At 45.6% G+C, this 72,089-nt stretch overlaps 1 protein-coding gene and 2 long non-coding RNA genes across 4 annotated transcripts in view; 1 reads left to right on the top strand and 2 right to left on the bottom strand.

Moving 5' to 3' along the window:
• Positions 1 to 12,130: 12,130 nt before the first annotated feature.
• Positions 12,131 to 17,320, bottom strand: LOC125759704 (uncharacterized). The gene is made up of 3 exons (XR_007417330.1): positions 17,242 to 17,320; positions 13,191 to 13,376; positions 12,131 to 12,265 (listed from the first exon to the last, which is right to left on the bottom strand). It is a non-coding gene; the product is annotated as an uncharacterized LOC125759704 (long non-coding RNA).
• Positions 17,321 to 44,941: 27,621 nt separating this feature from the next.
• The window catches only part of LOC119402233 (uncharacterized), a 75,765-nt gene continuing 48,617 nt past the window's right edge, over positions 44,942 to 72,089 (bottom strand). Inside the window, exons 4-5 of one of the 2 annotated variants that reach the window (XR_005185692.1) lie at positions 62,672 to 62,922; positions 44,942 to 45,163 (exon numbers count right to left, since the gene is read on the bottom strand). This is a non-coding gene — a long non-coding RNA (uncharacterized LOC119402233). The remainder of the gene's footprint in view (positions 45,164 to 62,671; positions 62,923 to 72,089) is intronic. The other variant, XR_005185693.1, reaches the window with a different exon arrangement.
• The window catches only part of LOC119402232 (uncharacterized), a 34,542-nt gene continuing 26,768 nt past the window's right edge, over positions 64,316 to 72,089 (top strand). Inside the window, exon 1 of the mRNA XM_037669366.2 lies at positions 64,316 to 64,483. Within this exon, the coding sequence (XP_037525294.1) occupies positions 64,322 to 64,483 (162 nt within the window). The 5' untranslated portion in view covers positions 64,316 to 64,321. The remainder of the gene's footprint in view (positions 64,484 to 72,089) is intronic.

Below are 72,089 nucleotides of genomic sequence, written 5' to 3'. Positions count from 1 at the left end.
TTTAAGTGGCCTTTGATGTTTCAGACCAGCCTTTTACATAGAAAGAAATGGGACTTCTGAGCAGTAATTTGTTTTTGAGGTGTGTAAAGCTCCCATTCAAAAAGCTTAGTTCAGTTCATTACTGTACACATCGCCCTTTGTGCATGCTGTAATTACGAGACCGATAAAAACTAGGTAAATAAAATAAAATTGCAGTGGCTTAGCTCGGCTATGCCAGGATATACGTAGCGTTAGCTAAGGTTCAGCTGAATATTGTTAGCTTTCCTAGTTGTCAAGCTTGTCCTCTTTTCTGCGCCGCCTAGCAGCATTTGCTCTCCTTCACTGGCTATACCACACTGACAAACGCCAGCCAGCCTGTCTGACAAATGGTTAACCTCCCTCTCCTTCCGTTTTTCTTTTCCTCCTCCTCTTCCTTCCCGCTATATGCAGACGCCCAGTGGTATGTCTGCGTATGGGTGCAAAATTAAGGGGCTGATATCCTCCAGCGTAACGTCGACGCACACGCACGCTCGGCACAGCGACGCTACGCTAACAAAACACGCAGCACTCTATAGTCCGACGCGTACGGCGTCCATCAGCGCGCCCCGGCTGCAGCCGGCGCGATATGCGACATACTGCATTCCGCGCCAGTGACGTTACCCATACTGCACTGCGTGTGCGTCTCTTCGTGAAGAAGGGAGGCCGAGTGCGCTCAAATGCGCATGCGTGAAGGCGACGTAATGCGTCACGCAAGTGGGAGTATGGAGTACTCTATTTTCGCGTCAACGTAACGTGACGAACTTGGCGTAGCCAACTCCCGCCGGCGCGGGCGGCCTGACGCGAACGCACGTCGGAGTATAACAGATCCTTTAGACGCGCTATCAAGCGGCTCCGGCGCAGCGTCAGACGGCCACTGCGCAACGAGACGCAAAGCTGGGCGCGCGCCGGCGCCAATGCGTCTGCCAAGGCTGTGACGTCACTCCTCTGGAATGCGCAGATCATCGAGGCGCGCGCGGTGGCGGCGGCTCCGGTACGTCAGCTGTGCGCCGTGTGACGTCACTGCTCCTTGCGCATGCGCAGCACGGCTCTCAGACTGCCACGCGAAACTGCTCCGCCTCGGCCAGTGAAGCTAACGCTACAATAAAATTTACAATTCATTAATAGGATCACTGAATGAACACGTATTAGGAATGCTTCAAAATTTCAGTGTCCTTTTTTGAAGTACTACTAATTCAGATCACGGTAAACTATCACACAAGCGTTTCAAGTGAAACAAAGTACGAGTACAATGAAACAAGGATCTTAGTGCAAACAAACTGTTTTAAGCAGGACTGACACAAAAAATTTACGTCTCGTTCTTTTTTCTGATGCAATAAGCAGCTAAATAACCACTTACCACGGCTGGGAACCTCATTTGCTCGAATGCATGATGGTTAATAATTTAGAGACGCGTTTATAGCAGCCAGTTTCTGTTTCAGGGAATGTTGAAGAGGTGGCACCCATTAAGAGCGTGTTTGCAAATACAGCTGGCTATGTGAGCACACAAAACACCGACTCATTCATACACATGCCGTGCACGGCATCGTGTGCATATGAGCAGTGGTAGAGAGAGTGCAAGGAAGCATCATGGTAGCTGACACAAACGTGTGGTTGCTGGTTCTTTACATTCAAACCAGGCCGATAGTGATGTGGCGAGGTGCTCCGTTTCACGTGCAGTTGTTTCACACATGCTTTAAGTTTGATTTTAGGTTATGTTCAAGGCTATATTAGCCATTGATATTCTGTTGATGACGATGTGTGTGTGTCCACTCCAATCTACCTAACAAGTTATCTTGGCTTCCAAATGCTGTGTAAGTAGTACTTTAGCTAAATATTACAGTGGGAAGAGGAAATTTGCTAATATCACAATAAAAAATAAGTTAGTAAAAAATAAGCACATAATGGACAGAAAACAATTAAAATCCCTAGTTTGCTGATCTAGCAGCGGAGTTTGCACAACTCAGTAGGACAAGTTGAGATATAGAATTGTGCGACAAAGACACTGCCACTCATACACAGTGATGTTGCAAAACCGATGTGCAAAAAACAAGAGGACCACAATGAACACTTACCACTGATGTTGCACGATTACTTTGTGCAAGCCATCTGTGTTGAATTGCACTGCGATGAAAGCGCTGTATGTTATAAGGCGAGCCGTAGTATCCATGAGAGTACACCTGCATGGGGATGATGTGGCACTAATCTGACTAGATGGGGTCATTAAACCACAGCGTACCCGCTTTTCAGCACTGTGATGTGTATAGCGTACTAAATATTCATCTGTACTACACTGACTAGTGGTGCTCCGCCGCTGACCGCAATGTCGCAGGTTTGATCCTTGCCACAGCAGTCGCATTTCGATGGCGGCCAAATGCTAGGGGCACATGAACTGTATGATGCCAGTGCACGTTAAGGAACACCAGAGGGTCGGAATTAACGGCGTTCTGCGCTATTGTGTGCCTCATTATCATATCATGATTTGGACACGTAAAACACCAGATAATATTACCTGCAGGAATAAACTAAAGCTGCAGCATAGTAGACTCGCTGCATTTATTTAGACAACCGTTTGTCAGCAAGTATCGGTGCTGAAAAATTGACGATTCCGGCGAATATAGTCACTACTTCATCTGCAACAGCAAGCATCACCCAAGGCAAATGCCCTTTAAGAATCTTGAACAACTTCAAACGCTGTATAGCTCTCTCGACGTGCACCCTTGCTCTTTCAATTTCGACGGTTCTTGCAGCATGTGCTGCAGTAAACTGTGCATTTGCGAAGAAATGGCGGCTGTACCACACCAATCCCCATGGCAATGCATGTGCTATCGATGTTGAAGCCTTTGTCTACCATAATGTCATCCTTAAAAGGCTGAAGTTTACTCAAAACAGTTGAATGCTCAACACAGGCTTTGTTGGAAGCACGTGCACCAACGCAGTCACTTACAAAGGTTATTAATCCAGCAGGAGAAGCTCCACTCAATACCTGTGGTGTGTGAAGGCGTTTGTAGTGTGAGTATGTCAGAATGCGTGAAGACGCACAGTGGGACTTTTCAACCTCCGATTCAGTGCAGTCTATCACAATCCTGATGTTTCTGTAGGCCGCAAAACATTTTGGCAAATTTTTCTGCACATCAGCCTTACTTGGCCACGGTATAGCTGCTTTCAGAATAGCTTCCATGTAACATTTAATGCCATAAAAGTAACGGTGAACGGTATTTTCAGGCACTGGAAACATTGTTGCCAAGCATTTGAAGGACAGAAATGTTTTCAGCCGAACACAAGGATCACTCGTTCCAAAACACCTCTCCCGCTTTAAGGCCTCTATCTTGGCTACGCACTCAGAGATACACATGAGCAGCTGAATAGATTCGACACCCGTAAATGCTTTAACAGCTCAATAGCTGCAAATGAGATCAGTGAGGCTTACGTTTGTCGTTAACAAAGAATCTGCAAACTTGCACTGCCTTGTCATTGGAAATAGCATCGTTCTCACTGAGCTGTAGGAGACCCTCAATCACAGTCTGCTCGTCTTGAAGCCTTGTGTGGTTGACGTCAAAGGGAGGAGGACAGGCAGCATGCTGTTCCCTTGTCTCGTGAACACGATTCTCGTCCAAGCTGCATTCCGACTCTGAAACATATGGCTCCACAGCACTCTCACCCATTCTACATTCGAGTTCCGCTGTTTTCTGGCAACACACATAGGTAATAAAAGGCAGTGTTTTGAGGCAAGCAAGACTAGACTAATTTTCAAGATTCTTAAACACATTATCACATTACTTCAACAAAAGATACAGATCCCGTGGTATTTGATTAAATTAGTGACTACAGCAACTCAGCATGAAAATATTAGAGGACGCTTAAGCTTCGCCTTCAAGAGTTGAACGCGATAGCGATATCCTGCCCCTAATGCGCACTTCGAACACTACGAGTGTTTAACAGAATGCGCGCACTAAGGTGTGTGCCTTATGTAATGGGCAGCATGCTTTAAACCAGGAGCAATTATGCGCGAGAAATTTTTTCGAAGTTGCGATACACCCACTACGTGGTCTTAAGGGGATACGCGCTGTAATGTGTGTGCCTTTTGTAATGGGTGGCTGTCTTTAAACCACCAAGTCGTTATGGTATTGACATGGTGTGACGCCCGATGGCAATGTACGCTTGTACCGCGCAATATTACTGCGTTATTACATCTCGTACTGTGACACCTGTATACAGGACGCGAATTTTTGGAAGCGTGAAAGTTACTTTCAGTGAAGGTTAAAGCAGAGGCGTGGCTGTGTGGTAGAACACCTGCTTGCCACGCAGATGACCTGGGTTCGATTCTCATTCGGACCCGGCCTTTTATTTGCAGCTTTTTCGATTTTTCGGTCACGGACAAGATGATGATTTTTCGCTCACAACCAACGGCGCCGACGCCGACGGCGGAATTTCTGCGATACGAGCTCTTTAACGCTATCGCGTTAATATTATTAATCTAGAGAAGGAAAAACAAACAGCTGTCACATTCGTGGTTAGCACACGATTGTGATCTGTGCACAATCAGAAAAAAGACAATATGAAAGGACACACAAAGCAGATGAAGTGGTCAAAATGTTTTGTATGTGTTATTTCGTGTTGTCATTTTCCTCGTAATGTGCAGTTCGCAATCGTTTACTAGAATGAACAAACTAGCACCTGACCTAATTCATAGCTAGACGAGGCTTTCCTAGCTTATCGACACAGCGCAGATACCCTTGCTAAAACCTGAATATAGTTCAGCCATTTAATATTTTGAAATAAACTGCCCCGCAGGAAAAGGTCCACCACACGCTAAGCCTTATATCAACAGTTCCTATTTTCTTTCGGCGCCTGTCTGTTGAATCAAAAAGAGCCAGCATATTATAGCCTCGCCAACAATACCTACTCGTCCATAGACCTCAGCATCACATCTCCATTCCTTCCACCCCTGCTGAAATGGAAAGTCACTAATAATTATTACGGAAGTGACCACTTTCTTATAGTTCTGAGCACAGAAATAGCGACTGAATGTCCTCCACAGGTTCGCAAATGGCAAATTGACAAAACCTAGTGGGAACAGTTTCGTAAAGTGGCTCCCTTAAGTTAGACCGACATGTGTTCTTTAAGCGTGGATGCAGCTGTAGACTACAGCTTTTTTGATTGATGCTACAATGAAGTGTATCCCACAAACAACTGGACTGCCCGGCAAAGGACCTGTGCCATGGCGGAACACTGTGTCAAAATGCGCGCAAAAAACAAAACAAAGCATGGAGGCTGCTTCGAGACTCCCCGACAGCAGAGAATCTGGACAGTTTTAAGACCATAGTCTCAAGGTAGGAGAACGTGCCGACAGGCAAGAAGGGAAAGTTGGCAGAAGTTTTTGTCGGGCATTAATTCATATACACAGGAGGCTAAAATCTGGGATATGGTTAGTAGGGTAGCATGACGGCAAGCATATTCACTGCCTCCTGTAAGTACACAAGGCGACAGCTTGGAAGACCGGGCGAACTTCCTCGGCGCACACTTCGAAAACGTGTCTAGCTCGTTGCACTATACTGAAGGTTTACAACGATAATCCAAGAATTGTATACCAGGCGCAATTTCAACGTTTAACTTTGGCACAGCTGGCACAGTTGGAGACTATTAACCGTGATGCCCTGCGCACAATAACAGCGTTACCCCGCATCACCCCGATACCAACTTTACAGGAGCACGCCCAACTTAACACAACTGCAGAGCTAATTTCGCAAAGGGAAAAACGCGTGAAATAAAAAAGCAACTTGTTCCGGTTGTTCCTGCTTTGCATGTCCACTTTCAACGCAGGTCTCCCATTGACCGCCAGTCCGATACAATGCCACCCTGGGAATTCACCACCATCACATCTAATAAGACAACCAAGTTACGGTGCAGCGATACATCAGGTATAATTGACGAACGCTCTGTCATCGAAGCACCATGCGCTAACGTCTGCAAAGTTTATACAGATGCTGCCATCCTACAAGACGGCGGAAGGACATCATACCTAAGTACCACGCATAATTTCATGAGTGGTCACCAGCATTATCTATTACGGAAGCCAGTCCTCTTGTAATGGAACTTCAAGCCATCCATGACGCAGTGCGGGATGTCACCTCTAAGCTGTCTACAATGAAGCAACTTGACGTATTCACCGATTCTTTAGCGGCTGTCCAGGAACTCAAGAAAGTTCACAAGGTGATGGAAATCTGCGAGGTGATACATAAGATGAACCGTAATACAGCCGCTTGCATAAGGGTACACTGGATTCAAGGCCATGCTGCGAACTCTCACAATATTTCTGCTGACCAACAGGCACGCTGCCCTCCTAATACAGACCTCCCATCTATTCCCCTTCCACCTCAACCCCAAAATACTCCGTGCCCGTAAAAATGTTCTCCGGCAGGATACACGCGCTCTTATCCCACCGTGTGTCTGCCCTCTCCCCCTTCACCTTACTAGGGCGGAGGAAGTCGTGCTTAGAAGGCTTCGGGCAGGGGTGGCCCTTACACCAGCTGTTCTCTCAACATGGAACTTGTCGCATTTACCAGTTGGTGATACATGCCCGTACTGTTCTGTTCCGGTGATGCAGGCAGACGCATACCACCTTATATGGACATGCCAAGGATTTCAGTCGGAACGCTCCCGTCATCTCCTGCAAGCTGGTGTTCGCTACAGTGACACAAACAGTTATGACCGATGGATACATGACAACACATTCCACAAGACACTTCTTCACTTCACACACAACACCGGCCTAACGGCGCACATTTAACACAAATATACACAACAAATATTATGCCTTAAGGGCAAGTCTATGTCGTAAATAAAAAAAAACAAGAATCGAGAAACAGAAACTAGAGCGCCAATCCACAAAACACGAGGCAGAAAATAAAGCTTTCTGCATAGCTGAGCTACAAGCATCGCTAAAATACTGCAATAAATCCGCCCCAGGCTCCGATCGTTTGGTATGCGAAATGTTGAAACACCTGCCCTGTGAAACTAGAAAAGCCCTCCTTTCCCTGTATAACGCTGTTTGGTTTTCTGGCGAGATCCCCTCTGCCTGGAAAGAAGCCATTATCATTCCGATTTTAAAATAGGGCAAGGACCCATCCTCAGTTTGCAATTAAAGGCCTATAGCCCTAACAAGCTGTCTATGCAAGGTTTTCGGAAAGGTGATAAACAGGCGACTCCTACACTTCCTTGAAACAAACTGTTTACTTTACCCATGCCAATGCTGGTTTCGAGAATGTAGATCCACAACTGACCACCTGCTACGTATCGAGGCAGAAATTCGTGACGCTTTTTTCCATAACCGATTCTTCCTTTCTGTGTTCCTCGATATGGAAAAGGCCTATGATACCACATGGCGCTTTGACATACTTCGAGACCTCTCACATTTAGGTGTACGGGGTAGGATGTTTACGACAATCGATTGTTACTTGCCCAATCCGACATTCTATGTTCGAGTAGGCAATTTTTTGTGACGAACATTTGTCCAAGAAACAGGAGTGCCGCAAGGTTTTGTATCGTGTTGTACACTTTTTATTTTCAAAATGAACTCCTTGCGACTGTACATCTCGTGTAATATTCTATTCTACTTATGTGGATGATGTGCAGGTTGGGTATAAGTCTTGTAATCTTGCAGTGTGTGAGCGACAGGTTCAGCTTGGTTTGAACAAGAATTCTAAATGGGCGGAGGAAAAGGGTTCCGACTAAAGCCACAAAAAAGCACGTGTATCTTATTCTCAGAAAGAGAGGCATTCATCCCGATGCAGACAATGACCTGTGTGGTCAACGTCTGTCTGTAAATACAGAGCAAAGAAGCTGACCTTCATATCTCACAACAAGTATAACAAAAACAAGTGCATAAAAACAATGTATGTTCTGAAAGCGTTGTCACGTACTACTTGGGGCGGGGAAGATAATGAAACGATAGAGCACGTTCTTATTGAATGTGGAGATATCCACCCAGGTGTACGTTTGGGGACGGGCCTTCATGAAGCCTTGGGTTTTAGGGAAAACAATGGAATGCTGAACACGCCCGCGATGGAAGTAAGAGACGGTTAGAGTATTGGTGGCAGTAATCTAGAAACAAAGCACAAAAATAATAGTGAGAAAAGGAAGGAGATGCTGCCGTAAGGGATAGATAACTGGGCTGTGAATTAGTTTTTTTCTCTATAGTATAAACGGGACGCTTATAGCATCCATCCATTCACTGCCAATTGCGACCGCACCTCCATCTGTAGTTGCTTTGAGTTAAGTGTCGACCGCGGTGCAGGTCTGTATGGTCGACGTCCGAGACAGAGGCAGTGCCTTGGCGATCGTGAACGCGACGCTCCACGAGGTCTCTAATAGATGCTGCGATGTAGTGGGCGATGTCGCGTGGCCTTTCGGCGCGCTTGTGTACAAGCGCGCTGACGGGGAAACCGCCTAGCCCAATCTCACGGTACTGGCACCGGTGGTAAGTGTGGCTGGCTTCTCCACCGTGGTGGCAGAGCCGGCGCCGGTCAGGGGACCGCCATATATCAGCATTTCTCGGAGCGTAGCGGTGATCGACAGGCGGGCGGTATGGCGCCGTCGGCGGCGGCTGTGGCTGGTGTCGGAATCGCGATGGTGCAGCGCAGAGGCGTAGCAAGAAATTTTTTTCGGGGGGGGGGGGGGGGGGTTCAACCATACTTTATGTATGTTCGTGCGTGTGTTTCGAAGACACAGTCCGATGAGCCTATTTCGACAAGTGGTTGTCACGGTCCATGTGACGAGCGCATCGACGTTCATCAAGGGCGTGATCCCAGAAGAAGTAAGTGCCATATTTGGAACTGTTCCTCCATCCTGGGCCCATGTGAAACGTGTGAGCAAGATACTCCGTTCGGAACTGTCCCGCCAAGTTCGTCTGTTTAATGACTGGCTTCGGGTGCTCTGTTTTTCGCAGGACCCGCCGTGGAGGGCGGAAATCAAACTCTGTCGCATTAGAAAACTTATAGCACGCCTGACAGAATCTTTGTGGCAAGTGTATCTTAGGCATTTCCTTGAAAATTCGAAGCGAATGAAAAATCATGTCTCTAGAGGTAGTTTATTTGTAATTGGAGACGCCACCATCCCTGATAACATTGCCAGCTTGTTGAAGAAGGGTCCCAAATACAGTTTAGAACCCAGTATTCCCGCGCATGAACTTGCAGCGTTCAACCGAAACATCGCAAAGAAAGCCCCCAGTGAAAGCCAGGAGCGGTGCCTGCTGGAAGGTGTAGACAGCCTTCTAAAGGCCACTCATGGACATACAAACGGTCACACGAAAAAGCGCCTAGATAATGTGGTAGCGTATTTTAGAGACAATGATTTGTGTTTGCTACAGGCCGATAAAGACGGCGGGTTTGTTGTGTTACCGCATGGAGTGTACAATGAAAAAGCCATTCAGGCATTAAACAAAAACTTCACTCCCATCAAGACGAGTGTGTCAAAAGCAAAAGCTAGCGTAGTGAAACTTTGTAAAAGTTTAAATCTCGAAAACCTAGCTAAAGAAATAAAGGAAAGTAAAGGTAACACGTTGACAGTCTTTTTCAGTGCAAAAACGCACAAACCGGAAGTGCCGTTCAGGACGATCGTAAGTGAGCGAGGCACTTGGCAACAAAATGTTAGTCAATTCCTTTTACGTACGCTTACCAGCCTCCAGATAAAGGATCCCTTCTATACCCGAAATTCTGATGAGGTTGTAAAGTTCCTTCAGGATGACGAGTGCTCTGGCAAAGCCTTTTCTATTGACGTTGAAGACTTATTCTATTCCGTCCCCCATGCACACCTCTTCAATTCCGTGCGAGCGTGCATAGAAGAGAATGGTGTAATTCCCTTTCAAAACAGCGCAGGTCTCACGGTAGAGAATTTTTTAACCCTTTTAGACGTTTACCTCAGGAACACTTTTATTTCTTTTAATGAGCAACATTTTTTGCAAGACAAGGGAATTTGCATCGGCTCGTGCGTGGCGCCAATTTTATGCAACATTTTTCTCGCTAACATTGACCAATGCCTTGAGCAGGTTCTAAGCCATAAGGTTAAAAAAGTTTTTAGATACATGGACGATTTTTTGATTATTTTAAGCGACAGTAGCACAGTGCCGTACCGAGACCAGGTGGACCTAGTGATCAACCTTTTTAAACAGCATGGAAAAGGCTTATCGTTCACGCGAGAGCTGCCCCAAAGTAACATGTTGCAGTTTTTAGATCTTAATTTGCGCTTTTGTAAGAGTCACACATGTTGGATGTATTCCCCTAGGGCACGAAAGGAACTCTTACCCTATGACTCTGCCCACTCAAAGCTTGTTAAGAGGGGCATCGCTATATCCTGCCTGGAATCGGCCTTGAGAAAGTCGTGTTCACATGTAGTAGAAGCGGCCTTTGTGAAACAATTGGAAAGACTATTGTCCGCGGGTTTCCCTGGACCGGTCTTGGTGGCGGTGGCTGAGGCCCTACTCCGAAAACTAAAGGGCAGCGCCAAGCGAAAAACAGCGGATGAGGGAGCACCGGGGAAGAAACCTGAAGTTGTGCCGTATGTGCACAAGGTTTCGCACAACCTGAAGAAGGTTGCCAATAGGCATGGGGTCCCGCTTGTTTTTTCGGCGCCCAACAAGCTTGCACAGCTGTGCCCTCGCACAACAAAGGTGGGCTGCAAGAATAAAGGGTGCTCAAAGAAGCATGCCTCGCCCTTTGTGAAATGCGTGCAAGGAGTGGTCTATGACATACCGCTTTCTTGCGGTAAGTCGTACATAGGGCAAACAGGCCGATGCCTTAATGACCGGTTAAGGGAGCATGCGCAAAATCTAAAGAAAGTAGATGGGGCCCATCTTTCGTCCCACTGCCGAAAATGCATGTGTGAGCCGATATTTCGAGAGGCTAAGATTCTAGGAAGAAGCTGGAACAAATCAGCCCGCGAACTCTGGGAGGCGTATCATATAAAGAAAAAAGGTACTAACTGTGTTAGCGACACATCTATCTGCTTGTATAGAAATGAGATTAGGCTTTTTGATGTCACATGCCTGTAGCCTGATAAGTGGTGACGTCTTGTTACGCGTTCGTCACGTCTGCGCACCAGTGTGGTATTTATTTAATTGCAACCCTTGCAATAAACCAGTTGTTAGTAGCGCCTGTCCTGTCTCTCACATGTGTCTGTCTTTCTTTAGCGCTAAACCACGATGTTAAGTACTCCCCAACTCGCCCAACAACAAGTTCTTATTAAGTTTACTGGTTCCCGCTCATATTTGCGTCTCGGATTACTTAAATTTCAGGCCAGGGATAACAAAATGACAGATTGCTGTAATGCAATATGTCATGAATCTGCCATGCAATCTGTCATGCTGTAATGCAATCAGCCTCCGCTGTGCGATAGCCTCCTTTGCAATGCTCGAGCGCAAGACGCACAAGCGCGGAATAGGGAGCCCGCACCGCAGGTTACCTACAGTGCGTCACAGTCGTCACGGTGTGTCCAGATAAGGTCGAACACGAGGTCCCGGTCACCACTGTCGATTTAGATTAAACTTGCTGTAGGTCTAAGCATTACACCCAGAACAACGATTTCGAAGTTAGTCTAGCGTAAAAAAAATTTCTTCGCCTGAAAAAAAAATATACAAATTTCGGCCGCAAAAAAGCACTTTTCCGCCAATTTCGCAATTTCTGAATTTTGAGCACACCATGGGAAAAACATGGGAGTGCACTCCTGGCGGCATAAGCTCAGCTGGGCCCGAAAAATCGCATCCCTAGCAAAAATCACCCATAGAAAAACCAATAGCCTATCGGATTATTGAACATATTGGTCAATTGGTATCATATTGGTCTATTGGTATCATATGGGTCTATAGGTGGCATGCTGGTCTATTGGACCTCTATTTGTTCATTGGTGTATTTGTCTACTGGCACTCTATTTGCCTATTGTGCATTTGTCTATTGGCATTCTATTTGCCTATTAGTACCGTTAGTACTGTATTTGTGGATTGGAAATCTATTGGCCTATTTCTCTGCTGGGAGCTCGTAATTTTGGCATATCAAATAATGGGCATTTGAGGACTGCAACATAGCAGCGCCTGTATAAAATGAACAAATTCTATTTCAAGGGAGGCATGTGCTATATTTATCATTATTACAGGATAACTTCATCAAATCGGCGATCTTCCCCGCAACAAGCTTTCCAGCTAGGCATGCTGTGCTTCCTTGTCGAATATATGCCACTGCACCGCTTCTCTAGGTAGTGCCTGAAAAAAAGAAACAAGCATAAAATACTAAAATACCAGGAAGTAAGAAAGAAAATATTTAGATGTGCTACTGAAAGAAAACTGAAGCATTAGAATAAAAAAAATATGCAGATACGACACACTGTAGAATCAGCATAAGGGAAATTCCGGTGAGCTGGCTGTAGGTAACAGCTTAACATGACAGGGACGGATCTTTTGTCAAATTCGTACAGCAGATTCGATTATGCTTGTATCCCAGAAGCATAACCGCAGTCACGTGTGTGGACACTAGTGGGAAAGGCCAAACAGCACAGCACCAAACCGATCGCAGCGTGTGAATTTCGGGACTTCACGCAGAAATCTTCATTAAATATAGTGCCTTTCTACTGCAACCATGTGTGTCATGGAATGGCGTTCAGTCAGCATGACTAGTAATTGATGATGGGACAGCCACGCAGAATTTTTATTGCCAATAAACTTCTTCCCTCTCACATAAGTGTATTATTGAGGGTGAACGAAGGCATGATTACATATTTTAGTTCATTTAGATTATCGCGAAAACAATGCTCAAGTCGATAACGTACGTCTATGCCAGCGTCTGTATATGCGAACAGCCCACACGATGTTCAAAACTATTGTACTGTGGAGCGGAATAAATACAAACGAAGGGGCTAACTTAAAAAAAAAAAAACTATGCCAAGTTCTCAGACTTATTCCATACCAGTTACAATGCTAGGGCCGTGAGAGCTGGGCACATGCAGCAACAAAATCATTTTACGTGGCTAGAGGTATTATTTCAATACATCTGCAAAGAACCGCAAGTGAACACTGATTTATCGCTCTTGTCCTCGCTGTCCGGTGGGCACGCTGGCAGATGCGCGAATTAGCAGCACAGCAAGGGCAACTTTTACAGACTAGCAAATATATAAAAAAACAGTTCACTTACCTAACATCGGCAGGGTATGCGCACCGAAGCAACCACCTTTGCGAGCAGCATCCTGTCAGCATACTCGGTACCACTTACTGCTGTTGAAGTCCGATACGCTTTTAGCGCTGAAACGTTTAACTTCTTTGACGCTCATGGCTGACCTTGCATTGTCGTTGCGATTACACACGTGCGTTTTCGTGCAACCTTCAATAGACACAAACATACAACATTTCTAAGCCTGACTTCGACCACGAACATGCCGCACCACACACTCGTGACTCGACCGAAAACACCCGCTGCGGCTGTGGCTGGCTGTAGTCGGCTCGCTTGCTGGCTGGCGCTCGTGCCGTGGCCATACACCCTAGCCATACCACAAAAACAAGATTTTATTTTTTGCTATTGTATTGCAATATTTTGCTCCATTTCCAACCCCTCGAAAATATTTAGCTGCTGACACATTGGGAGGAAGGTTATGGAAAGCATAGAGTTTCTTACAGCAATACCTAGAGGGAAATCTGGCGCCACCGTCTATGCGAATTTCTGAAGCGCCGCCGTTGGAGCGCTGGGAATGACGGTATACCGTATATGTGCCTGCGAGGCTTGTGTTGGCTGGTGTTGTGCGAGGCTTCGGCTCAAAAGCGGATACGACTGCGCAAATAAAGCTTCTCTAAAACAAAACTTTTATAAGCGGATGTCATTTACGCGTATTATATTTTAAAACAAACGTCCACTAACCTTGATGGCATAACCAAACGGCGAAAGAAACAAACAGACGACGAGCGATGGCAGAGAGAACGCTGCCTTTGTCGTCTGCCTGCCAAGTTTAGCGGCCGTTGGTTACTTTTTACGCTTCGTAAAACTATACATCGACGCAGAAGTTTCCAATGTTAAATAAAACTCGTTTTTCTGCAATAATAAAAAACAAATAGCTCACTACGTGCTCCTTCAGTAAGAAAGCAACCATTTCGACGCAAGGAACGCGTTGAAGCCAGACGCGTCTTCGTTGTTTCTGGGCTCTACGTGAAGGATACGAATCCGAGTCAAGTTCGAAGCTCACATATCCCGGCATTCCCATGCGTCCAACAGCTTGCAGCGCCACTTTTCCCTCTAGGTAAATGTAGGAAACGCTATGATGGAAAGCGTAGCGAACCGAAATTTCAGCTGCGAAATGAAAAAGAAAATAGAAGACATACAGCGCCTTCACGCGACAGCTATTATCTTCAATGAGCTCTTTTGGCAAGCCTGTATCACTTTGGTTGCTCGGCGTTGGTTGCTCGTGAATTTGTTATCGTTATCGTGTTTCCGCATGTTTTGAACTTCAGAGGTGCGATCTTGTACGCATTCCAAATAAACACGGAGGCGTGGCGTTACATCCAGCCGCACGCGAATGGCCCATTTGAACCGCGACAGACGTCACGGCTCTGCATTGACCAATCGCGTGCGGTCACGTGCGGCTGGTTGTCATGCCACGCCTCCGTGTTTATTTTGTAACGCGTACAAGATCGCACCACTGGCTTTTCTCGTTTTTATATGACGCGCATTACGGGTGACCCCGCAGGTACAGTAACCTGCGGCAGCGAACGCGATGTTCACCGTCGTAAGAAGTGCAAGCGCTCGAGCGAGCTTGCACTTACAACCTACCACCTACTACTTACAAAGGCGACGAAAAGAAACGCGAACAGCGCTGTTGGCATTTCTTTCCTCCGCGCTCTTATGCTAGTCTCGTGAATGTATCATGGATAACTTGTCTTATTACCAGCCAGGCTACAACTGTTTTGAAAAGTAATGCGACCAGCGGAGCTGGTAGATGCCGTACTGTTCGCGTTTGTTTCCATAGCGTGCTGTCGAGAGAGAGAGAGAGAAGAAATGTAGGAAAGGCAGGAAGGTTAACTAAGAATCGCAATAGCCCACCGGCAAATTGCTGCCTTTACAAGAACATTGAGTACCCCAGTTAAAACATTACCTATACTGTGGCGTTCCCTTTTCAATTATGATAACTTTCTCTTTCTGTAAACCTGTCTTTTTGCGGGTTTATCCCACAAAGATTGCATAACCATAACCTTGAGTACAGAATGAAATTGCACTACAGGCGTCTGTGTAATTATTTTGGTGAGATTTATGAAAAATATGGCTGCGATATTTTGGAACACTTAATTATGTAAAACGGCTGTCACTTTGCTCAAATACTGAACAAATAAAAAACTGCCGTTTGGCTGAATTCGCTACTGCATGACCCTGTAAGTGAATTAAATACATATAGGTGGCCTTTTAATACCATGCATAACCCTGTGACTTTGGTGGCAATTCACACCTGCTAGTTCTATAAATGACAAATAGGTGCTATTTATTGGTTCTATAGGTGACAAATAGATGTCGCCTATTAAAGCCTATTGGTGCCTACTGGTTCTATAAGTGACAAATAGCTGCCACCTATTGGTACTAACATATACCTATTGGTTCCATTGGTGACAAATAGATGTCTCCTATTGCACAAATAAAAAAATTATTGGTCTTATCGGTGACAAAGAGATGTTGTCAATTGGTCTCTATTGGTGACAATAGAATTCTAATAAGACCTATAAAGCTCCAATTGAGCACTTATACAACAAATAAGATATTTCTATAAGACCAATAGAAAATTTTATTGGCATTTTTGCTAGGGATCATATTCATCCATGGTTTTGGGTTACGCCATGTCTGACGCGAGGGGCCTACCCTTCGTTTAGCTGTTACAGTAACTGTAACAGGAATCTGTTACAGTAAAAGCTCGGTGATACGAATCTCGCTGTGTCACCTAAATATTCGTTTCATTCGTATGACTAGAAAACACGGAAAATTAGTATGTGACAAAAGAAAGCTGACGTACTGTTTCTCGGAACCGCAGCTACGTCATGAACAGCTCTGCACGATTGCCAGTAAAGTTTTTAGAAGTAAACGATGACGCTTGTGCTTGTGATTATGCGGCGCGCGCGCGTATGTCAACTTAATGAACCAGATTTGCTGTAGCAAAACATCCGGCAACGGTTCGTCTTAAAAGCACAAAAAAACATGGCTGATCGCTCCGTCATAGGAATTAGTATAACACGAAAGTGGAACGCGTCTTCGCATAAGTAGTGCTTATTGTGCAGTGATAGATGAGAGCTTGTACAACGTATATTGGTGTTTTGCAGCTATAGCTCCGCTTGACGTAGATGCACCCACGTTGACGCCTTGTGGCACATCCCCATCGCGACAACTAACGCCCATGATCATGATTTACCGGTTGTGGTAGCTGAAGTTGTTAGCATATACCTGGACACAGCGTATCGTGAATGCCGCGCAAAGATGATGTCAACAAGCAGAGAATAAACACTGCTACTCGATATGCACTTCTACAAAGTGACGTTAATTAAGGAGAGAAACGGCACGGTGTGCGCTCCCGAGTAATATGGTAACTTACGCCTGTGCTCATGCATACACTACCACACTGCTTCAGCAACACGCGAGGCCGAGGTTCGCAGCTTCAGCCGCAAACGCGCACAGGCGTTCCACGTCCCGCTGGCCTCTTTCTCGCTCCGCCAATGTACGGCACTCACCCGTCGACATCATTGCCTTTTTGCAGCGGTTATTGCAGCAGTTTTATTAGTCGGTGCTGTCGCACTCAAAGCAGTCGGCGGCGGAGAAACACCGTTGGTGCATGTGGAAGCTGCACTACTCCGACAACTGCGTCTAGCGCACGGCGTAAGACACATTTTACAGTGTGCAACGTGGTTGCGAGGCACATACCGATATTGCGCAAGACCAACTAGTAGTTGTTCACTTGTTCAAGCGCGATGTAGGTGGTCACAAACGGTGTGTCGTGAATTCGTATTACGCAGCCAGAAGTTGAAACTGCAACAGCACATTATATCGCATATGACACCTTTAAAACTGCCCTTCAAAGGACATGATCGTGTGATTGGGAATCTGATGATAGGCGTTGAAATCACGATCAGTGGAATAAACCTTGCGCATTATGCTGTGAGATATAGATAATATGAACTGTTAAGGTTAAAAGGTATTTTCCAGTGGATATATTGGTGCACGTTACCTGAAGCAGAAAAAATATAGATTTGCCAACAGAGGGCCCCTAACATGGAACTTCAGGGTTCGACGCCATTAAGTTATTCACTTAGGAGATGGAATTTTAACTCGATAGACTGACATTTTTAACCCACTTGTAGGGGTTTTATGTTCCAAGCTCTTTAGTTACACATCTTATTTTTTACAGACAAGGAGAACGTGCATGCTTATTTTCGAGAGACAGCTAACCTTCTATAGTTCGGTGCCTCTACTAAATAAAGACGACGCATTTCAACTACATTGAAATGTTGTCAGGAGAGGCAGGTCTGCTATAATAAAGCCTGTTATTCATATTACAGAAGCAAATTCTACTGAATAAATATATACGGTTAAAACATTTAGCATTTTATTAGCAGCGTAGTAACGACGCCATCACAATATGGCCGTCCCATGTACAGAACAAACCCTTGTGCTAGGCGTTGCCCTGGTGTCAACGATGATGCATGTTCATTGTATTCATCAGGATCCTTCTCGCGTACTTCTTAAGGCGTCATTGGGAGCGACGCACGCAGGCTCAGCCACTTTTGGTGTGTGCTTCGCTGTAGAAACAGGACATTCACATTTATTGACGCACGTTCGAGATCGCGCGTCAACACTTGCACACTGTGCGTAGTGTCATCAGATATGCTCTTATGCCAGAAAACACTTGCTTTTTAAAAATTCCAAAACAAAGATATTAACTTTCCTTTTTACGAAAACAACTCGCACTAACCAAGCAAATGAGGGGCTCGCTGCGTGACTGGACGTTCTTCGATATCTAACGAATGGACACGAACCCGTGCTAATTTACTAAGACAGCAGGCGGGCCTCCTGCAAATAAGCTATAACACTGGAAGTTGTTTTGTATGGTTTCGGGAACAGTGTTTGCGTTGAGCACAAGCACGGAGTTCAGACATGCTCCATTACGCCCTGTCGAATCACCTGGTTAACACATTACATATCGCATCATTCACGTTCAAGGTCCACAGCAGGACGAAGGCGTGTCCCAATGATCTCCACTTTATCTCTATCCTGTGCGAGCCGATTCCATTTTATCCCCCTGAACTTTCTAATTTCGTTACTTCATGTTCCTCATTCATGTTCCTACCTCAACTGCGCTTATTATCTGTTCGTAACCATTCTGTTGCTCTTGCTGTCCGCCTTTTGTCTGTCCTACGCATTACGTGGCGAACCTAGGTCTATTGATTTCACTCGATCTCAGCTAGAATACCCGCTATTCCTGTTTCTTCACTGAACAACTCTGCCGTCCTCCGATCTCTTATGGTTACTGCTATCATTTCCTGTTCCATTGTACGCTGCGTGGTCCTCACCTTTCAGTCGAGTTTCATTGTTATCCATGTTTCAGCCCCATGTGTTGGAGGTGGCACCTTCGTCGTTTAGAAATACCCACAATATTTGCTCGACATGCGATATTCGCAATGGTCACAAAACGCTTTTTGATTCAAAAACAAAGAGGAGTACTAAAACGTCACGCGGAGACAATGGCTATAAGAAAGAATTATTCTAACCTTGTAATACATTGCACTTGTAACATAACACGCCATACCAGTTTCGCACCAACGCGCACGAAATGCGTTACGTAATTTACGCATTTCGTGTAACGTAAATGCGTTACATGAAATGCGTTACGTTTAAACAGCACCCGGGTGCTGTTTAAACCCAACTGTTCAAGAACTCGTTTCGCAGAAATTCCTGTGTCGGCGTTGTTGGTTGTGAGCGAAAAATTAGCGGTTTACGTGAGCGAGAAATCGAAATAGGTGCAAATAAAATGAATAATAAAAATCTGCGGTTCGAGTGAGAATCGAACCCACGCCTTCTGCGTGGCAAGTATACATAGGTGTTCTAGCACAGAGCGACGCCATTGCTTGCAACTGCTCCGAAAAAAAAAAGCACTACGTGAATGTCATGTAGTGGAAGGAGTCTCCTTAACGCATGTAATATTGCATGGCAGACGCGTAGAATCGCGCCGCGCGTAAGAACATGTGAATTTCACATCGAGTCGGTGTTTTAAAACCCACCTAATACAAAGTGTTCAGACATATTTAATTATCACCTTCAGAAAAAGCATCAACAAAGCGAGCAGTTGCGTAGGTTCGTGTGTTGCCTTACGTACGCGTGGTGAGCCCTTCGCTGATTCGCAAAAGGAAGAATTATGGCGTAGTGGGAACTCCGTAGCGTTACTTGCAGTAGGTATTGTAGGAAAGATTGGAACATCCAGTGTTACGCGCACAGACGCTCGTTTCATTGCGGCACGGTTGAGGCATCCACCGAAAACCGAAGCCTGGTTAGTAATTCAGAAGGCGATGCGCAAAGGGGCCGATTACGCTATCGCCTTCTTCTCTTCAAGGCGAAACACAAGCGTCCTTAAATCTTTTAAAATGGGCTTGCCGACTGATAGGGGCTGATTTTGGAGATTGTAGAATATTAAACTGCGTTTCACTGGCGAGCGGCAGACAAAGGAGACGCCTCAAAGCAGACACTTAGGCAATGTATGCTGAGCGAGGTCTGCTTTATGGAAGGAATTGTGTTCTTGACCAAAAATTTCTTGCACTGGGGTTGTTCAGGTAGGCTTGAATGTTTTACTGCGCAAACTGCGAGTAGCCGAACAGCGCCGTCATTAAGGGAGTTAAGAAAGGGCTACGCATGAGGTGATTCGCGTGTTGTCCTGTATGGGCAGTTTGACAAGCAACCACGCCTAACAATGTACGGTCAGGAAGATTCGATAGCGATGGAAATATGTTAGGCAACTCCAGAAGGTAATTCACGTATTTTTGACGGCCACATATAACTCGGTAAACAACAGCTTACGACCTCAATCAGCAAGCCTGACATCACGCTCGCGCAGGGATATACGACTTAGGCAGCCTTCTCAGTCGATGATTGCGAAAAGTCGCTGGCACAGCCGTGGCGGACTGAACATGGCAGGCATAGATGTCTTAAAGGGAACCTGCAACACTTTTGTAAGTAGTCATCTAACGGCCTCACTACCGTAGTTCAATCGATTGTCGCAGGTCTACACCAGAGAATTTCTGACCGTGTCTAGGTAATGGTGATTCCATGTTCAAAGGCGGTCAGCAAAAAGGCGCAGGAACCAAACGGAATCTAAACCGAGTGGTGCTGTCCCCGCGTGACGTGTTAAGTGGCACTAACCGTTAGTTGTGTAGGCATGTTAGACCGGCCAGTGGCGGCACTGGCCTGGCAAGCGCGGAGGCTGAGTGGGCGGGGAACGAAAGGTGCTAGGATAGACACTCAGCGTAAACGTGACCACGCCGCACCATTTTTGCCAGGTGCGCATTTGAAGTGGGTCTTTTAGCTGTGCTCGTTTGCCGTACGGGAACTCTTTCTGCAACGTAGACCGTGCTCGTTAGAGAGACCGACAACTGCCCCGAACATGAAATATGAGATGACTGCACTGATGGAAAGATTGTCCGTCGCATTCACTCAAACCAACCCTGTTTATCTCGTGAAAGGTGGATTTATATTTTTATTTCTTCATTGAAAGTCGCGAAAAATGACCTTTGGCGCTTCTGGCGGCAAAATCATAAACGGTCTGATGAAGCCGGTCACGTGACCATTGATTGGTGTATGCGTTCGATGACTTTTCTGTTAGTACTGAAATATTGTTCATTTCTTTATATTAAAAGATATTACTCCATAAAAATGTACATATAGGCCTGCGTTAGTTGTATGCAACGAAGTGGCGCTGCCTTCGCTTGGCGTAATGATCCCAAGCCGGGACAAGCCATCCATGTCACAGGCGCAGGCAACCATGGGCGCAGGCGCACACAACGCTGTACAAATATCGAGAAGGTGTATAAAGCCACATCATCTCATTGTAACAGCTTGCTATTTTCATAAATGGTTTGAAAGATGTAGTGTGCTCGTACCTCACAGGAGTACGGCCACTAGCGTGGGTTCGGACTTAGCGAGCCACAGGGCCGCGTCTGCCGTCGCCTCGCGTGAACTAGCGCGCCGCTGCACACGTACGTTCAAGCACAAACAAGGCGCCGAGCGTAGCGCGGCAAGTACACAGTACTGCTCTCGAAATCCGCAACACTTTATTGCCTGCGGCAACACCACAAAACGCAGCACAACGCCCGCTCCCAAAGGCGGCGGGAGAAGCAAAACAGGCTTAACCACGCCACGGGCGAAAGTACAACACAAAGGGTGCCGCTAGCACGTCTCCGCGGGCAAAAGGGCTCACGGCGACACGCCGCTGAGAGAAACGTTCCCTCGCGACTATGCTGCGTGCTCTCACGATCAGCGACCAAAACGGGGCCCGATCGCTCGAGCAAGGGCAAACTCCGCTCGCGTTGGCTTCGATAGGTACGGCTTCGGCGTAGTAAGACCACGCGCGAATGCACCGCACCGCTCTTCAGCCTAGCGTTCGGAAAAGGACAACGTAAGGTAAGCGCTCGCCGCTGGCGCAAGGCACCGTAAGCGAACTCCGTCCCAGCGAGCCCAAACAAAGGAGCCGACGGACGGGAAAGAAAATACGTGCTTACCCTACGAGGTCCAGAGAGTGTCTGACTCCCCCGCCGCGCGCAACGTCTCGCGAGACGCGAGCACGCGAGACTCGAACGTGGCGCCACCGTCGCGATCCGGCGCCGGGGTGAGGGGGTTAACGTCACCCCCGCTCGCCCAGCGCCGTAGGACGGCGGAGGAGGGGAGCGACATGATCGGACATGAGGATGGCAGAAATAGGCGAAAAAAACCCGCGCAATGGCGACGGGCAAGCCTCAATCCCCACAAAGATCAAAATAAAGGTGGTTAAGCATAGCTACAGTAACTCCTGCGAAACCAGAACAACGACAACTTTCACAAGGGCTAGCGGCATCGCTATCAATTCTCAGTGTTGCTGGAGCAAGCCCTCATGCGTGTTTGGAGCCTTTCAGATCGAAAAATACTGCTTATAAAATAACTACGTGCTTTTAGGATAAACCACTGCAGCTACAAACGCTACGAAGGGTAAGCTTCCTGTCGCGTCGTAAAAAACTGGGTCGAGAAAAATAAGTTGTCGGTCCCTTTAAGATGCACATCGTGCGAAAGGTGGATCGTATTTCATTCTAATTAAGTTTTATTGATCCTATCACCGCGGAGTTAAACGCTTCTCTCCTAAACCTTACGCATTCCCATAATCGCAGCTAGCTAAAAGATCAAAGCGCAGCCGGAGGTCATGAAACTGGCGCTTCTCGCCGTCATGAATTTGTTTTCGTTCTGTTGAAATATGCCATACGTACGGACTCATGCACATCTAACCCTTCAACTTTTGTTTAATGATAGATGAAACCACATGTGTATCTAATGCTCGACAAGGCAAGGCTCCAACGTGCCTACACTGCTCCGTGACATATACTATCACCAAGTGCGTTTGAATATTTTCTGATGTGATTGTTTTCACGAGTTCAACAAGCTAGCAAAGTCTTTTAAAATGGTAGCATATGCAGATGACGTTCCGCTCACGTTCCGCTCAATAACGCACTCTTGCTTTTGTACTTACAAAAGCAAGAGTGCGTCACTGTAAATGCGTAGATATGTTCATTATGTTGTCTGTGGAACTAGAATGTACTACTGAAGAATTAAGGAGGTAATTTCATCAAAGCCTATAACAACTCTGTTACCGACTACCAAACAACCTGCGCATTCTATTAAACACATGCAGTCTATGTGCATACATGGGCAGATTGTATGCTTTTAATCGATTCCGCACGTTGTGCATTATGCCATGTTTGTTCCACATTAACTTTCCGAAAGCAATGGCCCGCCACATGCTCTTGGTATAAGAAATACAGCCACTGTACAGAAAATTGCAGCTTTAACAGCCATAGTTTTAACGGTCGTTTGAACGACTATGTTGTCGGGAATTTAGTAACGTATGAGGACAAATAACTACTTACGGTAGGATAGCTGAAGTGGATTGGACCTATAGTGTATCTTTTATTGAGATAAAAATCAGCTCGCTGCTTCTTTTTCGCGAGTTCCCATGTCTTAGATAGTTTGTAGCTGATATTGACAGCGAACGTGCTGCCCGTTTTACACAATAATAGATGCTTGATCGACGTTTTTATTTATTTATTTATTTATTTATTTATTTATTTATTTATTTATTTATTTATTTATTTATCTTTTTATTTATTGAAAATACCTTACAGGCCCGAAGGCATTGAGTAAGGGGGGTTACAGTTGAGTTGAGTTGAGTTGAGTTTATTTACCACGTACAGTTGTACAGTAAGTGGCAGGGACAGGGGAAAAAAGCTGTATAAAAACAGCTTGACAAAGCCCCATATCCCCATGTTCACTATGACAACAAAACGGCAAAAGCAGTAAACCACAAGACAGTTTAAACCAGCAATGCACACGCTTTGCATCGGAACAAAGAAGTTATACAAACTTATACAACCCAGCAACGCACATGCTATACATCGGAAGAAAGAAGTATACAAAACAGCAAATAATACTACGCACATAAACTAATAAAGCATATTTAAAACAGAAGTATTAGAGAGATTACGAACATTTTCACAATTAATTCCTAATTTATTTAGTGTATTCGGCAAGCAATAATGCAATGTCTCAAAACCAAAATTTGTGTGCCGTCTCGGCACATGCCAATGTCGGTTTAGGCGCGTCGAAGGATTTAATTCTCAGTTAGCTAGACGGCGTATATAGCCGCGACCTTTTATGGTATCAGATCTAAAAGAGATTACTAAGGAATATTCGTAGAGCAGGTTTAATATGATTATTTTATATTTAACGAATATTTGTGAAGTATGGGCATTAAAAGGGAGGTTAGCAACAGAACGTAGCGCTTTTTTCTGTAAGGTAATAAGATTACTAATAGATTGCTTTGTTCCATTACCCCAAATTAAGTTGCAATAACTCAGATGTGATGTAAAGAGCGCATTAAATATCAGAAGCTTTTGAGAAACTGGCAATAGACCCTGACATTTTCTCAAGACACCTAAGACTTTGCAAAGCTTATTGTATAAAATTTCTGTATGAGAATCCCATTTCATGTGCTCATGGAAAACAACGCCCAAAGACTTCGCGGTGGAGGAGAATTCGATTATGCTGTTATTTAACATGAGATTGTAGGATTCAGTGACTTCATTAAGGGGGGATTTGGAGCGAAAAAGAACAGCTTTTGTTTTGGAGCAATTTATAAGTAAAGAATTTTTAAGGGTCCAGCTCTGTATCTTTTGTAATGTTGAGTTAGCTGTCGGTACGAGATGACTAACATTCGTTCCTGAAAAAAAATAAGCTTGTGTCGGCTGCGTAGATTATGTATTGGGCTGAAGGGTCAACATGTACAATATCGTTTATATATATGATGAACAAAAGGGGACCCAATATGCTGCCTCGGGGAACACCATCTTTAACAGTGTGCACAGACGAATTTTCCCTGTTTATAGATACACACTGGTGTCTGTCTGTTAGGTAGCTTTCGATCAGATTTAAAATTGAAATCATATAATCATATAATTCTGATATCAGATAACGAACAAAATCTCACAATGAACAAAGCTACAGTGCAGGTTAATAACAATAACAAAAAATACTTCGTAATAAAATTCAATAGTACACGAATAGCAGATTACAGCACGTTAATCAAAACAGAGCGCAACACTTGACAATATAAAAGTTTGAATGTTCGATGAAAAAAAAGGAAAAGAAAACTTACAACTCTACACCGTGAAAATGTATCTCAAGTTTCTGCCGAAACGCGTTAGGGTTACTATTAGAGGCAATATCATCGGGAAGATCATTCCACATGCGGATGGCTTGCGGTAGTGCTGATGTGTTAAAGGCGTTTGTGTTACCAAAGATGCGGGTGAAGCTGAGATGATTATGTAACCGGCGTGATGTGTAGAGGGGGCGTTCAAGTTGCAACAACGATGTTTTGTTATTGTAGACGTACTTATGAAATAGACATAACAAGGACACTTGACGGCGAACACATAATGGTTGTAATGAATAATTGAGTTTAAGCTGCGTCACACTGGAATGGTGGCAGTAGTTTCTCGAAATGTAACGTGCAGCTCTGTTCTGAATTGCTTCGAGCATGTTAATTTGATAATGAGCGGATGGGGACCAAACAGATGAGGCATATTCAAGTTGCGCGCGGACGAAAGTTAGGTAGGACAGTTTGCGAACGTTAGTAGGACAATGACGAAGGTTTCGGCGCAAATAGCCTAATGTTTTGGAGGCCTTTGCACATACAGCAGTGATGTGTTCAAGCCAGGAAAGACCTGGTGTAAGGTGAACGCCAAGATATTTATAGGAAGTCGCCCGGGAGAGCCTGTCGCTTTGTATATGGTAGGTAAAGTTAGAAATGACTTGTTTACGCCCAAAGGAAACAACTTTACATTTATTAGTATTTAGGTTCATGAGCCAAGTGTTACACCAGTTATAGATAGTATTAAGATCATCTTGAAGGAGGAAGTGATCGTTAGGACATTTTATGGGTCTGTAAAGCATGCAGTCATCAGCGAAGATTCTGATATTTGATGCAATGTTATTTGGGAGGTCGTTGATGTAGATAAGGAAAAGTAATGGGCCAAGAACGCTCCCCTCTGGGACGCCAGAAGAGACATAGGAAGTGGGAGCGGAAGAATTATTAACGGTTGTGAACTGCTTGCGAAGGCAAAGAAAATTTCGGAGCCATGATGAAGTGACGGAGTCTAATCGGAGGTCGGATAATTTAGAAACAAGGCGGCAATGGGCGACACGGTCGAAAGCTTTGGCAAAGTCAAGAAATATGCAATCAGTCTGTAGGCCATTATTTATGTTGTAATTATTGTCAGTAGTGAATTCCAATAACTGTGTTTCGCATGACATGCCCTTTCTGAATTGCAGTACCGCCAGCGTTAATTTATACTTGTGCTTTGTGTGTGGGTCGTTTCTTTTTTCTTTTTGTTTGAGAGATGTGTTTCAGCTGTGGGAAATAGTTTGAGCTCTACGTTAGCCAATTTACAAAGCACCAACCTCAGTTGCACGCTGTGGTAAAAGTAAGGAGGTACGGTAGGCCAAATCGATCCAAAAAGCGATTCTTTATTTAATTACGAAAAAAATAATATACACTCTCAGGAGGAAAACCGCGCACTCGCAGGGCGCGTAGGAGCGCTCCAAGCCATTTAAATATGGCGCCAAACGCGCCTCCTGACGACTGCGAGGGTTTGTTTACATGTTTTCCTTTGTTTAACTGCGTGTGTGTATTGTTTATATTAAATGGCTAGTTCCGTCAAATATATTCATTTCCTGCACTTTTTATAACTTTTGACTACAAATTTTCCCACTAATGATGCTTTTGTAGCCTAGCTATTGCGTTATGTGCTGAGCAGTTTCCACGCGTGCTTTTAAAATTAAATGGCATTTTTTCTGACGATCAGTTTTTGAAAATGATCCAAACTTCATGTGTGTTTTCTGGAAATCTATCAGACCGATTACGGGGAGATTTAGTCAGGTTGTACTTACATCTATTCCAACTCATCTGAACCTAAAACTTTGAAAAACCGCGGGAGTTTTAGGTAAGAAAAAAAAGATTATTAGGAGACTCTCTCGTACGGCACGTGAATAGTAAGGACAATACGTTTTTCTTGCTATATGAATGTAGGAATGCGTTATTTAGCTAGGGTTTAACGCCACTGCTATGTGAAATTAGCGCACAAAATTTAACGGTCATACTGTTTTTTTTTTTGTTTCTGATAAAATGTACGTTCAATTTTACACCTATGTCTAAAATTTAGTGCACAAATACAAAAAAGTAAGCAATGCTACGGAGTTAAAATTACACGTGAAGGCCGAAGGCTTTCTGAATGAACATGCTAAATTTAAAAAAAAAGAGAATATGGAACAGTTTCTGAAATGCAGAGCTGAAACCAAGACGACAAATTTACCCTGCCATGCCCCCTTAAGTACAGTAGCTTTTGCTTAGACAAAAGCACTTGTAGAAGCGTTGACTCTAATGGCATTCCACTGTGAAGCATTTTTTAAGCTCTTCAAGCCTCCATCCTCCCCTTACTGTCTGCTTTGCTATCGGAATCTATTTTTGCTACTACGTTGCCCGTGATGCAAATTGGTTAGTACATCCGAAAGAAGTCGGATAAGAAAACAGCCACACGGACATCGTTGCACCTGCTCTTTCTCCTGCGCCATCGTGCGGTACCACACTTCTGCCATCTGCTTTTTGTGGTTGTTACACCACACTATCTTCGGTATCTACATAAATATCTGCCAGACGATCACAATGGGTCACGGTTAGTTCACAACGATCTTACATGCATGGTGTTAAAGCAAAGCTACACACCACGATATGATTCACAAAGACATGAAATGATCTACTAGCGTAGAGTGATTTTTCCTGCATGATTCCGGCTCAAAGACGTCATAAGCGTTAATATTTCGTGGTCAAAACACTGGCAACAGTTTCCTCTTTGCATTCGCCGAGAGTCATTATCTATCGGAAAGCACCATGGGGGACATGCCGCAAATAGTGCACTTTGATACATTTCCAGCGTTTAGGCGAAATGGGAAAAAAAGCATGCAGACACTCAAAGAAAAAGGAACGGCGAGAGTTTTCGTGTCTGCAAGCTTTTTTCCTATTTCGCCTAAGCATTGGAATTGCATCGAAATCCATTATTCCAACCAGCCCAGAAAGCTGACTTAAGTACCACTAATATTGCAGTTTGCGGAACGCGTGTGTTTTCAAGATACTGAGCGAGGACCCTTCTTTCTCTGCGACGAAGAATGGGGGCTTCGATAGTTGTTTCCGAACATTGTCGTGTGTGATGCAGCCATACATGTCCGTAAATTGTCCCTTTTTCTTCCGTTAAATTGAGTTCAGGGTGCCCAAAAACAAGGGTATGATTATGAGGCACGCCATGAAGGGGGGCAGCGCGATGTTTCTAGTCTACTCAATAACCCTGTTTGATGCCTCCAGCATAATCTCAGAAGCCGGATGCAATTTTCAACTTTTAACAGCGATGCTGTTTAAGCTCTCCGTAATTTGTCCATCGGAAACAGAAATGATAATCATCATGGACCGGCGCGCTCTCTCTACATCGTCTTCTTCATCATCTTCTTTTGTTTCGCTCTCACAACACGGGCGCGGATTCCTGCGGCGTGGCCTGTGATAACTGTGATGAGTGAGAGAACGAGTAAAGTGAGATAGGAAGAAAGACAGAGAGAGAAACTGAGAGACAGAAAGAGAGGAAAAAATTTCATGGCAGAAAATTAATTTTTGACGAGGCGGGATTCGAACTTGCGTACCGTCGATCCGAAAGCGAGTGTCCTAACCACTAGACTGTCCAGGCATTTTCTTTCGTGGTATTTATTACAGTTGTAGTGGAGCAGATGCACGAACGAGTATGCGCCTGTGAAAGAGGACGAAAAGACGACCCGCGCTCTGATTGCACGAGAGCCTGTACCGCCTCCGTCAGCGTTGCATTGCGTTGCCGTACGGTCCTTTTTTCGTTGCGACCTCGTTGCAACTTCATTACTCCAATAAACCTCATCACATTTGGTGGAGGTTGCTGAGATCCCCAAACAGACCTGGAGCTCCGCTCTCGCAAGTTGGCCGAAAGACCACCGGACAACATGACTGACGCAGTCACTGCCCAGCCAGCACCACCGGCTGCCCCGTCCCCTTGCCCCGGCTCTACCCGTCAACGAGACCCGCCCATCTTCAGCGGAAGTGGTGAGCACGACGTCGAAGACTGGCTCTCCTTATACGAACGCGTAAGTGCCAGCAACAAGTGGGACGACGCCTCTAAGCTTGGCTACGTTATCTTTTACTTGGCTGACGTCGCTAAACTTTGGTTTACCAACCGCGAATCCGCCATCGCCAACTGGTCAGCCTTCAAGACCCTCGTAACTGAAGCATTTGGCCGACCAGAGGTCCGCAAGCTCCGCGCTGACCAGCGTCTACGCCACCGAGCGCAGCAGCCTGGAGAGACATTTCCCAGTTACATTGAGGATGTGCTAGACCTATGCAGGCGGGTTAACCCATCTATGCCGGAAGACGAGAAGATCAGGCACATCCTCAAGGGTATCGAAGATGGCGCATTCCAGATGTTGCTGGCGAAAAGCCCGACCACTGTGGAAGTGCTCGTCAGCCTGTGCCAGAGCTTTGACGAATTGCGTCGTCAGCGTTCCATCGCCCGGCAAAGTCTCCCATCACCAGATTCGATCTCGGCCGTCGCAGTCGCAAACGGCAACGTTTGCCAGGGCACACTTACCAACCAGATCAAGGACTTCATCAGAGAGGAAGTGGCCCGACAGCTCTCCCTGCTACCTCATAGCGACTCGTCCACCACAACCCTGCCTCCGACACTGCAGCAGGCCATACGCACCGAAATTTGTGGCGCCCTCCCTGCAGTTCCGGCCCCTTACCCGCGCACTTCCATGCCGTCCCGCCTCTCGAGTTCCGACTACGCAACGCCTGCTCCATCTCAACCTCTCAGCTACGCAGCTGTGGTCGCGCGGCCCCCACCGCATCCAAGCTCCTTATCGGCACCACCCAATCCCGCCTCGCCTCCAGTTTACAGGCCCCCACCACACTTCTTCCGTCCATCAGATGCGTGGCGCACTCATGACAACCGCCCTATCTGCTTCGCGTGTGGTATCGCTGGCCATATTGCGCGCGTCTGCCGCCGCCGTCCCACACCTGCGTACGCCTCCTTCGGCACTCCTGCCTACGCGCCGCAACATGCCACCACATCTGCATCCGAGCAGAGGCACTCCGACTCGGATCGCCGCTCAGCAAGTGCTCGTTTCCCTTCTCCTCGTCGCCGGTCGCCATCGCCTATGCGTCGTCGCCCACCTTCTGATGAGAGAAACTAATCAGTGCAGTTCCGGAGGCAAGAACTGCAACTTGTGCGCAATTCTCAAGGCCTCCATTTTCGCCGCAAAACGTTATTGATGTCGAAGTTGAGGGAGTCGCCGCACTAGCACTTGTAGATACCGGGGCCGCCGTTTCTGTGATGAACGCGAACTTTTGTCGGAGGCTCAAGAAAGTGACAACATCTCTCTCTGGCATGGTGCTGTCCACGGCTAGCGCGCAACGCATTCATCCCTCAGCTGTGTGTACGGCGCGCGTCATCATCCAAGACATTATGTACATCGTCGAATTTTTTGTCCTGCCATCTTGCTCTCATGACGTCATCCTGGGTTGGGATTTCCTTTCACGTCATGACGCTATCATCGATTGTTCACGTGCGGAAGTGTCCCTTGTGTCAACATGTGAATTTTCATCTCCCGACCGTTCTCTCCTTCCCTGCAAACTCATCGTTGATGCCGACACCACCTTGCCACCGGAAGCTTCAGTCCCTATTACCCTTTCGTGTACTGCTCAACCTGACGCCACGGTCGTGTTTACGCCATCTCCATTGTTTACTGAACGCAAGGGCATCGTTCTCCCATTTGCCGTTCTCACAATTGCGTCTGGGTCAACCGTAATGCTGATTACAAACCACTGCAACTACCCCATTGCCTTACTCCGTGGTGAAAGTTTAGGATCCGTACAACCTGTCGACCACATCGATGATCTTGATCTTCCCGATGACACCACATGTTGTCACATCGCCACAATCACTCCCGCATCTCAGCCATCAAGTTCGTCAGCGTTCGACAACGCCATTGACGCAAACCTCTCCCCCTCTCATCGCCGCCAACTTGTTGATCTCCTTAACAAGTTTATCTCTTCTTTCGACTGTCAACAACCTTCGTTAGGCCGCACCACGACTATCAGTCATACTATCGACACCGGCTCCCACTCGCCCCTGCGACAGCGGCCTTACCGCGTTTCCGCCGAAGAGCGCCGCGTCATTACGGAGCAAGTGGATGACATGCTTCAACGTGGAGTGATACAGCCTTCTCAAAGTCCTTGGTCATCACCTGTGGTATTGGTAAAGAAAAAAGATGGCACCATTCGATTTTGCGTTGACTATCGCCGCTTAAACAAGATTACGAAAAAAGACGTCTACCCGCTACCGCGAATAGACGATGCTCTTGACTGTTTACAAGGCGCCGAGTACTTTACATCCTTGGATCTGCGTTCTGGGTATTGGCAGGTGCCCATGGCTGAGTGTGATCGCCCTAAAACAGCCTTTGTAACGCCCGATGGCCTATATGAGTTCAATGTCATGCCATTTGGGCTCTGCAACGCGCCTGCAACATTTGAGCGCATGATCGATACCATCCTTCGAGGCCACAAGTGGAAGACTTGCTTGTGTTACCTGGACGACATAGTAGTCTTTTCAGCAGATTTCCCGACACACCTTGATCGTCTGCACGAAATTCTCACGTGCCTAACTTCTGCGGGCCTACAACTTAACACCAAGAAGTGCCACTTCGCAGCACGGAAACTAACCATCTTGGGACATGTCATCTCAAAAGACGGCGTTCTTCCGGATCCCGATAAGCTTCGAGCTGTCGCCGAATTCCCAAAGCCCACATCGATGAAAGCCCTCAGAAGTTTTGTCGGCCTCTGCTCCTATTTTCGCCGCTTCGTGCGCAACTTCGCGTCCATCATCGCACCTTTGACGAGTCTGCTTGCCAACAGCAAAGGTATCTCTGCATGGTCACCTGCATGTGATGACGCATTTCGCCAGTTGCGCCGCCTGTTGACCTCACCACCTATCCTTCGTCACTACGACCCCACTGCTCCCACAGAAATTCACACCGATGCAAGTGGCGTCGGTCTTGGTGCAGTTTTGGCACAACGGAAAGGCACCAAAGGTGAATACGTTGTCGCTTATGCAAGTCGTGCTCTCAAGAAGGCTGAATTGAACTACTCCGTGACAGAGAAGGAGTGCTTGGCGATAATCTGGGCATTGACGAAGTTTCGCCCGTACCTTTACGGCCGTCCTTTCGACGTGGTTACAGACCACCACGCTCTCTGTTGGCTTTCCACCTTGAAAGACCCGTCGGGACGCCTGGGCCGTTGGGCACTTCGATTGCAGGAATACGACATTCGTGTCGTATATCGTTCCGGTCGCAAGCATGCGGATGCTGATGCACTCTCCCGCTCGCCAATAACACCAGATGTGGCTTCTCTGTCACCCCTCTCTAACACCTGGTCACCACTCGACACCACTGACATGCTTTCGGAGCAGCGTAAAGACGCATACCTTGCCTTGTTGCTCGACTACCTTACCGATCCTTCTGCTGTCCCTTCGACGAGAGCGCTACGCCGTCAAGCAGTCCACTTTTCCGTGCGAGACAACATTCTGTACCGCCGCAACTACATGCCAGGTGGTCGGAAATGGCTCCTTGCTGTCCCTAGTCATATGCGCTCTGACATCTGCGCGAATTTCCATGCAGATCCCCAAAGTGCTCACGCCGGCGTCTTGAAAACCTACGAAAGGCTACGTCAGCGATATTACTGGCGAGGAATGTATCGCTTTGTGCAGAAATACGTTCAGTCTTGCCCTACATGCCAACAAAGCAAGACACCTCCGCGACACCTTACTGGCACGTTGCAGCCGCTCCCGTGCCCGGCTCGCCCATTTGACCGCGTGGGTATCGACCTCTACGGCCCCCTCCCGTATAGTGGCTCTGGAAACCGGTGGATTATTGTCGGCGTCGATCATCTTACGCGCTACGCTGAGACTGCAGCTCTCCCGGCAGCGACCGCCCGCGAAGTTGCACTTTTCATTCTCCGCAGCTTCATTCTACGCCATGGTGCTCCGCGGGAACTACTCAGTGATAGGGGTCGCGTGTTCTTGTCAGAGGTCATCCAAGCCCTCCTCGCTGAATGCAACATCATTCACCGGAAATCCACCGCCTACCATCCACAGACAAATGGTCTCACCGAGCGGTTCAACCGCACACTCGGCGACATGTTGAGGATGTATATCTCCTCCGACCACACCAACTGGGACACTGTACTACCTTTTGTTACGTTCGCTTACAACACCGCGACGCAAGCGACTACCGGCTTTTCCCCGTTCTTTCTCTTGTACGGCCGCGAACCTTCCCACCTACTGGACACCATACTCCCGTACCGCCCTGATGCCTCTGAGTGCACTCCAGTTTCTGAAGTCGCCAGATACGCCGAAGACTGCCGTCAGTTGGCTCGTTCCCTTACAGCGGAAGCTCAAGGTCGACAAAAGACGCATCATGACGACGTTCGTCACCCAGCTCCTACGTTTCCTGCTGGCTCCCTTGTTTGGCTTTGGGTACCCCCCCACGTCCCTGGCCTTTCCTCTAAACTTCTGGCGCGGTACCATGGTCCGTACCGTGTCATTCATGCCACCTCGCCGGTGAACTACATCGTCGAGCCCCTCACACAGTCGCCAGATTTGCGCTGTCGAGGGCGCGAGACTGTACACATCGACCGTCTCAAGCCCTACTACGACCCCCTCATTCTACGTACTCCATGAGTCGCCAGGATGGCTACGCTTCACCCCGGGGGTATTGTAGTGGAGCAGATGCACGAACGAGTATGCGCCTGTGAAAGAGGACGAAAAGACGACCCGCGCTCTGATTGCACGAGAGCCTGTACCGCCTCCGTCAGCGTTGCATTGCGTTGCCGTACGGTCCTTTTTTCGTTGCGACCTCGTTGCAACTTCATTACTCCAATAAACCTCATCACACAGTGTGTATTTAAAATTATCGCAAACGTTATGACACAGTGTTGTATTTACTCAGTGAGAATAATATCGCATAAGCACTGCTAGACAGTTATTCGATACATGCACTGTGCAAATTCAGGAAAACAGCAAAAGTTCAAGATCTGTCACACAGGGAGGCTGGTAAAAAGGAGCGCCTCGTCAAGATGGGGTGCCAGTCTGATCTGGTGTTAAGTTCTTCACAAATGCCCTTGATATGTATAACCGCACGAATGAAATGCGCACTCGAAGCAATGCTTGGTTCTGCATTACGATCTTGCATACGCGTTTTCAACAAGCTGTGCATTCCCGTAAGGAAAAACATACTGACGGGCACTTCATCAAGAGACGTGGGGAGAAGGTAACGTATAGTATGTGAATTAATGGTAAAATGTTTTTTAGTGTTCGCTGAAGGCTATCGCAAAACAGAATGACATCTTTGGAGCTACTAGCAGAGCACAGCATAGTCTTGTATAGTATGACCTAGCCTTGTATAGTATGACCAGGGTGGGAAAGGGAAGTGAGCGAGAGGCGGAAAGATATGATGGTCAGGAGGAGGGAAGGAGGAGATGAGAGAGAGCAAAAGCATAACATAGAAAGAATGAGGAATCGAGAAATAATGAGAAAGTAATGCAGAAAGGTAAAGGGAGAAAGAAAGACAGAGAATCAAAGAAAGCGAGAGAAAGAAATAGAGAGGTGTTGCGAGAAAAGGATGCAAAGAAGGAGGAAGCATGACAGAAATAGAGAGAGGTAGAAAGAAAGGAATGAAAGGGGAAGAAATATAGAACGAGCAACAAACAGAGAGCAATATAAATAAATAGAAATAAACGGAGAAGAAAGACGTACACAAAATAGAGGGAAGAAGAAATATATAGACGATGACAGATAGAAAAAAACTGGCAAAACCTAGCAAAGCAGCAAGAGCCGGGACTACCTAGGTACCCAGCTCGGCTGTCTCTTTTGCATTGCGACTCCAGTGCAAGCTACGCTAATTTTGTATTTAGCCTCTTCCACACATGTACGGCCAATGGTTATTGGTCATTAGGTAGGTGCGCGTTATGCAACAAAAAGAAGAGCCTTAGCAATTACGCTTTGTTGGGCATAATTGAACCCGCGTCATTTATACTCAGGCAATAGCGTGCGATTACACCTTCAGGCCGGCGACATGCTAGGATAACGCGTTGATCCTGCTAGGGTGCGCCACGTGTCAGACCGATAGATGCGCGAGGATGGAGCCTAGGTGAATACACACCTTCCAGATGACTCATATTTGTGGTCGAAATGCGCTGTGTCAGTCGATTGCCGAAAGAATGATTGCTGTAGCGTCGACATCCATTGTGTTATTGTTCCTGTCAGCGTTTTCCTCAAGAGTTCTCGGTACTTGTTCGAAAAGTGCAAGAGTATCATCAAAAACAATTCGCGTGTCGATGACTGAGTGGCAAGAATTTCCAATGGTTTCTTGAACTCTGCTTTGTACGTGGGTTTCCAAGTAATACACTCTTTACACCCAAGAGGGGACCATATGATACACCCAAAAGTGCAGTAGCGGGCGCGCAGGAGCGATGTCTCTAGTCTACTCAATAACCCTGTTTGATGCCTCCAGCATAATTCCAGATGGCCTAGGCTATTCTTTAACACTAACAGCGAAGCTGTTTAAGGTCGCCATAATTTGTCCGCCGGAAACAGAAATGATCATAATCATGAACCGGCACGCGCTCTCTCATACTCTACTGCTTCGCTCCTAGAACACTTGCGCGGATTCCTCCAGCATGGCCTGTAATAAGCCTGATGGGTAAGAGAACGAGTAGAGAGAGAGAGAGAGAGAGAGATAGATATATAGAAAGAAGGAGATTGAGAGAGAAATTCATGGCGCAAGGAAATTTCTTCACAAGGCGGGATTCGAACCCGCATGCCCTCGATCTGAAGGCGAGCATCGTAACCACTCGGCTTTCCAGGCACTCTTTCTTTTCGCGGTATTGTAGTGCATATTTAAAATTATCACAAACGTTATGACGGAGTGTTGGATTCACTCAGCGACAATAATCGCACAAGCTCTGCTAGACAAGCATTCAAAGGCTAACATACATGCACTGCGCAAATCCAGGAAAACAGGAAAAGTACTTCAAAACCTGTCGCACAGGAAGGCTGGTAAGGATGGGCACCTCATCAAGATGGGTGCCAGTCTGGTGTGATGTTAAGTTCTTCATGAATGTCCTTGAGTGGAATAACCATACGAATGAATTGCATACTTGCAGCAATGGTTTATTCGGCATTATGTCTTGCATACGCTTTTTCAACAAACTGTGCATTCCCTTAAGGAAAAACATATCAAAGAGCACTTCATCAAGATACGTTGGGTGAAGGTAAGGTATAGACTGTGAATTAAGGGTAAAATCTTACGGGCAAAGTAAGAAAATAGAGAGAGAGAGAAAAGGATAGAAAGAAGGAGGAAGCAAGCGAGAAATAGGGAGAGAAAGAAAGAAAGGAATGAAAGAGGAAGAAAGATAATAACAGAAATAATCAGGGAGAAATTAATAAATGAATAGAAAGAAAGAGAGAAAATACGGACATAGCAGACACAGAGAAGAAAGACGAAAAAAAAAATAGAAGAAAGAAAGCAAAAAATTCCAATGCATAGCAAAACAGCAAAAGCCAGGACCGCTTAGGTGCCCATCGGCACCGCTGTTTCTTTAGCATTGCGACTCCTGTGCAAGCTACGCTAATTTAGTTAGTTTGCTTCTTCGACACATGTTCGGCCAATGGTTATTGCTCATTAGGGAAGGTGCGCGTTATGTAACAAAAAAAGGTCTTAGGAATTACGCTTTGCGTTGCATAATTCAACCCGCTTCATTTATACTCAGGCAATCGCGCGCGATTACACCTTCAGGCCGGCGACATGCAAGGCTAACGCGGTGGTGCTGCTACCGTGCGTCACGTGTCACATCGATGGATGCGCGAGGGCGGAGCATAGCTGAATACACGCCTAGCTGATTTCTCATTTCCGCCGTGCAAATGCGCTGTGTCACGCGATTCCGGTAGCATTCATTGCTTTAAAGGCGACATCCATTCTGAGATTGCTCCTGTCGGTGTTTATCTCAAGAGTTCTCGGTACTTACTGGGAAAACGCAAGACTATTTTCAAAAAATAATTCGCGTGCTGTTGACTCAGAGGCAAGAATTTCTAAACGTTTCTTGAACTCTTCTGTGTACGTGGGTTTCCGAGCAATACACTCTTTGCTTGAAACCAGAAGGAGGCTATGATAGATGAGGCATGACTAAGCGATATCAATAGGCTAGAATTTCGCAACGAGCTCACAGAACTTTCGTGATTTTCACGGGTGAAGTCGATGACACAAGTGTTTGCGTAGCTCTCAAAGAATTAGTATGCCAATGCTCCCCCATGTATTCATTATCGTAGTTTTGGCAACCACTCTGTGGCACTTGCATCAAAATATTTATGAAGCTTCAGAATGTACTTATCTCTACTAACGTTTCATGGTGTTAAAGTATGCATTAGGAGGCTGTGCGATACTAAAATACAAGAATTGCTTGTCGTGGAAATGTACATGTATTTTGATACCCGCAAAAATAATGCAACGAAGATCCTAATGGTTCGTTCTGTGAAACATTTGTTAGTTCTAAGTTTCTGTGGAATGAGTGCTTTCACAATTACGCCAAACTTGAATTCATCCTGTCCGTCTTTGTCCCCTGATGCTTGGTAATTCGTCATTGCCGGCTGATATGTTCGCCTCTATGTTTAAGCCTATATTACGTCATATAAAAATCATTTCTCTTCAATAGAATGCGTTTTTCTTTCTGTGACATTAAAGTTCTCCGTTTATAGTTTTTTAAGCGATATTTTCATTGATGATTCATGTTATTCAGTATTCATGAAATTGCTCACCAATTGCGCGAGCATTCCTTAGGCTGCTGGATCATACGCTCAAAGCTGAAGGACAGGTATTGCGACGTTGCATGTGCGAAAAAAAAAAACAGACATGGCTGATCCCTCTGTCATAGGAATCGGTACAACACGAAAGTGAAACGTGTCTTCACAGACGCAGTTGAGCGTTTGTTGTGCATTCTTTCGCCCCAAGGGCTAAGGAATGAATGCTACCGCAACACATTGTAATGTCACGCGAAGAACGGCAAGCAGCTCGAAACTTGCAACGGGCTGCTTAAGCAGAAAGCACACACGAAACGAACATACACAGGATGAGAGCGAACTGTCACATTTGTAACTTATCTCTGCGTGAACACCGCGCTCCTTTCGCAAAAGTGGCCGCTGCAGTAAGTAAAGTGGCCTTCATGCTCTCAACGCAAGACGCACGAACCAACGCGATCGCGAGATAAGCGCACGCACGAGCGACCACGCCCTGTAGAGGCGGGCGCTGTCGCAACAGTGACGACCTTTAAAGCGCGCTCTTCGAGCCCTTCGCGCCACCTCGCTAGTGATAACGAAAACACGCTGTAACACGGATCTCTGAGTACCGCCACCGGCAAATGGTGTATATAAATAGCTCGCCGTTAGCTTTGCGAAGAACGTGCCGTGCGTGCCCGAATCGTATCGCGCTGCGCGCTGCGGAGCGAGGGGTCGTAAGTTCGACTCCCGATGACGGAACTTTTTCTTCTGGGTTTCTTCTTTGCCCACTGTTAGTCTTTATATTTTACAACGTCATATCCGTGACGGAAACACGTCAGTGGAGCCGTGGTGGACCCTGGCATAAAACATTTTCGTGTTAAAAACTTTGGGTAATGTAGAGAAGCCAAGTGACAAAAATACTACTATTTATTTAGCCATCCAAGCAAAACGTACGAAGCTTTTTGCGGAGCAACGCGTGTTTATTGTTGCTCTTTTGCTACTCAAATTGCCGAGCAGTATATGAGCGCTGCCGCAAACTGTGTTTAAGTGAAGGTAAGGTAGGGATAAATCTTGTGAGATATTATGGTATAATTCTTCAATACAGCGGAGTCACGTGTATTTATGTAGTTCAGGCGCTTCTGAAATAAACTGGTAATGACCACCGTATAGCGTATGCAATATTAATTTTAAAATTAACATTTCGGGGTTTGTTTTCGTTTCATTTTATTTAATTGTTTTCATTGGGAAGCTGTGATGGGAGAGCTTGAGGTGCCCTCAGCCCCCGGGTTACATTTTGGCAGCGAGTTGCGCAATCGTAATATAGAAACATGTTTTCATAAGGAAAGTAAAAAAATACATTAATTATGCACTACAATAAAGAGTAATCAATAATAAACAACGCAATATGACAGTGATAGGTGGAACAATTAATAGAAATAACACACAATGTCACAAGTTACACTGAAACACCTAATTAAGTTACTAACAGTATATATATGTGAATGTGAGTGCAAGTGAAAAAGGCATTACGCATGAGTCTTTAAGAAAGAGTTTGAATAAGTGAACGCATTGCGACTTTGTTATGTTTGTAGTATCGATGCCGGCGTCATGAAATGAATGAAGCAGTTTGGGTAATTTTTTAAATCATTTACAAATCATATAATTAGTTCTTGAAGGAGGTATGGTCCAATGTTCTCCATGACGGGTGATTTAAGTGGTATTTTTTTCCAGATAAGCGATTTCATTAAATATGCTATATGGAAAGTTTAACCTTGAGTACCATATGCTAAGTAGGAAACGGTTGTACAGGGAGAAAATTGTAGGTACATTGTAATGGTTCAAGAGGGGCTCAGTGTGATTGTGATATGGTAGGATTGTGATGATACTTATTATTTGTTTCTGCAATATGTGTAATTTCCTCAGGTTAGTTTCAGTTGTAGTGCCCAAAACAAGGTGCGAGTAATTGATGTGTGATGCAAATAACGAGTGGTAAATTAATATTTTTACGGAAGTAAAAACATAAATTTTTATCACTCCTTATTACTCGGTTATTGCGATTACGGTTTTTACGAGTGTGCTACACCGCAGTATCTTCGGTATCTGCCTAAAATATCTGCCAGAAGATGATTCAGCCAGACATGCATTAACGTAAAAGTGATTTTGCCTTCATGATTCTGACTCAAAGACGGCATAAATGTGAACGTTTCGCGACCAAAACAGTGGTAACAGTTCGGTGTTTTGCATTAGCCGAAAATCCTTATCTATCGCAAAATATTATCGGGGACATGCCACTAATAATGCAGCCTGAGGAACGCGTGTGTTTTCACAATATTGAGCGAGGAGCCTTCTTTCTCTGGGATGGACAATGACGGCTTCGGTATAGTTGTTTCCTAATATGGTTGTGTGCGACGCAGCCATACCAGCTCTGTAAACCGTCTACTTTTGCTTCCTTAAACTGAAGGTCTTACGTGCCCAAAACCAACGGTATGATTATGAGGCACGGCATGAAGGGGGGTAGCGCGATGCTTCTAGTTTACCTGAGTAAACATCTTTGATGTCTCTAGCATATTTCCAGAAGGCGTATGTTGTACTGATACTTTTTATTTGGCGTCTTTGACAGAGGGTCGGCCAATGGTTATTGGTCATTGGGAAGGTGTGCGTTCTGTAATGAAAAGAAACAAGCTTTAGGAACCGCGCGTCGCTGGACAGAATTCGATCCGCGTTATTTATACTGAGACAATACCGTGCGATTACCCCTTCAGGTCGGCGACATGCGAGGATAACGCGGTGGTACTGCTACAGTACGCCACGTGTCAGATCTATGGATGCACGAGGGTAGAGCCTAGCTGAATACACGCATTTGAGATGACTCATATTCGTGACGGCAATGCGCTGTGTCACTCGATTCTCGAAACCTTCATCCGTTGTGAAATTGTTCCTGCCGGTTTTTTTGCTCAAGTGTTCAATCTTCTTATCGTGAAGACCCAAGACTATTGTTCAAAACAATTATCATGTAGTTGACTCAGAGGCAAGAATTAGTAAAGGATTCCTGAAGTCGGCTGTGTGCGTGGGTTTATCAGTGAGACACACATGTCGTGTCTGAAACTAGGAGGCCGTGATAGATAAGACAGGACTAAGCGATATCAATAGGTTAGGGTTTTGCAACGAGCTCTGTGCACTTTCCTGATTCATACAACGAACCATGTCGATGACCGAATTAATTGCGCAGCTAGTTGAATATACCAGTGCTCCTTCATGTCGTCATTCCCGTATTTTCCACAACCACTGTGGCATTTGCATACCCGTTCATGATGATGATAGTTTTCCGGTAGGCAGCACAAACTACGGGTAGCATAAGCAGCTTCTCTGTTAAAAAACTTTACGAACGTTTTACAGTGCCAGGATGTGCATTAGTGAACTCTTTTAGCGTTCTCATGTTTGTCTTTTCTTTTTTTTTTGCTACGTCACTGGAAAATTATCTTGTTGGTGTCTAACGTTCCCATATGTTGTAATCTTGTCGTTTCACAGACGTGATGCCTCTTTTATCGTAAGAATGATAGTGTTCTTTTGTTTGCAACAAAGTCATGTATTCTTGTTTTTGCTGTAACGATTCACTGATGTTTTCTTTTGCCACTCCTGCTTGGACCGGAATGTTTGTCCGCAGTATGTTTAAATAAATAAATAAATAAATAAATAAATAAATAGTGGGCTGTGCAATACTATCATATAAGAGGACCTTGTCATAAAAATATACATGCTTTTTTTACGTGAGTAGAATTCAAATGCATTTCTCGAATGGCTTTTCTGTGACGCGCTTCTTGGCTATTTTGAAGTTTCAAGGTGATAAGAACTTCAATAATGAGTTTGGACTTGAATTAATCCATTTCGTCTTTGTCACCTGTTGCTTTTTACTTCGTCAACGTCGACTCATGTGTCTCCGCCTATGTTCAAGCAGATATCCTGTTATTAAAAGGATTAATATAATGTCAGTGTTCCCTGTTGATAGATTTCTGAACGAGATTTAACATACAACTAATAATTATCGCTGTTAGAATTGCCTACCAGCTGTACGAGTAATTCTTAGATTGATTCGTCACACAGTCAAAGGTGAGGCAGACGTACATCGTACGATGCACATGCAAGAAAGACTGGAGAATTGAGGGAACCAATTTGGTAACTAGTTTATTACCTATTTAGACATCCGAGCGAAAGGCGTGACAGTTCCTCCACGATACGTCATGTGTAAATTCTGGCTGTCTTTATAGCCGTCTGGTTGATCAGTATGAGTGCTTCCGAAAACCGTAGTTATGCTAAGATATGCGAGAGATAAATCTTACGAAGGATTATGTAATACATTCTCAAAAACCATGGACCAACATGCATTTAAGTGGTTTAAGCGCTGCTTAAGAAAAATGGGAACCACCCTAGTAGCGCCTAAGCCCACATACTCTTGAAAATAAAATTCTGGGGTTTTGTTTTCCAAAACGACACCGCGGTGTTCCTGTGTCCCGCAATCGCGGGTGATCACCTTGATATCTACTGCGCGTGATCCAGTACACCGCTATTATATATTGTGAAAAGCAATGTAAAGAGAAGTCATATACCGTATTGGCTCACAACATTTGCGCACATCAGTGTGAGCTTCTCTATGTTTTGCCTAATTGGGCCAATTAGGAGCTGATAATATCACGAAGGCAGTGTCGATGAGAAGGTCGACTCAGCAGCCTCAAGTGTTTTTTGCATTCACTATATTAACAAATTTATTCATATATAAAATACTGCGGTATGTCGTAAAAGCAGGTAATGTGCCAAATAGCACATTCAATGAATATGTTTCGCAAAACAGGCTAGTGTTGATGCAAGGTTAAGGTGTGGCACTGATTAATCAAATCCATTCGGGTGCATAGACGAGGCAACAAGGTAATATTTATCTGTGTTTGTTTGCGGAATATTTGTGCCCTAAGTAATATTCGGATGTTAACATAAAACTAAATGACTTGTGACTTACATCTGGTAAGCTTGCCCTTATTTAAGAGGCAAGTACTTGTAACAACGTCTTCAAAGGTATCCCTGGCACTGGCAACACACCGACATCTGACCGACCTTGGCCCAAGGTCGGCAAACTTCGGCAGCAATATTGAGCCGACGTCGGCAAACCACGGTCGCACAACATACGCCGACATCGGCCCCATGTTGGCTTGCCGTCATTTGGCCATCGTTGGCTGGGTACTCAAGTGATGACTGGCGTCTTTTTATTCGAGAACGGCGTCCTCCCAAATAAGAACTTCTCAGTGCCCGGGCCAGCTACCTTGTCGTTGTACCTTCGTCACTGAGACCACAAGTTCTGCAGACCCTGCACGACGACCTGACGGCTGGCCACCTCGGTTTTTCCCGCACGCTCGCTATAATACAAGAAAACTACTACCGGCCATGCCTTACCACTGACGTTGCTCGTTACGTGAGGACATGGGTACTATGAACGCCGCAAGTCATCGCTGGTCTGTCGGTCTGTTAGACAAGCTAGACAACGGTCTGTCGTCTAGCTTGTTCAGCGCATTGCGCAGAATAAGCTGTGTAGCCGCAGCACACAGATTACGACCTCAATCAGCAAGCCACACATCACGCTCGCACAGGCAAATACGACGCAGGTACACTTCTCAGTCGATGATTGCGAAAAGTCGCTGGCACAGCCGTGGCGGAGTGAACATGACAGGCGTAGACGTCTTAAAGGAAAACTGCAACACCTGTGTAAGTAATCATGGAACGACCCCACTATCGCAGTTTAATACCTCAAGAATTGATTTTCCCACGCCTTCCTCGGAGAATTTCCGACCATGTCGAGGTAACGGCGATTCCATGTGCAAAGACGGTCAGCAAAAAGGCGCAAAAACCAAAATGAATCTCAACTGAGCGGTGCTGTCCCCGCGTGACGTGTTAAGGCGCACTAACCGGAAGTTGTGTAAGCATGTCAGCCCGGCCAGCGCCGCCACTGGCCTGGCAAGCGCGGAGCCTGAGTGGGCGGCGTACGAAAGCTGCGAAGTGTAGACACTCATCGTAAACGTGACCACGCCGCACCATTTGTGCCACGTGTGCATTTGAAGTGGGTCTTTTAGCAGTGCTCGTTAGCCATACGGGAACTCTTTCCGTAACGTATACCGTGTGCGTTAAAGGGAGACTAAAGAACAAAACTATTTTTCTCATATTAGTAAAGTACTCTTTCACGATACCAAAAACACCAGGCTTGCTGCAAGAAGACGCTTAGTAAGCAAGAAAACGCGCAAAAACAAAATGTAGGTGGCGACGGCATCTAGAAACTTACGCACCATTCGCCGTGACGTCACATGTTTTGACGGCGTCTACTAGGAACTACGTAGTTCCTAATTGGTAAAAAACAAGTACATTGTCCTCTGAGAGGGCCATAGACTTAACATACGAAATTTCGGATAATCGTGTTGAGCGAATGGCGCCAAAATACGATAAATACACTTTGAAATTCGTGACGTCACGCGAAGAGATTTCGGAGCGAAATTTAATTATGAAACTTTGAACTTGATGTACTCCTCTATTAATAAAAAATATGATAGCGAAATTAACATTAGAGTTCTCGGAGCACAATTTATTAATCTAAACCGTTTTCTTGTTTCTCTTTAGTGTCCCTTTAAGAGCCGCATCGTGCGAAAGGTGGATCGTACTTCATTCCAAATAAGTTTTATTGATCCTATCACCGCGGAGTAAAACGCTTCGTTCCACAAGGTAATGCATTCCCATGATCGCAGCTAGCTAAAAGTTCAAAGCGCAGTAGGAGGTCATGAAACTGGCGCTTCTCTCCGCAATGATTTCTTTTTCTTTCTGTTGAAAAACGCCATTCGTACGCACTCATCCACATCTAACCCTTCAACTTTTGTTTAAATGATAGATGAAACGACGTGTGTATCTAATGCTCGACAAGGCAAGGCTCCAACGTGCCTACACTACTCCGTGATATATACTAACGCCCACTGCGTTTGAATATATTTTGATGTGATTGTTTTCACGAGTTCAACTTGCCAGCGACTTATTTTCAACCGGTAGCATATGCAGATCACGTTCCGTTCTCTTGTACTTACAAAGCTAAGAGTGGAGAGCTGTGAATGCGTAGATAAGTTTGGTATGTTGTTTTTGAACTAAAATGTATTACTGAAGAATTCAGTGGTTAATTTCATCAAAGTTTATACCAACTCGGTTACCGTGTCGAGTTCGGCTTGCTGGTACATAATTATGGCACACTGCAGCGCAAAAAGCACACAACGGACGGTACACTAACGCAGGTTGTCTGCTTTTAATCGTTTCCACATGTTGTGCATTGTGCCGTGTTATCTTCCATATTGGCATTCCGAAAGCCAAGGCCCGCCATATATTCTTGGTATAGAAATACAGCCCCTGTACAGAAAATTGCAGCTTTAACAGCATACGTTCATCGGTTGTTTCACAACGACTAAGATGTCTGAAACTTAGCATTGAATGAGAACAAATAACCTCTTACAGTCGGATAGCTTAAGTGGACTGGACCGATAGGAAATCATTTACTGCTAAACACCAGCTCGCTGCTTCTTTTTCCTCGAGTGCCCATGTTTAAGCTCGTTTGTAGCTGTTATTTCCAGTGAGTCTGGTGCCTGTTTTACGCAATAGTAGCGGCTCGATCGAAGATTTCATTGCGGTACTGCCAGCATTAATATATACATGTGCTAGATGTGTGGGTCGTTTTTTTTTTTTTGTTCGAGGAATGTCTTTGAGTTGTGCGAAATATTTTGAGCTGGCTGTGGAGCAAATTACGAAGCACCAACCTCGTTTGCACGCTATAGTAAGTTAACGGGGTATCATAGGGCGAATTGACGCAAAAAGTGATTTTTTATTTCATCAGGAACAAAATAAAATTGGGGGACGCTTAAGCTTCGCCTTTAAGAGTTGAACGCGATAGCGATATCCTGCCCCTAGTGCGCACTTCGAACACTACGAGTGTTTAATAGAATGCGCGCACTAAGGTGTGTGCCTTATGTAATGGGTAGCATGCTTTAAACCAGAAACTTTTTCGAAGTTGCGATGCACCCACTACGTGGTCTTAAGGGAATACGCGCAGTAATGTGTGTGCCTTTTGTTATGTGGCTGTCTTTAAACCACCAAGTCGTTAGGATACTGCCATGGTGTGACGCCCGATGGTAATGTACGCTTGTACCACGCAATATTACTGCGATATTACATCTTGTACCGTGACACCTGTATACAGGACGCGTATTTTTAGGAAGCATGGAAGTTACTTTCAGTGCTGCTCCAACCAGAGGCATGGCTGTGTGGTAGAACACCTGCTTGCCACGCAGACGGCCTGGGTTCGATTCCCTCGGACCCAACATTTTTATTATTTATTTTATTTGCAGCTTTTTCGATTTTTCGGTCACGGACAAGATGATGATTTTTCGCTCACAACCAACGGCGCCGACGCCGAAGGCGGAATTTCTGCGATACGAGGTCTTTAACGCTATCGCGTTAATACACACTTCATGGAGGAAAACCGTGCAGTGGCGGGCGCGTAGGAGTGCTCGAACGCATTTAAATATGGCACGAAAAGCCGCGCCTCCTGAAGGCGGCGAGGATTCGTTGACATGTTGTTTTCGAGTGTTGTTTCGGCCTGTATGTACTTTATATAATTAATATGGCTAGGTCGGTTAAATATATCTATTTCATGCCATTTTCATAACTTTTGCCTACATATTTTCTCACTGAAGATGCTTTTATAGCGTAGTCTTTGCTTTCTGTTTTCACCACTTTTCTGCAGGGTTTCTCACGATCAGTTTTTGAAAATTGCGCGAACTGCATGTACTTTTTCTGGAAAACTATCCGATCGGTTGCTCTGAAATCTTCTCAGATTATACTTACGTTTCTTGCAAATAGTCGAAACCTGAACTTTAGAAAAAACTGAGTGAGTTATAATTAAAAAGATTACTTGGAAAATCTTTCGTACAGCACGTGACAAGTGAGGACAATACGCTTTTCTTATGAGATCAATGTGGGAATCCGTTTTTTATCTAGTCATTACTGACACTACTATGCGGAAGGAGCGCGCGAAATTTCTCGGTCATGCTGTTTTTTTTTGTTCCTGATAAAAGGTACATTCAATTTTACACCTCGGTCTAAAATTCGGTACACAAATATGAAAAAATTAAGAAGGCTACGCAGTAGAAATTGCACAGCTTGAAGGCCAAGAGCTTTCTGGTTGAACATGCTAAATTTCAAAATAAAATATTCGAGCTGAAACGAGGACGACCCACTCACCCTACCATACCCCCTTAAGTGATGTAGTTGTTGCCGCGACGAATGCAAGTCCACTTGTAGAAACGTCGGTTGTAATGACATTCTACTTTCAAGCATTTTTTCAGCTCTTCAAGCGTACATCCTCGCTTTAACGTCTGTTTTGCTACCGGAATCTATTTATACCACTATGTTGCTCGTGGCGCAAACAGGTAAGCACAACCAAAAGAAGACCGATAAGAAAGCAGCCACATGGACATCATTGCATCTCTTCTTTCTTCCGTGCCGTCGTTCCGTACCACTGCTTCTACCATCTAGACAAATTCGTGGGGCAAAAAAAAAAAAATTCCTCACGAGGCGGGATTCGGTCCCACATGCCCTCGATCCGAAGGCGAGCGTCCTAACCACTCGACTACCCAGGCACGTTTTCATGCTATTTATTACAGGGCGTATTTAAATGTATCACAAACGTTATTACGCACTGTGTCATTCGCTCAGCAACAATAATTGCGCAAGTACTGCTAGACAAGCATTCAGAGGCTAACATGCATGCACTGAGGAAGTCCAGAAAAACAGGAAAAGTTCTTCAATCTGTCACACGCGCGTTTTCAACAAACTGCATTCCCGTAACGAAAAACATATCCAAGGGCACTTCATCAAGAAACGTCGGGGGAATGAAACGTAAAGAAATAATGGTAAAATCATTTTTTAGAGCTCGCTGAAGACTATCGCAAAACAGAATAGCATCTTATCAGGTACTAGGAGAGCATAGCATAGCCTTGTATATTATGGCCCAGCACGGGGGTAGGAAAGGATAGTGAACGTGAGAAAGACATATGTGATAGTGAGGAGGAGGTAAAGGAGGAGGTGAGAGAGAGAGTAAAGCATAGCATAGAAAGAATGAGAAAGCGATAAATATTGAGAAAGTTACGCAGCAAAATAAAGGAAGAGAGAAGGAGACAGAATCAGAGGATGCCAGAAAGAATTCGAGTAAGAGATAGAGAGAGAAAAGAATAGAAAGAAGAAGGAAGCCAGCGAGAAATAGAGAAGAAAAGGATGTAAGAGGAAGAAAGATAGAGAAATAGAGATAGAAATAAAGAGAAAAAAAGACGGGTAAAAAGACAGAAGAAGAAAGAAACAGAGGAAGAAAGAAAGAGGAAATTAACAAAATTTAGCAAAACAGCAACAGCCTGGAGTACCTAAGTGCCCATCACCTCCGCTGTCTTTTTAGCATTGGGCCTCCAGTGCAACGCACGATGACTCATTCATTTAGAGTCTTCGACACATATTCGGCGAATGTGCATTGGTCATTGGAAAGGTGTGCGTTATGTAACAAGAAAACAACTAAGAATTACGCTTTGCAGGGCAGAATTTAACCCGCGTCGTTTATACTCAGGCAATAGCGTGCGTTTACACCTTCAGGCCGGCGACATGCTAGGCTAACGCGGTGGTGCTGCTACTGTGCGCCACGTGTCAGATCGATGGATGCGCCAGGGCAGAGCGTACCCGAATACATACCTAGTGGATGGCACATTTCTCTGGTGAAAATGCGCTGCGTCACTCGATTTCCGAAACAGTGACAGCTGTAAAGTTTACATCCACTGCGAGATTGTTTCTGTCGGTGCTTTTCTCACGAGTTCTCGGTATTCATTACAAAAGCGCAAAACCATTTTCAAAAACAATTCGCGTGTCGTTGACTCAGAGGAAAGAATTTCTAAAGGTTTCTTGAACTCTGCTTTGTACGTGGGTTTCCGAGTAATACACTCTGTGCTTGAAACAAGGAGGACGCTATGATAGATTAGGCAGGACTAAACGATATCAATAGGCTAGAAATTTGCAACGACCTCACAGCACTTTCCTGACTCATACAACTAGTGAAGTCGATGACAGAAGTGCTTGAGCAGCTCTTAAGAAATTATCATGCCAATGCTCCCCCATGTATACAGACTCGTACCTTTGGCAACCTGGCATCTGCATCAGAATATTTATGAAGCTTCAGAATGTACAAATCTCTACACACGCTTCATGGTTTCAACATACGCATTAGCAGGCTATGCCATACTAACATACGAGAAAACCTTGTCGGTGGAAATCTGCACGTATTTTTCTACCGGAAAAAAATACTCCAACGAAGATCATAAAGGTCCTTTCTGTGAAGTTCTAAATTTCAGTGGAATGAGTGCCTTCACAATTACGCCGTAGTTGAACTCATCTTGTTCGTCTTTTCACCTGACGCATGGTAGTTCGTCAAATCGACTCATATGTTCGCTTATACGTTTAAGCCTATGTTACGTCATATAAAAACCATTTCTCTTGAATACAACGCGTTGTTTTTTGTGACGTTAAAGTTCTCCGTTCATATAGTTTTTGAACGAAATTTTCATTTATGACTCATGCTGTTAGGATTCATTAACGTGCTTACCATTGCACCACTATTCCATTGACTGTTCCGTCTTGCGCTCAAACCTGAAGGACACGTACTTGCCACGTTGAACGTGCGAAAAAAACGTTGGGTAATGTAAAGAGCCTAAGTGGTAAGAGTATTACTATTTAGCCGCCCGAGCAACACGTAGGAAGTTTTTTGCGGAGTAACGCGTGTTTATAGTAGCTCTTTTGCTGCTCAAATTGCCGAGCAGTATATGAGCGCTGCCGCGAACTGTGGTTAAGTGAAGCTATGGGAGAGAACGGATCTTGTGGCGGTATTATGTTATAATATTCGTCAATACTGCGGAGTCAGATGTATTTAGGTAGTTCCTGCGCTTCTGAATAAACTGGTAATGGCCCCCGTAAAGCGTAAGCGCTACTAATTTTAAAAATTAACATCTCGGGGTTTTACGTTCCAAAACTATATGTGAGTAGGGGAGTACGAAATAATTTTGACCAGCAGGGGATATTTACCGTGCGCAAGAGACGAGTGTTATCGATTTCTTTCCCATGAATGTGCGGCCATTGTGGCGGTGCGAAACTTGAGCTGTGGACCTGCCACAGCGGGTAACAACTGCTTCTGTCTATTTTCACGTCATTCAGAAATCCGCGATTAAAAATAAGGGAAACAATGTAATACAATGTCACATTCATAGCACATTACATCACATAGTTCCGGTATGTTAGAGTGATATCTCGCTATCTTAGTAATCGTCATATGTAATCGCACCATTTGTAACCTCGAAATCTGATATATTTGAAGCGGAAGATCGATGTGGCAGCCTCAATTATCTTTTCGTCCAATATACGCAAAGGAAGTTAGGGCCAGTTATTAGGAAAAAGAAGTAGTGCCTGTGATGATGAAATGTACAGCTGACAGCAAAATTTGCGAGACGCGAAATGTTTGATAAATGTCGCTTTGTCTGGGAGCATAACATCCAAGTAAATGGTCCCATTGCAGCCTGTAGAGGCGCGAGGTAGATTAGAAGTATTCCGCGCTAACAGAGCGGAAATTCACAGTTGTTTTGGAGCCAACGTCCCGTAAGATTTTGCTGTTGGGTCTAGACCTGTGCGCCGGTCCCAAAACAAAATCACCGGCGGCGATGCGTGCACAGCGCGGGGTTCATCGGACCCGCGGCGGCACGGCGTGGGGGGTGGGTAGATTTGAGAGTTGGTGGGGAGAGAAATTTATCCCTTGCATTTCTAAAAAAAATCTGTTTCAATGAAAAAGCGAAGCTGTAAATTTGATAGAAATATGTCGTTATGTTATACGGACTGTGGCTAGTAGCAGACTTTTTGATCCGTTCTCTCGTAACTCTACAAAACGCTGGTGTATTGGAACACGGCCGCTCCTGGGAGAGAAGCGGTGTTTGTTCAATTTATCGTATCAGTGGTCACAACAGGAAGCGGTGAGATCACAACGCGTAGAAGGGTAATCGACCGTTTGCTGATGTCTGCCGAGATAGCACACACGCCAGCGCTCCCGACCACGCCCTTATAGTGAATGTTCACAGTTGCTACTCGAGCCACGCAGCCCCCCCCCCCCTCTGCCGCGGCATCCTTTCATGCTCCTTAGCCCAGCGAAAGACGGGCGGGGCGTTACCTTTCTAGATGAGGAGGAATCGACGGCAGGCCTCGCACGCCGACTGATGTTATCGCATGCGCGCTCCGTGCGACGGAGATGGCCAGCTTGTTTCATCTCTGCTTAAGTGATGTTCTTCGTCAGCGCTCGCCAGCTTTGACTCGCGGGTAGAACATACGATGCGCAGAGCGACGTTAGGGATTTGGGATTTATACGGAACATGACCGGGACGGTGAAAACCTGTCCAAAGTCTCTATATAATTGCTATCGTAATAAAAATACAGAAAAACCGTGGATGCGCGCTTGTCTTTTTTTTTTTTGGAGAGCTGCATTGCCTTCGCTGTAAAAAGTTCGTCCGTAGAATAATCTGGTGCCTTTTTCATTCGTTTCGTTCTTGCCTTCACTAGCCTTCTTATAGGTGATATCTACTCGCCACTTATTTCTTTATTAAGCACGCGTACAATTTCAGCTCTAAGCTTTGGGCCTATGAGGAGATCGCGCTTGTCGACTACACCCTGTTATCCCCGCTTGCGCCGTCCGAAACGCAGAAAATGGAGCAAAATTAACTGATCGCGCACGATAGTCATGCGAGACAAGGGAGAACGGGTGGGCGACTGCATGGCAAAGCAGGGTGGGAGACAATTCGCACCTGATATTTCGCGTATCTGGACCAATCGAGAGTATGTACCCGAATGATGTCAAGTGCATCACCGTTCTGGTGTAACTAAGTGCGCCAGAAAGACGAGAAACACCAAGATAGAATAAGGCGCTCGTTTTTTAACAGCGAAGCTGCTGTAGCTCGGCGTAAATTGTTTGACCGTGTTCTAAAACTATCATCATCATCAATGGGCATGTGCCACAGAATTTAGGCAGATCACACACCTGCGGGGCCTGTAATAGCCCTGATGGGGAGAGAACGAGTTAGAGAGAGAGGGAGAGAATGAAAGAAAGAGAGAGGCGGAAAGGAAGATATAAAGAAAGGGAAAAGGAAAACTTCTTTACGATGCCGGATTCGAACCCGCGTACCCTCGATCCGAAGGCGCTCGAGCATCCTAGCGCTCGGCTATTCAGGCACGTTAGGAGAGCCTTGTATAGTATATAGTAGCAAGGGGGTGGGAAAGGAAAGTGAGCATGTGAAGGGAAGGAAAGGAGGAGGGGAGAGAGTGAGGCGTAGCACAGAAACAATGAGAAGGAGAGAAATAGAGCGAAAGAAAAAGACAGAGACAGAGAGAACATCAACGAAAGAGAGAGAAAAAAAGATAGAAAGAAAGTAGAAGCAAGCATCGCGTCGTCTAGCAACTAGATACCGCACCACTTGGCGAAGCCGCTCATACGCAGTAGCTAAGCCACGCCCACCGAGGGCTACATTGCCCGCAACCTCCGCTATATTGTGCATAGCCTGGCTGCGCCCGATAGTGTCCACAGATGTCATGGGGCCTCCGAAGAAAAGGCGTACTTCCAAGGAGGAAGCCGCGGGTCTCAAAGCTGGACGTATCGGTCTACGGGGAGCACGAGTGGCGACGGGCCTCTACTTGGCTGTGCCAAGCTTTGCGCGACTTAGTTCGAACTGCCCGTATTTTTTTGCATTTTCATAGCTGTTTTGGGGCCCTTTAAAAAGACAGGGCGACAAACACGAACCCACTCAAGGCACCGCAAGCGCCCGTAACAACTGAGAAATCGTACAGCGGCGTTAAAAAAGGTTAGCACAAGTACTTATCTGCGCATTCCCAACGCAAAATGCGATACCTATCATCTGATGCACGTGGCGGTCTACGTGAGAAATAACTGTTCACTTTCTTGAATTCTCTCTTGTGTCCGAGCTTGCGCGTCCTGTCTTTTCAACATCAATACCTAACAACTAGCTCAGCTATTTGCTGTTCTTTTTCTACATGATTGAAGCGCATTCCACCCCTCTTATTTCTGTCGAGAGTTGCGAAAGTTTCGTGTCGCCAAATGACGTTGCAGAAGAAAACTGGAAACAGATGTCGCTTCTCGCCGGGCTCCGTCCAATCGATTAGCAGTGGCTAAAATTGGCAGTCCATTACCTAGGCACATCGAGAAGGGCTCCCCTGGTAAAGTGATGTATTTTATGTCCTGATTACCCGTCCGGGTTACAAGGAAAGACTAACGGCGGCGCGCTGCAATTATTGTGCGGCGGCGGCGTGATCTCTCTAGGACTTCGGCGGCGGCGCGAGCGGCGTGAACGCAAACAGGCGGCGGCGGCGCACACGTCTAGTTGGGTGTATATTATGTGGAGTCACCCAAATCTTTAACTAGCATACTCCAGTGGCAATGTTTTATGTGTATCTTCGCCATAGGACAAAATTAAGTTTCAAGAAGGGTGAGGTCAAGTGTATGTCCACAAAGCGCATGACCACAAAACAATTTTTTGTAACTTCATTTCATCATATGGCACTGACATACAGAAAAGTTGCCACTGCGCACGCTAGCTGAAGATATCGCAGGCTGTACATTAGGCTTGCTACTACTTCTACTTCAGCTGCTACTGAATACATTTGCAACCTAACGTAATAATATGGAAACATTTCGCGTTATTAACAGGTTCTAATTTTTAGGGGAGTCGCAAAGTTTACTAAATATAACAGGCGCACGGTTTTTCTGTCAACTAATGATAAGACGACGGAAAACCTATTGACAAGTACGTAGCTTTCTTTCGAAGCATTTCAAAAACTTGGAGGACGCTTGAGCTTCGCTCTCAAGAGTACAACGCGATAGTGTAACCGGGTCCCGTGCGCATTGCCTTTTCAATTGCTAGCCAGCCTTCGGATCTCCGTGCGTGCCTCAACCATTCCGTAAGGAAATGAACGACTGTGCGCGTAACATTGGCAATTTCAAACTATCCTAGAATGCCTACTGCAAGAAGAGGTGTTAAGTGCCCACTACGCCATAATTCTTCCTTTTGCGAATCAGCGAAGGGCCCATTACGCGTCGGTAAGGCAACACGCAAACCTACGCGGCAGCTCACTTTGTTGATGCCTTTGCAGCTGATGATGATTCAATATGTCTGAGCGTTTGTAGTGAATGGGCCTTTAAAACCCACTCATTGCGCCATCCACATGTTTTAACCCCTGGCGCGATTCTACCCATCTGCCAAGCAATATTACATCAGTTACGGAGACTCCTTCAGCTACATGACATTCATATAGCGTTTTTTTTCGATGTAGTTTGAATAGCGAGGCTCTACGATAGAACACCTGCTTGCCAGCCAGATGACCTGGGTTCGATTCTCACTAGCACCTAAGGATTTTATTATTTATTTTATTCGCGTCTTTCTAGATTGTTCGGTCACGGGCAAATGTGTGCTATGTAGGATGGCCCGAGCTTCTCGGGAACACGAGTCTACTCCGAGCTCGCACTACGGCGGTCATGATAGTAAGACAGTGCGGAGCGCGCGACAGCAGCGTCGATAAAAACGGCTACAAGAACGAGCGTGGCGTCGCAAACGCATGTGCGGCATTTGCAGCGGTTTTCAAAGGAACACCGCGTGCGAAAACGCGTCAACGCCGCCGCTCAGCCATCATTTCAACAGTGCAGCGACGTCAGCGTGATTGTCGCGCTATCTTTTTGCCAACTGAACATCGCGCCTCCCACAGGCGTGTTCGTGAGCGTTTGTCCTCTTTCGGGTAAGTTCTTTCATTCCACCTGAAGCGTGGAAATTTCCACTCTGGAAGGCAACAAGGGCACACACTCAGCCCTCTCGTGCAGCTCGTTTTGCTCCTGCCGAATATTACACATAAATTAGTGGATAGGGATAGTGTTACTTGCTTTTCACGCGGGAAGACCTTTCTGTAGTAACGAATCGGTAGAGACAATCTCTCCTCAAGGAAGTGAATAGTAACATATTTCGCCGCAAATGCCACCAGGGGTGCTTGCTTCACGGCTGTGATAGGCTGTGAGTGGTGCGTCGTGAGCGCGGTGAAATTGAATGTGAGGTAATGTAGCCACGTGAAGACATAACCTTTAGTTCTTCGTGCGTGTGTGCATAGTCTGGGCGGTCAAGCTCATAGACTAATCGTGCCGCTTGCTGGCGTTTCGGCGGGAGCACTGCTCCTCGGCAAGAGCAAACGCGGTGTGCGGACCCAATCTTCGCCGCGGGCGTCTGTCAATCAGACTGATTGACGTGTCAACTCGGGTACTAACTCATTGATTCTGAGACGGCCCCACTTCAAATTGGCACTTCCGTAGTGCGTGCGACTGTCAAGCGTTTCATGCCTTGGACGCCAAGCAGCAGCTTCTTTGTATAGAAAAAAAAAAGAAAAACTTTGGTCAGCTTTCACTACGTGTGCAAGGCTGGAGCCATCAGACGAACTTTTGATCATCTAGCTTCTTCAGCTTTTTGCGTGGCTCGTCTACTCAGTCTGCTTCGGAATGAAGACCACAACAGTTCGGTCTCAAATTTGATGAGCTACGTCTTAATTAACGTTATATTGAATAGATCTGTCTTAACTGATAATGATTTAAATAGCACTTCATCAAAAACCTGGGATTACTTAGTGAGGTCTTAATAGATATGGAGCTCATTAGCAAAATCCTAATTATCACGATCCTATTTACTTTGATCTTAGCGAGAAAGGTCTTAATTAGCTTGGTTTTAATTCTCACGCTCCTAATTAGCGTCGTGTTAAGTAGCATGACCTACGTTAGCTTGGTATTTGCTTCACAGGGCTTCATTAGCATGGTCTTAGTGACATGGGGCCTAATTAGCTCGATCTTAGCATGACGTGGTTTCATTAGCTTGGTCATAGCATGTGCAGATTTAATTAGCTAGGTATAGCGCCCAGCCAATTAGCTAATAAGCCGGGCGCACGTGCTCGGGGAGCGAGCAAACGATGACGAAGAGGACTTAGAGGGCGCGCACCGGCCGAGCAACGCGCTGTAATGTCAGGCCGACAATGATGACTGCACACGTGGCCTCGGGGATTAGCTCCGGCCGCGGTGTTGTAAGGTGCTCGGCGGGAGCTAATCTTGGAGGCCACAGTGCTGATCATTCTAAAGGATACTCAGTGCAGACATTAAACACTTGAAAATGTATTTAAACAGCACGTACCTCTAAAATATTGTTAGTCAAAGTTTCTGACGCTTGTCTTGCATGGGTGCACTACTGCACTCACTGGAAAGATAAACAAATGAAAGAAGATGCCTCTGGTTTGAACGCACCGCTCAACTTTGTCGACCGCCCTTGACGTAACGCCGCGTTCCATCGTGACCAGTGGAACGCAGCGCGCGCTGAGGAATGGATTTGACCTTTTCGTACTGTTTGCTCGTTCAAATGGGGGTGTCGCCAGAGCTCGGAAAGATTCCCAGTTTCGCCAAACTCGGGCCATCCTGCATAGCACCCAAGATGATGATTTTTCGCTCACAGCCAACGACACCGACGTCGTGATTTCTGCGAAACGAGCTCTTTAACGCTATCGCTTTAAAAGAGCAGAGGTGTTGAAGCTTCGCAAAGTTCCATGGCCGACATCCGAAAACTCGGAGGGTATGCGCCACAGAAAGCGGATGTGCCAAGCAGCCCCTAGCATAGTATAGCCATGCACAGCAAGGGGGTGGGAAAAGGAAGCAAGGGTAAGGAGCAGTGATGAGAAGGTGATAAAGAAGGAAAAGAAGAGGGGAGAGGGTAAAGCTTGCCATAGTTTTGCAAGTGTAGTTTAGGAAGAAGATGTGAAATGGATGTGATGTTGAGGAGCACTGATGCAAGGGTGAGGAGGAGTGAAATGAGGAGGAAAAAGAGGAGGTGAGAGGGTAAGTCGTAGCATAGCCACGTACACTGTAGTATAGCAAGAGGGAGGGGGGAGAAAAGCGAGGGCGAGGATGAAATATATCATGGTAAAGAGGAGGGAGAGGAGATACGGCAATATAAAGCGATAGAGACAGGAACAAAGATGAAAGAAAGAAGAAGATGAAAAAGATAAGCAAGAACTCGATCTGCGTTCGCCAGGTGTTGGCGCTTGCTTGCGAGCTCCGCTATTTACTCAGATTTCACAGGCGTGGAGCAGGCTTTAATTTATTTTCACATCCCTGCACACATGGCTTACGGAAACAACATTCAAGCGGAACTGTTCTACATAAGCAAAATAGAGATTTATCACCGCTAACACCGCATAAATATCGCATACCGCTATTCGGTCAAACCTGGCCTTGGCGCCACAAAAACCCATTAATCATCAACCGCCACCAAAAGGAGATTATTTCAGAAGACTTCTCAAAGAGTAAACGTTAGAATTGTACATGAGCCAGCGAAAGGCATTCTTTTTGCTGAGTCACATTCTGTTTCTCCAATGGATGAGACTTTTCGATATCTCCTCGATCGGTTGTAACTTCGTATCCACGGACTGCATTCTGCCGTGTTTTGTTCCACATTAACTTTCCGAAAGCCATGGCCCACCAGTATAAGAAATACAGTCACTGTAAAGAACATTGCAGCTTTAACAGCCATAGCTTCAATAGTCGTGTCACGACGACTAAGTTGCCTAGAATTCAGTAACGTATGGGAACAAGTAACCTCTTGCGCTCAGACCGCTCAAGTGGACTGGACATATATGTATCCTTTATTAAGATTAACCTCAGCTCGCTGCTTCTTTTTTTCGCGGGTTCACATGTTTTGGATCCTTTTTAACTGATATTGGCAGCGAATCTGATGCCCGTTTAACACAACAGTAGCAGCTTGATCGACGTTTTGATTGCAGTACTGCCAGTGTGAATTTATGCTTGTGCTTTACGTGTGGGCCGTTTCGTTTTTGTTCGGGATATGTCTTTGAGTTGTGCGAAATATTTTGGGCTGTATGTGAGACAAATTACTAAGCCCCAACCTCGGTTGCACAGTATGCTAAAGTAAGGGGGCATGGTAGAGTAAATAGATCCAAAAACCAATCTTGTAATTTCATTGAAAAAAAAAAGCCGGCAGATCCCACGCATTGTGGGAATCGATGTAATGCGAAGCAGCCAGCAAAGAGCTGCATACATCGTCTTGTATGTCGTTTAGCAAAATGCGTGTCATGGTTTTCATGTTAACTCCTATTATTTATGTTCGTCACACAGTAACGTCGCGCAATCCAACTTCGGGGTAGATCAAGCTAGCGAAACGGCCGCCAGCACACCATGAGCCTGGCACGTAAGTCATGCTGTACATGACATGTGTGTCATGACTTTCATGTTAACTCGTGTTATTTATGTTTGTCACACAGTCACGTCGCGAGATACCAATTTCGGTGTATATCGAGCTAGCGAAACGGCCGCCAGTGCACCATGAGCGTGGCACGTGTCATGCTGTACATGTCATGCGTGTCATGATTTTCATGTTAACTCGTGTTATTTATGTTCGTCACACAGTCACGTCGCAAGATATCAATTTTGGTGTATATCAAGCTTGCGAAACGGCCGCCAGCGCCCCATGAGCGTGGCACGTAAGTCATGCTGTACATGACACGCGTGTCATGATTTTCATGTTAATTCGTGTTTTCATGTTCGTCACACAGTCACGCCGCGCAATACCGATTTCGGGGTAGATCAAGCTAGCGAAACGACCGCCAGCGCCCCATGAGCGTGGCACGTAAGTCATGCTGCATATGACATGCGTGTCATGGTTTTCATGTTAACTCCTATTATTTATGTTCGTCACACAGTAACGTCGCGCAATACCAACATCGGGGTAGATCAAGCTAGCGAAACGGCCGCCAGCACACCATGAGCCTGGCACGTAAGTCATGCTGTACATGACATGTGTGTCATGATTTTCATGTTAACTCGTGTTATTTATATTCGTTACACAGGCACGTCGCAAGATACCAATTTTAGCTTATATAAAACTAGCGATACGGCCGCCAGCGCATCATGAGCGTGGCACGTAAGTCATGCTGTACATGACATGCGTGTCATGATTTTCGTGTTAACTCCTATTATTTATGTTCGTCACACAGTCACGTCTCGCAATACCAATTTCGGGGTAGATCAAGCTAGCGAAACGGCCGCCAGCGCCCCATGAGCGTGGCACGTAAGTCATGCTGTATATGACATGCGTGTCATGGTTTTCATGTTAACTCCTATTACTTATGTTCGTCACACTGTAACGTCGCGCAATACCAACTTCGGGGTAGATCAAGCTAGCGAACCGGCCGCCAGCACACCATGAGCCTGGCACGTAAGTCATGCTGTACATGACATGTGTGTCATGACTTTCACGTTAACTCGTGTTATTTATGTTCGTCACACAGACACGTCGCAAGATACCAATTTCGGTGTATAGCGAGCTGGCGCAACGGCCGCCAGCGCACCATGAGCGTGGCACGTGTCATGCTGTACATGACACGCGTGTCATGATTTTCATGTTAACTCGTGTTTTTATGTTCGTCACACAGTCACGCCGCGCAATACCAATTTCGGGATAGATCAAGCTAGCGAAACAACCGCCAGCGCCCCATGAGCGTGGCACGTAAGTCATGCTCTACATGACATGCGTGTCACGATTTTCGTGTTAACTCGTGTTATTTATGTTCGTCACACAGTCCCGTCTCGCAATACCAATTTCGGGGTAGATCAAGCTAGCGAAACGACCGCCAGCGCCGCATGAGCGTGGCACGTAAGTCATGCTGTACATGACATGCGTGTCATGATTTTCATGCTAACTCGCGTTTTTATGTTCGTCACACAGTCACGTCTCGCAATATCAATTTCGGGGTAGATCAAGCTAGCGAAACGGCCGCCAGCGCCCCATGAGCGTGGTACGTAAGTCATGCTGTATATGACATGCGTGTCATGATTTTCGTGTTAACTCGTGTTATTTATGTTCGTCACACAGTCACGTCGCGCAATACCGATTTCGGGGTAGATCAAGCTAGCGAAACGGCCGCCAGCGCCCCATGAGCGTGACACGTAAGTCATGCTGTACATGACATGCGTGTCATGATTTTCGTGTTAACTCGTGTTATTTATGTTCGTCACACAGTCACGTCACGCAATACCTAATTCGGGGTAGATCAAGCTAGCGAAACGGCCGCCAGCGCACCATGAGCGTGGCACGTGTCATGCTGTACATGACATGCGTGTCATGATTTTCATGTTAACTCGTGTTATTTATGTTCGTCACACACTCACGTCGCAAGATACCAATTTTGGCGTATATAAAGCTAGCGATACGGCCGCCAGCGCACCATGAGCGTGGCACGTGTCATGCTGTACATGACATGCGTGTCATGATTTTCATGTTAACTCGTGTTATTTATGTTCGTCACACACTCACGTCGCAAGATACCAATTTTGGCGTATATAAAGCTAGCGATACGGCCGCCAGCGCATCATGAGCGTGGCACGTAAGTCATGCTGTACATGACATGCGTGTCATGATTTTCGTGTTAACTCGTGTTATTTATGTTCGTCACACAGTCACGTCGCGCAATACCAATTTCGGGGTAGATCAAGCTAGCGAAACGGCCGCCAGCGCCCCATGAGCATGACACGTAAGTCATACTGTACATGACAGGCGTGTCATGATTTTCGTGTTAACTCGTGTTATTTATGTTCGTCACACAGTCACGTCGCGCAATACCGATTTCGGGGTAGATCAAGCTAGCAAAACGGCCGCCAGCGCCCCATCAGCGTGGCACGTAAGTCATGCTGTACATGACATGCGTGTCATGATTTTCATGTTGACTCGTGTTATTTATGTTCAGTACACAGTCACGTCGCAAGATACCAATTTTGGCGTATATAAAGCTAGCGATACGGCCGCCAGCGCAGCATGAGCGTGGCACGTAAGTAATGCTGTACATGACATGCGTGTCATGATTTTCATGCTATCTCGTGTGTTATTTATGTTCGTCACACAGTCACGTCACCCAATACCAATTTCGGGGTAGATCAAGCCAGCGAAACGGCCGCCAGCGCACCATGAGCGTGGCACGTAAGTCATGCTGTACATGACATGCCTCTCATGATTTTCATGTTAACTCGTGTTATTTATGCTCGTCACACAGTCCCGTCGCAAGATACCAATTTTTGTGTATATCAAGCTAGCGAAACGGCGGCCAGCGCACCATGAGCGTGGCATGTAAATCATGCTATACATGACATGCGTGTCATGATTTTCATGTTATGACTTGTCATTTATGTTCGTCATACAGTCATGTTACGCCATACCAACTTTGGTGTACATTCGATTAACCAAGCGACCAGGAGAGCACAAAGTCGTAGGCGGCTAGATAGATAGATAGATAGATAGATAGATAGATAGATAGATAGATAGATAGATAGATAGATAGATAGATAGATAGATACGCTCAAAGTCGCAGAAGTTCGCTAAGAAATGCTTCGCATTTAAAAAAACACACTCCGAGAAGGAAAACCGTGAGTGGTGGGCGTTGTTTCTGATAAAAGGTACATTTAATTTTACACCTGACTCTAAAATATGGCACACAAATATAAAAGAAGTAATAAATGCTACGGAGTAAACATTAGTGTGAAGGCCGTAAGCTTTCTGACTGAACATGCTAAATTTGAAAAGAAGCAAATGAAACAGTTTCTGAAGCATAGAGTTGATGCCAAGACGACCCACAAGCGCACCATAATAACAATACAAAAAACTTGAATAATGGCTAATGCGCGATTAGAAGTCCAAAGAAACGCAAAAATATCCAAGACGTGGCCTGATCTGAGGGCAGCCAGTCGCGAGATGAATTAGAAGAATGGTGCTGCTGGTTGCTTCGATGTTGCATTGATGTCTGCCGAAAGCAGCGGCGGACACCTGCCTCGTTTAATAATAATATCTGGGGTCTAACGTCCCAAAACCACGACATGATGGTATAGAAATGAAGAAGCGCGCCTAATGATTGAGGCATGGAATGGTAGGTCGCGGTTGGTAATGGCTTCTTCAACGTCATAAATTATCCCAATGGTCACTTGTTTGCCCAACGGTATATCAGAGCAGACTTCTATTCCATTAAAAAGTTCCGTAACTTCGCACAATGTCTCTAGCGCAGTCACATGATTGACGTCAATCGCTAGGATGTTCCTGCGGCTGTTCACTCTGACCTCTTTTATTTCACTTGGCACCAGTGCCTCTAGCCGTACAGACAAGGCTTGCCGGTTCAGATATCTCATGTTGTCACAGGCGAGAACTGGCGCAAAGAGGATGGTTAATACCTCGGTATTCGGCGAAGATGGCATGGTGGACACACTCGAATTGACTGACGTGCTCAGAAATCGTCTCTTTGCCTTGTGGCTGCTCACCATCTCGAAGGTGTTGTCGCCAGATTCCTCACTGCTGATAGAGTAGTGCACGGTGTCATCGCTGTCTTGTCGCTCTCGGCACTGTTACACTTCCTGGAAACAATACCGTGCGGAATTTGCTCTAGAGGTGGCGTAGAAATGGATAAAGTCCTCTCTGAGGTAGGCTGCCGGGTTTCTTCTTGAAAACAATTCGGCTTTTATTATTTCTTTTTTAATCATTAAAACCTTTATTTACATACTACGTTCCTCAGCGGCCCGAAATAACGATGCTGATTTCCTTTCCAGTTTCTTCTTATCCATATAACATGTGCGGACACTGACACCACGTGACGTGACTTCAACGACTAAACCCCATAGCATTAATACGCGAAGGATGGTAAAGATATAGGTTCGCTTACTCAAACGTCGGTCATCCTCTCTTAGGCCCTTATTCGTCTCCATACAACTTTTGTATCACATTGCGTTTCCATCCATCGGCTCCTGCATTTACTTTGGGCATCCTTGGTGAATGTAAGGCGTAGCAATGAATTAAGGGCTATTTGTTTATGAAGCAGGCCGAAAACAAGGTGAGGGCAAGCGGCAGCCTTGTTTATTCATATCAACTTTCCTTGCAGCCGTCTCTGCGTTCAAAAATTTGAGCCATGGCCCTCTGTGGACGTAGATAATAAATAAATGTTGGAGTTTACCGTCCCATAACCACCATATGATTATAAGGGACGCCGTAGTTGAGGGCTGCGGAAACTTCAACCACCTGGGGTTCTCTAACGTGTACCTGAATCTAACTAAACGAGCCTCAGACATTCTCGCCTATATCGAAAATGCGGCCGCCGCCGCTGGGATACGGTCCCGCGACCTTTGGGTCAGCAGTAGAGCACCATAACCACTAGCCCACCGTGGCGGGTGGATGTAGATGACTAGCGAGCCTGTCTAGCAGACGACACCGAGGTCACACATAATTTGGAACCACAGCCCGTCAAACACCGTGCAACCACAAAAAAGTGATTCTCGGTTGTACTTTGTAGTTGCTGTATACTTGTTTTCATTTATACACTTCCTTTCATCCCAATGTTCATGTTATATTCAGTTGAAATGTTATTATTTCTTTAATGCTTTATACTTTGTAACATGCTTTCTTCCATTGTTTTGAAACCAACATCACCACTGTCTGCCTGGGGGACCGGAGCTTTGTCAAGCCGAAGAACTTTCGGCTTTTTCTCCGGTTTCTCCCTTTTTCACCTTATGTATGAAATGGTGAAAATAAAAGATTTTGATTGATTGAAAAAAAAAAAAACTAAATCCTAAAATGTATCCTTTGAGTTTAGCGCATGCCCCTTTGAGGTTTTCCGTTTGACCAGCACGGCGCTTGCGTCTTTTTGCTGCATTCTCCGTTTCGCGACTTGCGTCCTCTTGTCTGGCTCGCCGCATGCATGCGCCTGGCTTTTCGTGCATAATCTTAATTTTCGTTTGCCGTCTGTGCGTTCCCTTCATTTTGATTGGAGCGGTGGTGAGTGGTGGCGTTTGCGCAATTTGTGTAGCGCATACGTTTTTTTTACGCTTAGGAAAAATACACAAACCCCAGTAGTCCCATGCAGCTTTGCTGTAAAACTGTGTGCGGGTTACTGATGAAAAATTTCTAGATGATGATTTCGCTAGCCTTTGTGAGGAAGTGTAGCATTTTTTTGCAGTCGAGGCCTCACTACTTCAGGTGCTTTGAAAAGTTTTCCATTACGGCGTGATATTTGCTCAATACTATTATACCCAACAATCCTGCAACGCCAACAGAAAAAACAAAAACAAAAACGCATTTATCTGTTTCCAAGGACTGGAGGAAGCTCACAACGAAAAATAAATAATGTCGAAATAGGTTCGCTCCCTGGTGATATATCTCATATCAAACTGTCGAATAGCGGGACACCTTTGTTGTTATCTGGCCTGGCGTCGAGTGAGCTACGTAAGATGTGGAATTATTTTCTCTTATAAGGACAGGCTGCAAACTTCGTTCCATGAGAGCGCTAATCTGCACTTAGTCGAGTCACAAGGTTTCTAAAATGACACTTGTTTCTCTGTCCGCTGTTTATATGTGTGCCAATATTTTTGTCGCTTTTGCGGCTGACGCTCAAGAGCCCACGTTCGACTGTACGCCACGAGCGCGAATTGTGACAGAAAACTTGGAGAAAAGTACAGATGAAAATCACATGGACGGCTACACCGTAAGTGTATTTTACACCCGCTGTTATCGTGACTAGAGCGCTCGAAATGTTTTCCTGCGAGATTTCCTTAAATACATAAGATAATTTATCATAGCTGTAGTCCTATTCTGGGAAACGGGAGGGATGACATGTTGGGACATTTGAATGAGACGAAATAAAAGAAAAATAAACAGACCGCGATATATTTCGGCCTATGTTGAACCACCCAAGAGGCTCACATAGTCTAGCCATTGTTTTAGGTGGACTGAAATGGGTCAAAATACCCCATATAAGAACGAAAAATGTGGCGCCACGTTTGCGCAAGTTGTACGGAATAGGCGACTCACCGGACTGTTTTTATTTGCCTGCATAACATGCAGGCAAATAAAACAATGTTATTGTTTTAAAAATGTTATTTGCATAACATTCTTAAGTGACTGAATCAAATACAAGCGTACTTTACAAACTCTACAAGTCGTTGACAAAATATGTTTTTACGGACCTCAGTGAACGTGAATATCCACAACACGAGAATAAATGCGATCTCGTGCGTGACACACCCCGACCAAAGTCAACGAAATCACTAATGAAAGTCTTAGAAAAGCTGCTGCACAGGGAAGCGCTCTGAAGTTGTACGGCAGTTTGGTTTTACGGGCATAGCGAAATGCTGTGTTTCCAAAACAGCTTTGTGAATAATTGCAGAATCGTCATTTTTCCCAGTACATCATATGGTTATGCGTGGTTTCAAGTAAGTTTCTCTGGTAACATTGTGTAGCGACGTACGCTTCTTGTACCTTACAATACTAGGGGCGTGCGAATAGTGAAATTTCATCTCGAATCGAATAGTGCCGAATAGTGGCCGAAAATATCGAATATCGAAATGAATATGGAATAGTATCGAAGAGTGCACCGTCACTTACGGCAAGACAAAAAAGAAATCAAGAAAGCTACGGCGTGCTGACAGCTTTGTTGCGCGCTTGTTCGAGAGCCTTTTTTTTTTTCTTTTTCCAGCTTTTATGGGCGTGCAGCCGTGTTGAATGAAGAGCCGCCATTCTAGTCAGCAGCGCCATTTTTAACCTCCTAATGGATAAAGGAGGATGGTACGGTAGAGAGCTTTATTTTCCTACGGCCGTGCAATAAGGCTCATCTGACAATGGTCAAGTTATTGTGCTCCATCGCCATGGATGCTCTGGGCCCGAAAATCTTCGAGCGCGCGTTCACAGCAGCGTTTTGATTGCGCTCCGAACCGATGGAAGTTTCAGATAGAACGGAGTTTCTGAACGAGTGGTCAGTGCGGCAGGGGTGACTGCGCTGTGGGAACAAATTTTCGCATCTGAAACCAATCATCAAGGCTTTCGCGGGCCTAAGTCGGGACGCTTTACGGCCCTTGCGGCATGTGCGACCGAACTATGCAAGAAGTGCGGAAGCGAAGTTGAGAAGGGCTTGCCACTTTTCTTGTCTTTCTTTTTTTTACGTGCTGAAATAACATAATCTCCTCTAAAGTAAACATGCGCTCATTTCTGAACCAGCAAATCGGTGAAGGTTTTAACGAAATGCCTATTGTAACGACGTTAGCGTTAGTTTTAGGCACACCACCTTCACCAAGCTGCACCATTTGCGTTTGTCGCGTTTTAGATATTCGTCCTGCCGAATTATTCGAAAGTTGGAATACTAGCTATTAGAAAATCGAATCGAATTATTCGATTAGGTAGTATTTGATTCGAGTTCGAAACTCGACTCTTCGCACACCCCTACACAATACTAATCGGCTGGTTAAGCATGGTTGGTAGCCATCGCGGTGCTACAGTTCTTACGATGATCTGGTGCTGACCCAAAAGACGCGGGTAAGATCCCGGCCGTGGCGGTCGCATTTTGATAGATGCGCAATTCTAGAAGCCCGTTCATTTAATTTTAGAGGACGTTAGAGAACCCCAAGTGGTCTAAATTTCCGGAGCCCTCAACTACGGCGTCCCTCATAATCATACCGTGGACTTAAACTGAACATGCAGTACACACACACACACACACACACACACACACACATACACATATATATATATATATATATATATATATATATATATATATATATATATATATATATATATATATATATATATATATATATATGTCGGGAAAAGATGATTCTAGGTTTCTAGGTCCGGGTAAATATACGCAGTGAAACAGACGCGCGTACGAAGCGATTTATTGACGTTTCGGCCGCGGGTCCGGGCCTTCATCTGATGAAGGCCGGAGCCGCGGCCGAAACGTCAATAAATCGCTTCGTATGCGCGTCTGTTTCACTGCGTATATATATATATATATATATATATATATATATATATATATATAGCAGATGTACGGGCAGTATAAAGTGGTAAGCTGTGTAAGTTTATTGTTACATGACTGTTAACATTTCCAGCACTTCTGAAACAAGTGATCAGCAGAGAATAAGAGGAACCGCAATATTTTCTACTCATGCGTATTCAATATCTAGATTATAAGCAGGTACATCCCATCCTACAATTATTAGCACTGTATACATGGCAGAAAATAGCAATAGTAATCAGTGGGGCTGTGGACTAAATAACGCACAGCTTTCAGAAGATCGGAGTGCAAATATTTCGCTTACTTACAGGTTAGCCAGCGCGCTGCCCACAGTGAATGCTTTCATAAATACGTGGTAATGGCCCGTCCCGCACCATTTTTAATGTAGGGGAGGGTACTGCGCCCCTCTTCACCACGTGTCCCTGCCCCATTTAAGTACGCGTATGGTTGAGAAACCCGACAGCGTGGGTCCCTTGGATGCTGGCATGGTGTACAAAAAAAGGCTAATAGCTTTTGAGAGAGCAAAAATGTTCGAGAACGCTTGAGCTTCGCTTGCAATAGTAGAACGCGATAGCGTAATCTGACCGTGTTCGTATCGCCTTCCCATTTGCTAGCCTGGCTTCGCTTCTGGGTGGAGACCTAAGCCGTTCCGCAAGGAAACACAAAGTGGGGATGCCTTCCAGGTCGAATATCTATGCATGCCGCGCGACAAAACAGGCCCACACGGCGCGACGATAACGTTTAAAAGCGCGGCTGTGGGCCCTTTGCGCCATCTCGCGGGTGTTCTGTCAAGCCCCTGAAGAACCTCCGAGATGTGCGCACCACCAACACTAAATGTTGTGTACAAGGTGTTTTTTTAGACAATTCAGATTTTTTATAAAAATTGTATGACAGTCAGGCTCCAGTCTTTTTCGCACGTGAACTCTATGTCGAGGATGAAGTACTTTCCCCCAACTAAAATGACCTTGACGCGACTGATTAACTAGAACTCGTTAATTATTTTTTAAATAATTACTTGAGGTCAGGTGTTTATATTACAAAGTTGCAGTGCGGGCCAATTTGTGGCATACCTATTTTTTAGAAATCACAAAAGTTGCATGTAGTTCGAAATATTCATCGTCGAATTTCAAGGGCTAAATCGAAACTGACCGCGCCCGGCGCGGGCAAAGCGCGGTGGAACACCCGAATGACATGTGATATGGTAGTGATGCAGTTTGAATGAAGGCGCGTCAAAGCAGAATCTGGTCAGAAAAACTAGCAAGCATTCTGAAGCACACTAGTAGACAGCCTAAAGGGGCCATGACACGGTCGCCCAAAGATTTGTGGTTTTCAGCGAAAACTAGAAGTAGAGGGTCTATTATGCCTATACGGATTTCAAAAGTGGGCCGTAAAAGACTATTTCAATGCAAAACAAGAGCTAGAAGTCGCCGGCTGTAAACCCCTCCCACCACAGAACAGAGCCTCCGTCTTCTACTAAAGGTTCAGCCGCTGCAAATCGTTCAATTTCAGTGCCAAGCTGAAGAAAGCTCAAATATCTCGACATCACGTGAGCTGACCATGGAACAATATCGCTTGCCGCAATGCAGAAGCTTGCACAGCTAGCTGCTTGTTACGTCACGGCTCACGAATGCACCAGTGTTGGCTGACTCTCGGGCCGCTCGCGTGTTCATAAAAAATATTCGATTATAAATAAGTGCTCGACCAAATGCGATAAAATATCGCCAGCTTATTTGTGAATGCACAAGAATTAATCCACATAACACAGATTATGATGGAAAATTGGGTGTCATGGCCCCTTCAATATTTTTGTGCGACGGGTCGTGCCCATCTGTTTCTTTCTTAAGCTATAAAGAGGCGCGAAATACTATTTCACCTGTCCGCAAGAAGAAGCGCCCCAGTGGCCGCCCCTGAGTTTCATGCTTCCCAGACAAAGAAACGGTTGATATTGCGGTTTTCTTGTGAACAGTTCGAAAGAAATGAATAAGCACCAAACACTACGCGCAATAGGAAGGCAATGGGCGGGCGAAAGTGACATGACTCGCAGCTTTTCACGAGAACATACGGCCGCGGCGCGCCAGCGTAAAAATTTCGTCACTTCCATGTAACGGCCAGTTCCGGTCTGACGTAGCTTCGTGCGCGCCTTGCGTTAGCTTCGTGCGCGATCAGTTTCGATGTCGCCCATGAAATTCAATGAAGAATATCTCGAAGTACGTGCAACTTTTCTGATTTCTAAAAAAAAAAAAAAAAAAAAAACGCCAGGCCTGCGCTGAAACCGCAGCACAGTCACCGCGAAAGCTGGAAGAGCGGCGTTTCTAAAGCACCGTTGTAAGCTCTCTTGGGGCTACTGATACAAGTACACTAGCAAGGTACCCACTAACCCATTAATCACAATTTTTGTGAAGTTCGGAAGCACCTACTAAGCCATTATTCGTCATTCTGCGGAGAAGCGAGGCACCAGCTACACGTCTGTAAGGCATTATGTGCACTTTGTTGATGCGACGACTGATGACGATAAAGAATTATGGCTCAGCCCTTTGTAATGGGTTGGAAGTCTTAAACGGCCCACCAGTTATGTAATTTGCATTGGGTGACGCCCGCTCGCTATTGCCCTCTCCCGTCGTGCTGTATAACAAAGGTTGACGGGGGGGGGGGGGGGGAAGAACTTTACTGAGACCCCGAGGAAAATGGATCATGCGCTTATGGGCTTCCTTGGCAACCAATACAAGTGCACTTGCGAGGAACCCACTACGCTATAAATCACTAAGTTTTGAGAAGTAGGGCAGCAGGCACTGCGCCATTTTTCGTCATTTTACGGAGAGCCGTGGTACCTGCTAAACGCATGCAAGGCATTATGCGCACTTTGTTGATGCTGTGCCTGATGACGACGAAGAATTATGGCAGAGTCCTTTGTAATGGGTTGGAAGCATTTAACAACCTACTCGTTGCGCAATTCGCATTGTGTGACGCCTGGTTACAGAATTCGCGTTGTGCGACGCTTGGTGCTTAATTTACTCTTCCACCACGCTATATTGCATATGCTAATGTGGTTCCTTCCCGACATGAAGCCTGTATAGGACCTTTCTGCAAAGCAGTTTCAAGCACCGGCATGGCTCAGAGGTTGAATACTGGGCTCCCACGCAGAGGGCCCAGGTTCGAACCTCGTTCCATCCTGTTTTCTTATTTCGAGCGATACTGGTTACGGACACCGGCGGCGGCGGACAACTACGGCGCCAAAAACGGCCGGTTAAATGATCTCATAACAGCTTTCGCTGTAAAAAAAAAGCGGCAGATCCCACCCAATGTGGGAATCGATGTAATGCGAAGCAGCCAGCAAACAGCTGCATACATCGTCTTGTTTGTCATTGAGGCTAATGAAGTCATTCATGTCGTGACATCTAGTTCGCTATATATCGCGGGATTGTCATACATGCATGCGTGTACAATCTAGTATATACCATGCTAATGAAACATATATTATGCTACACGTATACGATGCGTGATCTGGCATTTATGTTCGTCACGAACTCCTGTCAGGCCATACCAATTTGGGTACATATCCAGTTAACAAAACGGCCACGAGTACACCGTTAGCGTGGCGTCTAAATGATACCCTACATGACGTGCGTTTCATGATTTTCGTGTGACCACCTGTCATTTGTGTTCGTCACACAGTCACGTCGCGCGATACCAATTTTGGTGTATATCAAGCTAGCGAAACGGCCACCAGCGCACCATGAGCGTGGCACGTAAGTCATGCTGTACATGACATTCGTGTCATGATTTTCATATTAACTCCTGGTATTTATATTCGTCACACAGTCACGCCACGCAATACCAATTTTCGTGTACATCAAGCTAGCGAGACCGCCCGCAGCGCACCATGAGCCTGGCACGTAAGTCATGTTGTACTTGACATGCGTGTCATGATTTTCATGTTAACTCCTGTTATTTGTGTTCGTCACACAGTCACGTCGCGAGATGAAAATTTTGGTGTATATTAAGCTAGCCTAACGGCCGCCAGCGCACCATGAGCGTGGCATGTAAATCATACTTTATATGACATGCGTGTCATGATTTCATATATTAACTCCTGTTATTTGTTTTCGTCGCGTAGTCATGTCACCCAATACCAATTTTGGTGTATATCAAGCTAGCGAAACGGCCGCCAGCGCACCATGAGCGTAGCACGTAAGTCATGCTGTGCATGACATGCATATCATGATTTTCATGTTACCACCTGTCATTTGTGTTCGTCACACAGTCACGTCGCGCGATACCAATTTTGGTGTATATCAATCTAGCGAAACGGCCACCAGCGCACCATGAGCGTGGCACGTAAGTCATGCTGTACATGACCTTCGTGTCATGATTTTCATATTAACTACTGGTATTAATGTTTGTCACACAGTCACGCCGCGCAATACCAATTTTGGTGTATATCAAGCTAGCGAAACGGCCACCAGCGCACCATGAGCGTGGCACGTAAGTCATGCTGTACATGACCTTCGTGTCATGATTTTCATATTAACTCCTGGTATTAATGTTTGTCACACAGTCACGCCGCGCAATACCAATTTTGGTGTATATCAAGCTAGCGAAACGGCCACCAGCGCACCATGAGCGTGGCACGTAAGTCATGCTGTACATGACCTTCGTGTCATGATTTTCATATTAACTCCTGGTATTAATGTTTGTCACACAGTCACGCCGCGCAATACCAATTTTGGTGTATATCAAGCTAGCGAAACGGCCACCAGCGCACCATGAGCGTGGCACGTAAGTCATGCTGTACACCACCTTCGTGTCATGATTTTCATATTAACTCCTGGTATTAATGTTTGTCAGTCAGTCACGCCGCGCAATACCAATTTTGGTGTATATCAAGCTAGCGAAACGGCCACCAGCGCACTATGAGCGTGGCACGTAAGTCATGCTGTACATGACCTTCGTGTCATGATTTTCATATTAACTCCTGGTATTAATGTTTGTCACACAGTCACGCCGCGCAATACCAATTTTGGTGTATATCAAGCTAGCGAAACGGCCGCGAGCGCACCATGAGCGTGGCACGTAAGTCATGCTGTACATGACCTTCGTGTCATGATTTTCATATTAACTCCTGGTATTAATGTTTGTCACACAGTCGCGCCGCGCAATACCAATTTTGGTGTATATCAAGCTAGCGAAACGGCCACCAGCGCACCATGAGCGTGGCACGTAAGTCATGCTGTACATGACCTTCGTGTCATGATTTTCACTTAACTCCTGGTATTAATGTTTGTCACACAGTCACGCCGCG

This window comes from Rhipicephalus sanguineus, chromosome 8, assembly GCF_013339695.2.
Source record: "Rhipicephalus sanguineus isolate Rsan-2018 chromosome 8, BIME_Rsan_1.4, whole genome shotgun sequence".
Lineage (NCBI taxonomy): Eukaryota > Metazoa > Arthropoda > Arachnida > Ixodida > Ixodidae > Rhipicephalus > Rhipicephalus sanguineus.
The sequence above is the reverse complement of the archived record's forward strand: the minus strand, read 5'-3'. Positions and strand labels throughout refer to the sequence as shown.